The sequence below is a fragment of the Hyaena hyaena genome, unplaced genomic scaffold (assembly GCF_003009895.1).
Source record: "Hyaena hyaena isolate Hyena2069 unplaced genomic scaffold, ASM300989v1 scaffold_70, whole genome shotgun sequence".
NCBI lineage: Eukaryota > Metazoa > Chordata > Mammalia > Carnivora > Hyaenidae > Hyaena > Hyaena hyaena.
Genome location: NW_024080701.1, coordinates 1069312 through 1120961, shown reverse-complemented (window position 1 = coordinate 1120961; position 51650 = coordinate 1069312). Strand labels below are relative to the sequence as shown.

At 49.1% G+C, this 51650-nt stretch overlaps 2 protein-coding genes across 4 annotated transcripts; both read right to left on the bottom strand.

Annotated features, from left to right (window-relative positions):
• Nucleotides 1-16421: 16421 nt before the first annotated feature.
• On the bottom strand, nucleotides 16422-29440 carry IVD (isovaleryl-CoA dehydrogenase). Its single transcript, XM_039232880.1, has 12 exons — nucleotides 29270-29440; nucleotides 27783-27872; nucleotides 27482-27533; nucleotides 24989-25158; nucleotides 24232-24325; nucleotides 23897-24033; nucleotides 22567-22663; nucleotides 20445-20538; nucleotides 19864-19945; nucleotides 19197-19301; nucleotides 19048-19120; nucleotides 16422-18341 (listed from the first exon to the last, which is right to left on the bottom strand). The coding sequence occupies exons 1-12, from the start codon at nucleotides 29420-29422 to the stop codon at nucleotides 18208-18210; spliced, it is 1281 nt and encodes a 426-aa protein (XP_039088811.1). The 5' UTR covers nucleotides 29423-29440; the 3' UTR covers nucleotides 16422-18207.
• A 6165-nt stretch (nucleotides 29441-35605) lies between these two features.
• Nucleotides 35606-46118, bottom strand: KNSTRN (kinetochore localized astrin (SPAG5) binding protein). Of its 3 annotated transcripts, none has more exons than XM_039232703.1 (9): nucleotides 45811-46118; nucleotides 45526-45620; nucleotides 42014-42143; nucleotides 41273-41320; nucleotides 39899-40016; nucleotides 39568-39661; nucleotides 38130-38191; nucleotides 37338-37412; nucleotides 35606-36389 (listed from the first exon to the last, which is right to left on the bottom strand). In XM_039232703.1, the coding sequence occupies exons 1-9, from the start codon at nucleotides 46029-46031 to the stop codon at nucleotides 36258-36260; spliced, it is 975 nt and encodes a 324-aa protein (XP_039088634.1). In that variant the 5' UTR covers nucleotides 46032-46118; the 3' UTR covers nucleotides 35606-36257. The 3 variants fall into 3 exon arrangements, with proteins under 3 accessions (XP_039088634.1, XP_039088635.1, XP_039088636.1); XM_039232704.1 differs by having other exon boundaries at nucleotides 39899-40004; XM_039232705.1 differs by lacking the exon at nucleotides 37338-37412.
• Nucleotides 46119-51650: the final 5532 nt, after the last annotated feature.

Below are 51650 nucleotides of genomic sequence, written 5' to 3'. Positions count from 1 at the left end.
GAGTCGACGTCTCCCCCCCCACCCCCCAGTTTCTAGGAGTGAAGATTAATTGGCTCTGGGATGGGGCGTGGGGGGAGAGTTCTCTCTATTTGGGGTCCTGATGGGAGGGAGAAAAGGGGACACTGAACAGACAGGAGGTTGAGTAGTCATGAGAGCCCATACCTGCCCGCCCAGCCTGCCCAGCAGCTGGAAGAGCTCTGCTCTCCCCCATGTGGGTGGCTGTCTCCTTTGCCCCAGGAGGCTCTGACTGAGTGGGCTACAGATCAGAGACACAGGCTGGCTAAAGGCACTTGGTGTTCCTTCGGTGCCAGCCCACTGATCTACCCCAGTTCCCTGTCCCCTTTGTTAAAGCGCCTAAGCAAGGCAGCAGAGAGGCCAGGGCTGCACATGCTGCTTGTCCCCCAGGGGACCTTTCGGCCTCTCTTCTCCTTTACCCCACTTGCCAGGACCTTTTTGCCTGGGCCTCCTTCCTTCCCAGTCCAGAGTCCTTCCATACCTGGAAAGGCCTCCCTCCACCTCTTCCTCTTCTAACCTGTCAGCTCCCCTAACCTCCGCTGAGTGAGTGCTCCCACCCCACTTCACTGAGGCAGTGATGCCAATGCCTGGGCCCTATCACCTTTCTTCACCCCAGCACACACTGGTGTCCCCTAATTGAAAAGGACTTGCCGCTTGGCCTGGGGTCAGGAATGGATCCATCAAGGTCTCCTGGACCACCGCTCCATGCCTCCAGATGGGGCTCTCTCTACCCAGACGCCTCCAAGACCCATCAGGAAGGGTTAACTGCCTCAGAGCAGGAGAGCAGAGAGAGAGAGATGCAGAGAGGAAAACATCCAGGGCTGAGAGAAAACACGCTGCTCACCCCTCCCCCACTGTGCACGATCAGACTGACAGCCGGGACAGACTGGCTGCTCCGTCATCTCCAGTCCAGCCGCCGGGCACCTCCCCCACTGCCCGCCGCAGTCCCTGCAGACAGCCTGTGCTCGGTTCCAGCTACCTGGCACTGGGCAGGGCACCCCAGCAGGGCAGTGCAGTCCTTGCAGTGGTGGCAGTACCTACTTTCCCCTTCCTCCGTTCCGCGCTCTAGTCCCCTCTCTCCTGGGATTGAGGCAGCTGCTCCCCTCCCCCATAAAGTACCTAAACTCTAGGTCCCAGGAACACTTACTGAGCCACCTGGCCCCTCAGCCCCAATGGACTAAGTGGAAGGGACAGCTTCTGGGGGCAGGGACACTGGGGCACAGATCAAATTTGGCTGTGGCATTTGCCCCCTCCCCCATTATAGGAGCCCCCCCCCCCCCCCCGGGGTTGGGGAATAAAGAAAGCTGGACTTTTATAGTCCTTTTATCTGACCCACTCCCTCTTAAAGGGATCAGAACCCTCTCCTTAAAGGGATCTCCTGAAATTATTTGCCCCCAAGCAAATCCAAGTGCAGGCGTCTGTTTGGTCTTTACCTGCTGGGGCCCCTTTCCCTAGAGATGGGGAAGCAGAAGTGCTCTCCCTGTGACTCTGAACTGGAGAGTCAAGGCCCCCTCCTGCCGACAAGGAGCCAGCTGTTGAGTGCCCAGCAGAGAACAGGACCTCTCTCTCCTCTAATGGCCCTCACTGCCACAGCCCCGGGGGTGGGGGTGGGGGTGGGGGGGAGCGGTTCAAAGTGAGGTGGGGGCCTATGTGAGCCCAGTCTCTGGTAAGATGGAACAAGGGGGGCGACATGCACTCAAACTTTGGGGAACACATGTCCATGGTGCTGTGTCCAAAACCCCCATCTGTCCGGTGCAAGCCTCCAGATTGCTGGCAGGGGAAGTCTTTGCAGGCTGCCTGTCCCCGAAAAAGGCTGCATTCTCCTTTCCTCTCTCCTAATTCCTGACTCCTACTCTCTTTGGGGCCCCTGGCCTTACCCTTGGGGTGCCCTCTCTGCCCCTTATCCAACTTACCTCTACCACAGCCCCAACAACTGCACACTACACTCCATTTCAGGTTCTTTCCTGCCCTAGGGCTTGCCCCTGGGGTCCGTCTCACCCCCTTGAGCCCTCCCCCAACAACTATGGGGTGGGGGATGGGCACACCTCGGCTCCGGGGAGCCTAGCCGAGCTGCATCCTCTCCCTCCGGCTTACTCGGCACCTTGTCCCACCCAACCCTTGGGACTGCAGGGTTCGGGGAAGGGTGAGTGTGAATGGGGGAAGCAGGGTCCGAGGGCACTCCAGACCGACCGAGGGACACAGTCGGAAGCAGGCACTCATTGAAGCCACCTCTTCTGCCCCTCCTCCCTTCGCCCGTGGAGGGTCGAGGCTGCCAAGGGAGGGCTTCCCCGAGCGCTTGGGAACTCGCCAAGGCCCCCACGCCTGCCACTCCCTTGAGGAGAGGCTCCCCCCCCATCCAGGGCTAGAGCTCGGAGGCCTCCCCCCATTCCACCCTCCCCCCCTCCGGCAGCTGCTGCAGCCTCCGGCTGAGGTCAGGCTCCACCTCCTTTCTCCGGAGGGAGAGCGCGAGGGTTGTTTGTTGTTGGGGTGTGAGAGGGAGAAGGTTCGAGATCACCTGGCTGGGTGGGCACGGGCTCCGAGGGCGCGATCGGGCCGGGTGGGCTGGCTTCGGCAGGAGCCTACTGAGGTGGGCGAATCGCTAACCTCACCCTAGCCCCGCGGGTTCTAAAAAAGCAGCCCCGGTCCGCCGCTCTAGTTCTTCCACCCAGCCGCCCACTGGCCAGAGCCCCCGCCCTGCTACCCACCCTTCCGGAGTGGCCAGAATGCCCCTGGCAAAAAGGCAAGCCCTTGAGTTATCGAGAGGAACAAGACTGTTCCTACTCTCAACAAGCTTCCAGTCGGAGGCTGGAATGTGTTGTGGGGAGAAAGACAAGCAGACAGAACAGCGTGATTAACACAACTTCATGACAGCAACACGTAATGGCTGCTGAGGAAGAAAAGGGAAGAGTGCCATGGTCTGTCCCTGGTGTGGGCCTGGGGTGAGGTGCGAGAACGTTCGAGAAAGAGCTAAAATGCGCGCAATCTTTTTGAAGGAGCAGGCATACTTCACGCCGATCTGCCATTGGTAGGGCGAAAGTTGAGGAAGCCCCAGGTGGGGTACAGGCTTTAGCAAAGGCACAGAGTTGTGAAATAGGGGCTGGGACCACCCGGGCTTTGTAAGCTTTGTCAGGGAGCTTCATTCCAAAGGCACTGGGGAAGAGGGGGGTGGGGGGCGCACTGGGGAATTTAAGGGAAGGAAGGTCCTGGTCAGATTTGCGTCTGACCAGGATCTGGGGAGGCGGGTAGGGGGAGCAGCGGAATGTGGCTCATGAGAGGAGAATGGTCCGCCTCTGTTTCCACTCAGCAGGGCTTCCCGGAAGGATGTTTAACCTTGGGTCTGTGCCCTCCCTCTCAGGTGCCCGTTGGGTGGTAAAGGGTACATCTTTCGGGAAGAGTCTTCTCTAAGCACTGCTCTCCCCACCATGCAGGCTCTGTACCTTCTCTCTCCCCGCTGGGAAGAGATGTAGGGGATACCTCCTTCTCCCTCACTCCTAACTAGAGAGTTCTGCCCTCCCAGAATCAATGCTGTTTCCTGGAGCAGCGACAGGAAGGAAGATGGCAAATATGGGGACCAACTTTCCCCTCCAGGTGCTCTTTCTGCACCTCACTTGGGACTAGAATTCTCAGATAGTGGACTCTGGTGTTAAAAAAAACTCTAGCAGATGTCCTCAGTGGTGGTGCCCTGGGGCTGGCATAAGACTGAGCAATTGACTTTCAAGAGCTGGTCCTGTCCTCACCCGGATTCCAAAACGTATGCATGTTGACTGTCTCCATTTCACAGATTTGGAAACAGAGGCTTAGGGGAGTTACGTCTGTCCCAGGTCACACAGGCAGACTTAAAACCCAGGCTGTCTGACTCTGACTCAGGTCAGGGTCAGACTCCCTGGCCCCACTGCATAGCACTGCCTTCTATGAGCCTGGAGAACCTTGCCCTGCTTGCTTACCTGTTTCCCTTCAACTGCGACCACAGCTGGGATTGCTGGGGAGTAGGACAGGGTGTGGGCGTGTCACATATTATAGCCCTGCCCTTTTCTGCAACATCTGGAAGCAGAATCTCTGGGGCTTTTCTTTGGAGTCTCCACCATAGGTCATACCCATTCATATTTGTTCCTGGAGCTGCTTGGACTTGCCTCTGACCCTCAAGCTTGACTTTCTGTAAAGGTCTCCTGAAGTTCTGGTCCACGTAGCTCCCCGAATTCCCAGGGGGTCCACACTGAATTCCTGGGGGGGGTGTCTATACTGTCTTCCAAACGATCTGCTGCTTTGCCTGGGTCTCTGTGATGAGACTGGAGACCCCTGTAGGGCACGACTATGGCTTCATCTTCCTCTTTATGGCTTCCTATGTGTCTAGCACCTCTCTGGACCCAAGGAAGGATGGCATTTTAGGTCCCTCAGAACCTACCTAGCCTCAGGATACACAACCCTCTACTTCTCTCTTTCCACAGACCCGCTCAGGAATCCCAAACTGGCAATCTTCGAACAAAATTCAGCAGGGAGACTCTTCCTGTTTGACAAGTTCTTTTTTAAAAAATTATTCATTTATTTAAGTAATTTCTACACACAACGTGTGGCTGGAACTGACGACCCCAAGATCAAGAGTTGCGCACTCTTCAGAGCCAGCCAGGTGCCCCGGTTTAACAAATTCTTATCTCACAGGGCTTTCAGAAAGATTAAAATTAGGAGCCAATGCTGAAGTTTTTTGAGATTTAAAGTAAAAAAAACTTAAATTTAAAATAAATAAGTAAAAATAAGAAGAATTAAAAAATTCCAGTTTCTCTTGAAAACTTAGAAAATCTGGCTACCGTTGGCCCACATTTCCACTTGCAACAATAGGCTGGTGCCAAGTAGCAAATGCCATCTTTATGGGACAAGCATGCTTCAGTTTGCCATGGCCCCACATGGCCCTATTCAGGCACTTGTAAGTCCTGCCTGACCCCTGAAGGTTTTCAGACTTGGGATCCTACCATTGTGGACACGCAACACAGATGGATGTTATGGTCTAGGCCTTTGGGGGTGTCTACCTCTCTTGGACCTACTTGGAGAGCCTTGCTACATTCTCACCGGCCATCTCTAATAGTACCTTTATTACTGTCCCAGGTGCAGAAGCCAAAGAAGCAGGCTGGAAATGAAAAGGGAAATTCAACATGGTTCAGAATTTGGGGCTTCTCTAAATGACTACTCACAAAAGCATGGTATAATGTCTTGCAAATAGTAGGTGCCTAATGTTTGACGAACTGAATAGGAAACGATTAGTAAATAGTAACTGACTAAATACATTAATGGAGAAGGGAAAGCCGTGCCAAGAAGCATGAAATGTCTGAGATGATCTGAGTGTGGGTTGCTTGAGACCTTATCTTCCCCAGGGTCACTGCTGTCATGGCACTTGTCTGCTCAGCTATCAGATGGGAATATTTTAAGGGCGACCCCTCCCTTGAGGAACCCCACCAGCTGTGGGCTAGAAGTAGAGGGGTGCACCCTCTGTGGTTCCTTGAACCCAGACCTGTAGACTCCTGGGATGAGACAGAAACCCATATCTGGAATGGGCAGTGACTTGAGAGCCTCCAAAACCAGGGGTCTTCCAAAAGGCATGGGCAGGCACTCAGCACCTGTTTCTTTCTTTAATCCTCAACAACCCTATTAGGTAAATATTATTCTCAAATTTGCAAATGAATGAGAAAACTGAGACCTGGAGAGTCTAAGTAACTCCTCAAGATCACACTGGGTTGGAGTGGCTCCAAACCTTTGCTTTTTAAGTACAGCAGTTAGCATAAAGGATAAGCAAAAGTCTAACCCTTTGTGGATCTAAAATCTTTACTCTTTCCACAGTTCGCATAGTATAGTGGTTAAGAATAAAAACTCTTTAGGGGCGCCTGGGTGGCTTAGTCGGTTAAGCGTCCGACTTTCGCTTAGGTCATGATCTCGCGGTTCGTGGGTTCGAGCCCCACGTCGGGCTCTGTGCTGACTGCCAGCTCAGAGCCTGGAGCCAATTTCAGAGTCTGTATCTCCCTCTCTCTCTGACCCTCCCCTGCTCACGCTGTCTCTCTCTCTCTCTCCTAGAAATAACTAAAAAATATTAAAAAAAAAAAAAAAAAAGAATAAAAACTCTTTAGCCAGACTTCCTGAGTGGAAGTCCTGGCTCTACAGCTTCCTAAAACATGCAGAGCACTTAGAACAGTGCCCGACCCATAGCGAATGCCCCCAAACTGTTAGCAGTTATGAACTCACTTCATCATGCCTCCATTGGGCCATCCCTGCAGTCTTCTCTGTTCCTCTCTTGGAATCGAGTCCCGCAACCCTGTTTGCACCCTGTCTCCCATGTGGAGTCCTTACTATGTCGTGCCCATGGCTGTGTCCTGTCCACCCAGCTGCAGTACGTCTGACTCTGGCTTCAGCCGGACTGGATGACTTCCTTTGCTGGGTCTGAAGGTGGGACCAGCCGCTCCTCCTAGGACTTTTCCACCTCACCCTCCCAACACCAGGGCTGCCTCTGTGACCCCAGTCATCTTCCTCAGCATTTGGAAAGATTTCCTCTGGTATCCCTAATCACGTTCTCCAAGGTGAAGGGGCTCCATCTCCTCTAGTCTTTCAAAGCCAAGACAGAGGGTGAGTCACCCATGGCTGTTTTGCTATCTTCTCTCAACCTCAGTGAACCCATAAGAGCCAGGACCAGCCTGCCTGGCAGAGACACTCCCTGGAGAGGTCTTCGAACTACAGTCCGAGCCACAAGTACTGTGCCAACCAGCCACGGCACTACTCAAGCTCAGCAGGGTCCAGGCACCAATGGGAACTGGTAGGTGATGCCATCAACATTGCTTCTGACCTTGGAAAGGTTCCACTCCACCCAGTAGTAGACCCTCTGAAACTGAAGGACTTGACAAAGAGTCTATGACTCAAGCAAGACTGAGTCCGACAACAAATAGCTGGGCAGGTGACGCCAAGACTCAGGTATGAGATCTGACAAATATTTTTTTCCTGATTCATGAATATTATTCTATTAAAAAAATCTTATGAGGGGATTTGTGAAATTCACACTTAGTTATATGGGCAACTCTTCTTTCTTCAGAAGTCTGTGGAGGAAGTCAGCAATTGCCCTTTTCGCTTGTGTCTCTCTGTTGGGGTGTGTTCTATGATAATAGGTAACACTCCTAGAGACATTTCATGAGCCAGGCCCTGGGTTAAGTTCTTTCTTTGCACTCATTTAAATCTCAACCAGTCTTATGAAATAAGTTTCGTTATTATTCCCATTTTACTGATGAGGAAACTGAGGCTTAGATAAGTTCCATAACTTGTTCAGAATCACACAGTTAATAAGTAACGGAGACAGGATTCAGATCCCAGCCTCGTCACTTTTCGTTGTTCTTCTATCACTTGTTCCTAAATTAGCTTCCCCAAACAATTCTCTGCTCTTAATGTTTTCCAAACGTCTGCTAGCAACTCATTTGGACTTTACACATGAAGTTGCTGTGAGTAATATCCATCTATTAGATTGGAGGCAAAATGTTGTGAGCCCATTGTTATATCTTTTTATAAGAATATTTCTTTTGCAAAGCCTCCCCAAAGTACCCTTTCCCTGCCCTCTGTACTCATTTTGACACTGAAATAACAATGTGGTCTTTCGGGAACATCAGATACATTTCAACCAACTTCCAGCTACAGGCAAACCCAGTGATCTCCTAGTGCGTTGATTTTGGGGTAAAGGCACCACCTCCCACCAAGTTTCCAAAGCCAGGAATATTCCAGTTTTCTTTGGCGCCTCACTTTCCCTTGCCATCCGCCACCCATAGCTAATCCATCACCACAGCCTGACTGTCATTTACCACCACTTCTACTACCTGCTCCTCCCCACTCCAGGGACCGCAACCCTGTCATGGACATCGCCTCCCCCCCGCCAGAACCATGTGGTTTTCATGCAGCAGCCAGAAGAGCTTTCCGAAACAGACTGTATCATATCATTCTCCCACTTCATCCTTTCTGAGGCTCCTGCTGGCTGTCAGGATGAAGATCTGAATCTGGGACCCACACCTGAGGCTGCCCCAGTGGGGAGGTTCCGTGATCCCAGCCCAAAATCACACTCCTGAACCAGAGATGCTCCCTCTTTCTCAACCGAGCCTGAGCGAGTGACTAGATTCCTGGCAGAGGTCTGGCTCTTCGACTAGGCTAGGGCGAGGACTGCGTCTGTATCAGGTCCCTCCGCTTCCCCACAGCCTGGCAGGGTACCTGCACATGGTAGATTCTCAGGGACAGTTACTAAATGGCGAAAGAATAAGTGACTGGCAGAGATATTAAGCTTTTGCCTGGGCCACAGTGGCTCTCCCATTCAACTGCTTTGCCAAGTGTTCACAGTGCTAACCTTCTGCATCAGCTTCTACTTCCTGTAGCTACACTGTGTGCCCAGCCCGGCCTGCTGCCCTTAGACTCACTCCTCCCAGCCCGGTTTGCCTGTTTTCAGGACTACTTACGATGTTACCTTGGCCTCTGAGTCTTCACCGTTTGTGGGGTTTGTGATTTGTGTATGTTTTTCCTATAAAACTTGCTGAATTGATTGATTCAGTGACCGGATTACAATAGTTACATTTCCGACACAGCAGGCTCTGAGACCTAAACACATAAAAGTCACAGTTCTGGCTTTGGCAGTCCAGATGGCTTCTCCAAGAAGCTATTCTGTGGCCCCCAAACCCTGCTCTTTCAGGGGCTACTAAAAAGATGGGAGAATTTATTTCAAGGCAAAGCCTTGAGATTTCCTCTGCCCCCTTCTGTCCCTCCCCACTGCAAATCTGCCCTTTAGATTTCAGTTAAATCTGATTTCATTTAGGGGTGCCTGGCTGGCTCAGTCGGTTAAGTATCCAACTCATGATTTGAGCTCAGGTCATGATCTCACCGTTTGTGAGCTGACAGCATGGAGCCTGCTTGGGATTCTCTCTCCCTCTCTGCCCCTCCCCTGCTCACTCTCTCTCAAAAATAAAATAAGCATTTTTTAAAGTCTGATTTCATTAGATAAGCTCAGTGGAGGTCTATAGGAAGAGAGGAAGTCCCCTCCTGCAGCCCCCCAGGGCATTCATTATGCAAGTATTTATTGGGTGGGCACCTCTATTTAGCTGAGCTTAATGCTGGGAATACAGCACCAAGCCAGAGACAGGTAACGTTTGGGTAAGCAGTGCTCAGTGCTGGGTCTTAAAGAATAGAAAACACTGAAATTGATTGGGGTGGTGGAAATGATCTGTTTATAAACATAAAAATGAAATGTTTATGTCTACCTCCTCAACTAGATTGTAAGCTCCCTTGGCCCCACAAGTGTTACTCTCCTGGCACACAGTGGCCCCTCAGTAAATGACAGTTATTCTTCACTGAGCTGGGCATCGATGTGGATGGAGGGACAGGAGGCTGGGTGAGGGCAGGAGGTCCATCCATTGATTGAGGGCTGGGTGCTGGGCCCAGGTAAACCTCGCAGACACTGAGGTGCAGAGAGATGAAGTTTCTAGGAGGCAGCATGGAAAGGAGTCGGGTGACTGTTCCTGGTGAGAGCGGCAGGCTGGGGGTGGGGCGGGTGGAGGAAAGGAGCTTATCAGAGGACCTTGTGGGGAAGCATAAGATGGTTGAGTCCATAGGAGTGGCCACTTGGGGCTTCCAGCCTTGGAGCAGAGGGGACAAAGAAGATTAAGGGATGCAGAATATGGGCTAGGGAAGAGTACCCGTGAGGGACAGAGGTGCCCCAGGGCTAACACGGAGGAGCCAGTGTTTCTCTGCCCACCCCTTCTTGGGGAGGGCCAACAGCCTCACTTACAGATATCTTGTTAACTATTGACAACAAGCTCCACACTCCAGGGGCCCTTGTCCCTCTGCTACAAGGCTTACTCCAGGGCTCAGGAGTCCGGGACAGGAGGCTCCAGGCCCCTTGGAGATGTGGGTGATCGGGTGGAGAGAGCAGAAAAAGCGTAGCATGAAGCTCTCCGACAGGCCCCTAAAGATCAGGGAACAGAACATGGGGTGGGGCAGGGTTCCAAGCACCGGGGAAGCCCACACAGAAGACTAAGGAAGGTCCCACTTGCTTTCCAGTGAGACTTTACCTTCCTTCTCTCTGGAGTCAGGCAGCCTCCCAGGGAGGGGCTGCTACCCTGAGAGATGGAGATATCAAAGGCCAGCCTACTTCCCATGCCCTCCTTCTCAGGCTTGCAGAACCATGGGGTATAGCCTGCCCAGGGGAACCTGGGTGGTGGGAGCAGGGAGAGAGGCGGTGATAGGGGCTGGCCCTTGCTGGGCCTGAACTGTTGCCAGCTCTGGGTGTTGGAAATGGTGTCAGCCCAGGGGCAGATCCCCACTCTCCCAGGCAACGTTCAGCCTTAATTAGCAATCTCGCAGCAGCGGCCCCGACCCCACCCTTCCACTTTGGGCCAACGGCAGGAGTCTGGAAAGCAAGGACAGACTGGACAGGCTGCAGGCCAATGACGAAGGACAGCAAGTCTTGCCTCCATACAGCCTGTTCTCCTTTCAGATTTCTCCTTCCCCTATTTTATTCATTTATTTTTCTTTAAGATTTTATTTTATTTTATTTTATTTTTTTTAAATATTTATTTATTTCTAGGAGAGAGAGAGAGACAGTGTGAGCAGGGGAGGGTCAGAGAGAGAGGGAGTCACAGACTGAAACAGGCTCCAGGCTCTGAGCTGGCAGTCAGCACAGAGCCCNCACAGACTGAAACAGGCTCCAGGCTCTGAGCTGGCAGTCAGCACAGAGCCCGACGCGGGGCTCGAACCCACGAACCGCGTGATCATGACCTAAGCGAAAGTCGGATGCTTAACCGACTAAGCCACCCAGGCGCCCCAAGATTTTATTTTTAAGCAATCCCTACACCCAACATGGGGCTCAAACTCGCAACCCCAAGATCAAGAGTCACATGCTCTACCGAAAGAGCCAGCCAGGTGCCTCCCTTCCCTGATTTTAAATCTTAGTTCACCTCACAATACACTGAATTAAGCAATTTCACTTCAACAAGGAAAGGGACCTACTGCATAGCCCAACCCTACCCAGCCTGGCGGCGTCGGACAGGACTCCAATATGGACTGAGCCTTTGCTACCCCATTCCTGTAAATACAACAAGCATTTGAGGTGGCACCCCCGGGTTGTCCTGAAACCACTCGGCTTTGCAGAACCCGCGGTCGGAGCCCAGGTGATGCGCTGTGGGGACTCATAAGGCAGGCCTGGCAGGCGGTCCGGGCTCAGCTCATCCCCCGAGGCAGTTGCCAGCCCACGCCCCTTGCCTCTGCACCTAGGGCACGTCTCACAGCCTGTCTCTTGGTGTGCGTGGCCACACGTGTGTCCGTGTGCACACATCCGTGTTTGGCGCTGGCTGGGCACAAGGGCACAGATGTGTCTGGATGGAGCGGCGCCCATCTCTGTGGCTCCAGGCACCACCTCCATCTTGTGTTCTCCCCTCCCTCAGCTGCTGGAAGGGCAGCCTCCCTGTACTTCCTGCACTGACCCACTGCCTTCTCCTGCGGAGGGCAGGTACTGCCTGTGCTGTAAGTGCCCGAGACATACTCAGGCCCGGGATACAGCTCCTTCAAGAAAACTCCCACCTGCCTGTCTGGCCCTGACTCTGCCACGTCCTCCAGGGAAGCGCCGTGTCGGACGGCTTGGCAGAGTTAGTGGAAACATAACCGTCTCGGGGGCTGACCTGTGCTAACTCGTGGTCAGTCCCAGGCCCTAGCTGGTGCATGGCTCTGAACTTGTCTAGAAAGGTTTGTTGGCCATATGGTTTATGGGCCTGGGCAGGAAGCAGGGATCTGCACACTCTTTTGCTGACTTCTTTCCCTTCCTGGAAATAAGCTCATGCAGGGTTGGCCCTCGGGCCGGCATGCCACCTCTGCCCAGGTCACCTCTGGTGGCATCCATCTAAAAAAACAGAGACATACAACAATGTCAGAAGACAGTCTGCAATTACCGAGGGAAGCTGATCACATGTATGCCCTAGAACAGAGAAATTCCGTTCCTGGGAATGTACCCAGGGAGACCCTTGCACACATAAACCAGAAGACACATACAGAATCCTTTAGAGGAGCCTCAAACTGGAAACAACCCAAGTGTCCATCACCACTAGAATGGATAATTAACTTGTAGTACTTTCACACAATGGATTGCTATACAAGAAAAAAACTTGACCAAATTACATCTCCACTCATTAACATGAATGAATCTTTAAAACCTGTATAGTGATAAGCCAAGGAAGCAAGACAGAGAATTTATTTAGGATGAGTCCAAGTGTAGAAAGTTAAAAAAAAAAACACACACACACACACACACAAAACAGGCAATCTAAACAATAGGATTTAGGGATATGCATCGAGGTAGGAAACCATAACAAACAAACAAAAAACAGGAAGAAAGGATTGTCACTGAGTTTAGGATGGTGACTTCTTTGGGGGAGAATGTGTCAGGGAGGCTTCTAAGGTACTTGGAATCTTTATTGAGCTGGGTGCCGGGTGCACAGGAATTTATTATTCTTCTTTACACCACAGTTATGCATGTTACATACTCTTCTGTAAATATCAGACATTTTACGCAAGAAGAAAAAAAAGGATGGTCTGTGCTCAACTCTTTCCCCCATCAATCCCATTCTTGTCCTCAGCTGCCACAGGAGGGGCCAGAGTCCCTCATCACAGTTCTTTTCTGTTTCTGAGTGGGTCAGAGGAATATGGGGGGGTGAGGGCCTCCCCTCTGCAGCTGGGGCCCGGCCACTCCAGGGTGAGAAGGCCGGTGGAAAGCAGGGCCAGGCGAGGCCGGCTGGCTCTGCTCTTCCTGCCAACTCTAGGGATTAGGCCAGGGCTCTGGCCCACCTGTTCCTTCACTCATTCGACATGAACATAGCCACTGAGCACTTACTGTGAGCCCTGGGTGCTGTTGGGAAGGTTCAGATAAGTGAGAAATGGTCTTTGACCTCAAAGATCTTACAGCATACTCAGAGGTAATCATGTATACAAATAACATGGTGCCAGGAGAATGCGAGCTACGTGTCACATGACTACTTATCTACTCTTTCAATAAACATTTGTTGAGCACCTATTATGTACCAGGAACCATGCTGGACGGTGCACATATAAAAGGCAGTTAAATCATAATCCTGGCCCTTAAGTTCTTAGCCTAATGCAGGGGAAACACACATACAAGATAAATACAACAGTGGGGCAGCAAGCCCACTGATGCAGAACTGCCCAGGGGGAAGCAGGAAGGCCCCCCTGCTTAGGATAGGTGAGATGGGGATGGGGAGTAGGGAAGGTTGGAGTAGAGAGGTCATCCTAAACATTCAGACCCTGAACTGAGACTTTGGGGATGAAGAAATCAAGAGCAAGGTGAAGTGCTGGAAGGACATCTTTCGCAGAGCGACCAGATAGCGCATAGGCACAGAGGTAAGGAACAGTGCCCGAGGACTATTTGCAACTGAAACACGAGTACTCAGCAGGGATGGGGAGAGAAGCAGCTGGCAGGGACAGCAGAGGGGGGTCAGAGTCATATTGGTCTTGCAAAAGCTTAAATTTTATTTTTTTAAAAGAATTTTTTTTTAGACCTTTATTTATTTGAGAGAGAGAGACAGAGAGAGAGAGAGAGACAAGAGTGTAAGCGGTGGAGGAACAGAGAGAGAGGGAGACACAGATTCCAAAGCAGGCTCGAGACTGAGGCGTCAGCACAGAGCCCAATGCGGGGCTCGAACCCACGAGCTGTGAGTTCATCACCTGAGCCAAAGTTGGATGCCTAACTGACTGAGCCACCCAGGTGCCCCATAAAACCTTAAATTTTACAGGTGCTGAGATCCAGTGAAGGATTAAGGGGGAGCTGGAGAATTTATTCCAGCTCAGTATAGAGGCAGGGTAGAGGGGCATGATTGGAAGAAGGCAGGCAAGTTGTCAGGTTGTTTTGGATCCAAGAAAGGGATAGGCTAGCTCTGTCTGAGAGTAGGTGGGTGGTGGGTGTAAGAGACACCAGGTTCCTGCTGAGCTACCAGGTTGAGCAGAGGGAAAAGAGGGCTCCAACCCGGAACCAGTGTGGCTCTGGGCTTGAGGTACTAAGGAGCACTAAGTGTGGGCAGAGGATAGCAAGAAATGTGAATGGGACTGTGCACCATTTGATCCCAGGGTTCCCAAATGCTGGCTTGTGGACAGGACTGGACTGAGGAAGTGAGGAAAATGCAGGCAGTTAATGAGCTTCTTACAACTTTCGTTTTTGTTTTTGGTTTTGTTTTTTTAATTTTTTAAAATGTTTTATTTGTTTTTGAGAGAGAGGGAGAGAGAGACAGCGTGAGCAGGAGAGGGATAGAAAGAAAGGGAGACACAGAATCCAAAGACAGGCTCCAGGCTCTGAGCTAGCAATCAGCACAGACCCGATGCAGGGCTCGAACCCACAAATTGCGAGATCATGACCCGAGCCAAAGTCGGATGCTTAACCGACTGAGCCACCCAGGCGCCACTGTTTTTTGTTTTTAAGTAAGATTCAAACCCAGCATGGTGCCCAACATGGAATTTGAACTCAAGACTCTGAGATCAGAAACTCTCTCTCCTTTCCTTTCTAAGTCTCCCAGACACTTTATTTGTATCTGCTCTCTCTCTATCTTCAATAAACTCTCTTCTTACTAAAACAAAACACCTGAGATCAAGACCCAGGCTGAAGAGTCAGATGCTCAAGTGAGCCACCAGCACCCCTGTAATGAGCTTCTGATAAATTAAATGTATGCACATTGAAGAACTATTCTTAGAAGTGTTCGTAATTAAATCAATAAAGAAGCATGTTACTTAAGAGGCATAAAGTGAATTACGAAGAGAAATCTCTTAAAGATTCAAGAATGGTTTTGTCCTGAGAAGAGGGGTGGGAAACAGAGGAGGTTTTTTTGCTTTGTTTTGTTTTGTTTGTTTATTTTGGGAGAGAAAGAAAGTGCAAACTGGGGAGGGCAAGGAGAGAAGGGGGGAGAGAGAGGGAGAAAGGGAGAGAGGGAGAGAGGAAGAGAGGGGGAGAGAGAGAGAGAGAGAGAGAGAGAGTCCGTCCCAAGCGGGCTCTATGCTGTCAGCACTGAGCCCAAGGAGTAGCATGACTCACAAACAGGGAGATGGTGACCTGAGCTGAAATCAAGAGTCAGAGGCTTGACCAACTGAGCCCCGACTGAGCCACCTAGGTACCGCGAGATTAAAAAGTATAATGAAACTGTTAAACTATCATATTTTAAAACTTATTAACATAAAATATATGCAAAATTTTAAAAGGAAAAGGAAAGCACTGGCTTTTGTTCTGAGTTTACATCCCTCTATTTGAGTTGCTAAGTGTTTTCTTTGGTATGAAATTATACAAGGTAGAGGATATACAGCTCATCCTCCGCTCCCTACCACGTCCTCATTTGTCAAAAATAACCAAAAACTAAAAACCGTCGCTGAGTCCCGTGCATCCTGAAATCTGACTGGGAGCCGCTAGTCCAGAGCACCTGGCCTAAGGCCAGAGAACGGCGAGCCTGTAATCCCGCTGCCGGCCGGCAGAGGTCAGGCGAGTTCCACGCAGGCCCTGCGGAGCCGCACCCCAGCTCCAGTCCTCGAGTCCCAGCAGCGCTCTCCGAAACGCGGTCCCACCACGGAGCTGGGCACAGGGAGGACCCCGGGCTGCCCTAGCCTAGGGATCGCGATCAACGGCTATCTGGGATCTGAGTCCCGGCTTTGCCTGGCAAGGTGTGGGCTGGGCGTCCGCTGCCAAATCAAAAAGAGGGTTCCACACCCCAGCTCCCGCAAGGCGTTGACACTAGCTCGGGCTCCACTTCGCTCCTGGGCGTGGCTAGCTCACGGCGCTGTGTTCCCCAGTGTTCGATGCCCACGGGCCACTCACCTTATCCGTCTTCTGGAAGGCGGCCCTTGCACAACATTGCCTTCTGCAGTGGTCCTGGCGAAGACCAAGAGCTAGTATGTCAAAACGAGACTTGAAGAGTGCTACATAGGCAAGCAACTGTTCTTACTAGATGATATTAGAGGATTCAGGCTTCTGGAGAAGTGTCCTCTAGGCCACAGGTCAGTTACTCTAAAAGGTTGCCTGTGCCTCAGAACTGCCCCTGGAGATGTGATAGGATCTGGGGTTGATCAAAGGATCTACATTTTATAGATTGCCAAATTCTGATGAACAGTGTGCCCAGACCGCACTTGGAGAACCATTCTGTTTCTGTTGCCACCCTGCAGGGCAAACTGTAGGAAAACAAAGAATGGGATGGTAGTCAACAGGGGAGCTGAGCTGGTAGTGTGACCTGCCTAAAATTGGAGTGGAATTAGAAGCAGCCCCAGGAAGGAAAAGTGCTGGCAGCTGGCTCTATGGTTACAGAATGCACCTGAACCTCAAACTCCCACCAGAACCAAAGTGGAAGTGGCCCCTGCTCTTCCATTCATGACTCAGGCTGCACTCTTCTATTTATTTATTTTTGGCTTTAAAACATTTCTTTTCTATTTCACATAGATTATCAGGGGAACAATCACATTCTCCCCACGTTGGTGGCAGGGCTCCTTAACTCACACAGACTGGAGGAAACATTCCTTTCTGTCACATTCTGAATGTTTCTGGACTCTTTGTTCCAGCTACACTTTAAGCCCAGCAAGACCAGTATTCTGGCCACGTTCATCTCCAACACAGCAAGGGGCAGGGTGGAGTCATAAGGAGACAGTGCCCCAAGCCCTGGGTTCCCCCCCCCCCCCCCCCCCGGAACTGGGCTGGATTTCGGTAAGGCACTAATGCCACCTGTCTCAAGCATCAGGCTGGAATAGCACTTGGCTACAGGCCAGGACCAAAAGTCAGAAAGGCACCCCTGGGCTGAGAGCCAAGAAAACCAGTTCTTTGAAGTAATTTAGATAGCGTGGAACCACCCAAACCCATTCCACTCTTGACTATGCGGTGGGGCCCCAGGCTGGCATTCTCGTTTCTGCTCCTCTGGATTCGAGCTCCAGTTCTGACCTTGAGAAAATCAAATTGTCTTGATCTTGTTAAATACCATGGGGATGGTGTCCAAAAACTTAAAAGCTTCCTTCTGGCTCTAAGACTCTTAACCTCTCTGGGAGATCTGGGAAAGGGAGGTTAAAGCCTCTTCTGTCCTAAAGGTAGAGGCCACCTCTTTGTCCCGCATCACCAGTAAGCAGGCTGAAGGGCAGGGGGGGTAGCACCTGGACTAGCCATTCTCCAAGGACATGGGGCTAGAGCCGGACGGGAGGCTGTAGCAAGTAGATTGTTTCGCTCCCAAAACACCATTTTAGAAGCAGAAGGGTTTGCGCCCTAATATGTTTAATACAAAATGGCAGCAGCTGCTGTGCTGTTCTAACAGAACTAGCCATGTGGTGTCCAGAGAAATGTACACAGGCAGCCTTGGCTGGAGTGGAGTCTCCAACCCAGGCCCGCTGTAGGCTGTCATCAGGCCAGGACTGGACGGCGGTGGTGGCAGAGGAGCACTCAAGGGTTCAGAGGTGCTGCCACGGAGACTGGTGCTGAGCCGATCTCTCCCCAGCACACTGACCTCTGCCCCATGGTGGAGTCCGGGTGGCACAGGTGTTCTGAGATGCCTATTCCCGGAGCTCTGGCCCAACATGGTGGGATCTCAGCCCTAAAAACTGGAGCCCTGGGGGAACAGCTAAGCTGCTGCAGAGTGGGTGCCCATTCATAAACTGCTGGGAGTGGATGCCTCTAGAAATCGGCAGAAACAAAGGCTAGGTTTTGGCGGTTTTTCCTCCCCAGAAAGAAGAGATTCCTAAAGGTTCAAATACACGGAGAGGAGCAATGTTTGTGGTGTCCTGGGCTCCCTGGCAGAGGTATAGCTGAGAGAAGGAGTGGGTGCCTGCCCGCCCCCAAGTGCCCACCCAGGGAAGTGGGGCCTCGGAAGTTAGAGAGTCACCAAGGCCTTCCTGACAAGCCCCGGAAAAGCTACTATGCTTCCAGCTGTGTCCATTTTAAGCCACTGAACACTTTTCAGTTAGGCCCTCCACTGGCCACAACCTTCATTAACGCCCCACAGCATCTTCAGATCAGAAGGTGTGGCTAAAAATGCCGCCCCCTTCCCCCCATGCTTGCCCACGTCTGGCCCGGCTGGCTGGCCCCGCTCTGAGGCCCGAGCACTCGGCAGCTGGGCCGCAGGAGAGCCACCATATCTCTACTCTCAAAGAAAGGCCTCTAGGTGCTGGGAAAAGGGGCGAAGCGTCTTGGAATTAGTGGAAGTCCGCATTGAAGGCTCTGCCGATGATCAGCCGCCTCACCTCGCTGGTCCCGGCCCCAATCTCATACAGTTTGGCATCTCGCAGAAAGCGGCCCATGGGAAAGTCGTTGATGTAGCCATTGGCACCTGCAGCCAGGGTTTGGGCAGAGGCGAAAGGACAAAAAGGGGTGATGGGCAGTGAGGAAAGCAAACAGAAAGCCAAGTATATAGAAACAGGCCAGAGGAGGGGAGACGGATGGAAGAGAAGCAGCTAATGGTGGTGAGAATGTGGGGAACACCGCGCTGCGGGGCAGGGCGGCGGGGGGGTGGGGGGGATGGGGTGGGTGCATGGGTCATGGGGCTGGAAGGGCATCCAGAGTGCTGAGGGTACCAGGCAAAGCTTGGGAGAGCCACTGGCAGACCCGGGAAGGGGGACAAAACGATACTGCGGGGCACTTACTGGGTGCCAGGCCCAGGGAAGTTAAGTAATTTGCATGAGTCACAAAGCCGGGCAGTGGTAGAGCAAAGGTTCCAACCTACACCTTCTGGCTTGGGTCTGTGCTCTTAACTACTGCTCAGCAGTGAAACAAAGCCGTCCTGCCCTTGAGGCTTGTCTCCCTCCCCATTTCCCAGTGTTCACCATATCAGGCCAGAAGGAGGAGAGAGAATATTGCTGAAGGTAGGAACAGTTCGTAAACTCTAGCACTTTTTCCCATTTATTTAACATGTCCTCCTAGTACCCAGGGCAGAAGGAGCCGAAAGGTGCCAACTCCACTGCAGTGAGCCAAAGCACAGAGCGAGTGAAGAGGACGCCTCGTTCTGTGGTTGGGGGTAGGGAGCGGGGGCCACTCACCAAAACACTGAATGCCGTCCAGGGCTACCTGCGTGGCGCACTCAGCTGAAAAAAGAATCACCCCCGCGCAGTCCTGCGGGACGAGGCTCTGGGTCAGCGGGCCCCTGCCAGGGCCCCCCCGGGAAGGAGTCCCAATAGCCGGCCCTTACCTTGGCAGTGCAGTGGCCCTGATCACAGGCCTTGGCGACATTGTAGACGTACTGCCGACACGCCACGAGGCGGGTGTACATGTCGGCCATCTTCCCCTGCATCAGCTGGGCACAAGGGGAGGTCACAAGTCAACATGTGGAGCCACATTCCTCTCAGACGCTCCCCACTAGTTGCCACAAGCAGGTGGGCAGTAGCGACCTGACAGCCAGGCAGGGGGTACCAGGGCACAGGGAGGGATGGCACTTGCCTAGGATGACGGGGATGGCTAGAGAGCTGTCGTCGCTATGGAAACTACACACTGAAATGGCCCTCCACCCACGGCAACCCACATTAACATCCCGTGGTGGCTTCGGACCAGAAGCGTGACTAGCCACGCTGCCTCTCTCCCCATGCCTGCCTACAACCTGCACGGGTCACCTTGCAGCTTTACGACGTCCAGCTCAGTCATCTCAAATAGGACGTGAGATGACCTGTGATTCACCTTCCTGACAGGTTCCAAAGCCAGGGAGCATGACAAGGAAGCCTGTGTTCCAAGCATTCAGACTAACGCTGGTGGCAAGAGACAGCAAGCGTCCCTCTTGCTCGTTTGTTAAAGAAAATTTGAGCCCAGTGAGAAAAGGTACTTAGAGGCCAAAGTACCAAATGGCAAACGCCATTTCCACTCACCTGGAAGTGGCCAATCTTCTTGCCAAAGGCTTCCCTCGTGTGCAGGTAGGGAATGGTGTGGTCGAGGACAGCCTGCATGAGCCTGCCAGAAAAGAGGAAGACACTGGGGAGGCGCCTTGCTGTATCCCCGCTGCCAGCTGGGGTGACAAAATGCCGCCGTGGGAAGGCTTGGCGGGATATAGCTTGGGAGGACAAGGAACTGGAGTCCCAGGGAGGAGAAAAGCAGCAGGAGGGCTCTTATCACCCCTGCTCAGTCACTGCACTGACCACCCGGGACTTGGGCCCCTTCCCCTGACACCAGAGAGAGGGGCAGGACCCCTGTGCAGGTGGGACGGAGAGCCCGGGCATCCTGTCCCAGCCCGAGTAACTGAGTAGGATGGTATCTCAGGCCTTTTGTTTGTCATCGAATAATATTTGCCTTCATTGTGAAGAAATTAAATGTGGGAGGAGGAGATCTGTTCATTTTGCCTCCAGGAGAGGAAGTGTGTCTTCCAGGAGGCAGCTTCCATTGGCTCCACAGGGGAAGTCTGCGAAGGTACCAAGGAGGCCAAAAGCCCAGCTCTGCCAAGCCTCACACTCACCCGAGGGGCCCACCAGCCAGCACGAGGCGTTCCAGGTCTAGCCCACTCATCAGCACGTAGACGCCCTTACCTAGATGGCCCAGGATGTTGGCAGCTGCCAGGAAAAATGCTGGTTAGAGGGAAGAGGGCTGTTCACAGCATCCTCACTTTAAAAAAAATTTTTTTAAATGTTTATTTAATCTTGAGAGAGAGAGAGAGAGACAGAGCCTGAGCGGGGGAGGGGCAGAGAGAGAGAGAATGAGACACACAGAATCCGAAGCAGGCTCCAGGCTCTGAGCTGTCAGCACAGAGCCTGATGTGGGGCTCAAACCCACGAACCATGAGATCATGACCTGAGCCCAAGTCGAACGCTTATCCAGTCGCCCCCAGCTGCCTCGCTTTTAAAAAAGCCGGTAGGGGGGCGCCTGGGTGGCTCAGTCGGTTAAGCGTCTGACTTCAGCTCAGGTCATGATCTCATGGTTCGTGGGTTCGAGCCCCGCGTCGAGCTCTGTGCTGACAGCCAGCTCAGAGCCCGGAGCCTGTTTCAGAGCTGTATCTCCCCTCTCTCTCTGACCCTCCCCTGCTCACGCTGTCTCTCTCTCTCTCNGATCTCATGGTTCGTGGGTTCGAGCCCCGCGTCGAGCTCTGTGCTGACAGCCAGCTCAGAGCCCGGAGCCTGTTTCGATTCTGTATCTCCCTCTCTCTCTGACCCTCCCCTGCTCACGCTGTCTCTCTCTCTCTCAGAAATAAATTAAAACATTAAAAAATTAAAAAAAAATAAAAATAAAAAAAAAGCAGCTAGGTCTGGTACCATAGCTTTCACACAGGCACTAAAATTTCACCTGACCTTCAACCACGGTCCTGAGTGAGAGAAACGGATGAAGTTTGCCACTTTCAGTCAGAAGTAGAGCTTGCTGGAAGGACGCCCCCTCCCCTGCCACTGCCAATCCGCCACACACACACACACACCACCCACAAGACCAGACACAAAGGCCCCATCCTTAGATCGTCCCCTTCTCTTCCTCAACTGCCTTGGATGGGAAAGAAAAGCTAAAGCTAATTTGGTCGAGAAGTCATCCACAGTTCTTTTTCCCCATGTCCATAAAGGAAACCGAGAATTAGTATCCCCCAGGTTGGGTCTGCTCTGCTCCAATATCACCAGCCCTCACCTCTCACAAGAGTGATCTATGGAAGAGTCTTTGTCCAAGAGATGGGTCATTCAGTGCTAGTTATAGAAACTGCTAGAGGCGCCTGGCTGGCTCGGTCAGTAGAGCATGTGGCTCTTGATCTCAGGGTCATGAATTCAAGCCCCATGCTAGGTTGTGGAGCCTACTTACAATTCAGTACAATAAAGAAACTGCAGAGCACTTGCCCACCCTGGAAGCCAGGACAGTGGATGGCCTTGGGAGGGGTGAGCACAAGCCTAAGTGCAGCGTGGACACCACTGACCTGCCTAATGATGGTGGTTGTTTCCTGCTGACATAGAAGGATTGGTACAGACTCCCCCAGCTCCCTAGATGCCCTTTGTAACCAAATCATCCTTTTCTGGGGTCCTGAGTCATGAGGGAGAGGGATGGTCAATGGCTGAGGCACAGAGCGAACCTAGCTGGCCATCGAATCTATGCCCTTGTCTCCTTAGCACATGACAGGTATGCTGGCTCTCCCATGATGTGTCGCGTTTTCAGTTACACTTCAGGGGTGAAAATACTCAAACTGGATCGCCTGGTCTTCACTGAGTCAGGCTTCCATCAGTTTATTTGAATGGTTCTTTAGCATTGTTCATGACTACCTCACGTGGGCTGTTCATGGAAATGCACAAACGAGGATGCCTGAAGGACATTAGAGAATGAGGGCACACCTTACCTGTCTATTCCTGACACTGGAATACCACCCCGCCCACGGCACGGTGCGTTATCACCCTTCATCGCAGCCACGGTCAGCCACACAGCTCTGGCCAAAAGCACAGTTGCTTGGCAGCCCGAGTGCCACATGGACGGGCCAGTGGGCAAGGGGGGTAGTAGGAGGCCAACTGCCTAGACACATGGCATCAGTAAGCTGACAATGGTGAGCTTCTCTTACCCAGAGATGGGCTTTCTCAGCTTATGAAAGGGTCAGGACAGGGGCTTGGTCATTGGAAACTCACCCGGAACCTTGCAGTCTTCAAAGATCAGCTCACAGGTGTTAGAGCCCCTCATCCCCAGCTTGTCCAGCTTCTTGGAGGTGCTGAAGCCAGGCATGCCCTTCACAGGAACAGAAGGTGGCCCGGTTACCAGCCAGTTCCTAAGGGGGGCTAGTTAAAGGCAGACTTCCTGGGACACGCCAACCTTCCCATCCAGCCCCTGAATTTGCACAACTGCTACCCCCTACTCTCAGAGACCCTACTCTGTACGACTGCTCCACTCCCAGAAGCTCCGGCCCTGACACCCCCCTGCTCCCCGACTCCCAGCTCTGCTGCTACGTGTGTTCTCCCCACTCCTCATGGGATCAGTTCTTTCTCAGTGAAACACCCACTCTCTGCATGATCCCTGACCTTTGCTGGCCTTGTTTCCTTTCCTCAGGGGAGAGCGCTTCCAAGACCCTCTCTCCAGCCCCCTCGATTCCTTTGCCTCTGTACCTGAGTCCACTCAGGATTAATCCAGCCATCTATGCGCTTTGGCCTGGCTAATCAGATTCAGAACGCATTGCCAAGTAACTAGCAGAGAGTGCCTGATGGGCAGGCTGACAGGAGTGATGCCATGGGACCTTGAGATTTCCAACCTCAGCCAGGCCCCTTGGGCTACTCGCTTTTCTTGTCCTCCAGCCCCCTCTCTCCATGGAGGGTACCACAAACATTTATGATACTCATTCATGGAACTTTCTCCCCAACCCCTCACTCCTGTGATTCCCAGCCCTCACACCTTGAGGTCATGAGGCAGACAGCTCCTCCACCATCACGTGTAACCCGGCCTTACCTCCTTCCCACAGCTCACCGTTGGGCCTTGCTCACTTGTTCCTACACACAATTCCTCCCTCTCCCCTTCTTTCCCTCTACCAAATAATTTGCTCAGTTCTCTCCCCTTCTTAAAAACAAACTCAAAGCCCACCTTTTCATTCCAACTCTAGTTCCATCTCTGCCTTGCTTTGCTGCAGTCTTTAGTCACCCCCCAACCTGCATTCTCATTCACGCTGTGGTCTCCACAGCTGCTCTCCCCAAGGCTACCAGTTACATCCTGGTTGTGACACCCAGTTGCCTTTTAGTCTTCATCTTCCTGGGCCGATTTGTGTGGCCCGGCTCTAAGGATAGCTCCGCCATTCTTAGACTTGACCCATCCTTCCTGGGCTCCACTCTGGCCACCCTCCTCTCTGTTGGCTCTTCTGCCTCACTCCTGCTTCAGAGCACACACTGACTGTGTCTGCCGCCAACAGAAGGGAACCATCTCTGGTACCACTGGCAGGAGACAACAGCCCCCCGTCATGCACTGTCCCCCATTCACCTTCTCAACGATAAAGGCCGTGATGCCTCGAGAGGCTGGCACAGCAGCCAGATCGGTTTTAGCATAGACGATAAGGATGTCCGCGTCGGGGCCATTGGTGATCCAGAACTTGTTGCCATTTAGGACGTAGTGATCACCTAAGGACAAGAAGCTGGCTACTTGCTCAAGCCATGGTAGCCTGTCTCAGCACTCAGTTCATGGACCTGCTGCCAGAAACAGTTCTGGAAACCCAGCAAGGGCCACCCCCGATCGCTGCTGCCTCACGCTGAGAAGGCCCATCCCTCTGTCCATTTCAGCTCCTGCTTCAGAAACTCCCAACTCAAGAGGAGCCTCACCTTCTTTTTCCGCTTTTAGCTTCATGGAGACGACATCAGAGCCAGCATTGGGCTCACTCATGGCCAGGGCTCCAATGTACTCACCGCTGATCAGCTGCAAGGGAAACCCCAATGGCTGGTTATGACTCAGAAGTGCCCTATAGGAGCTCCCTTGTCCTGCTCTCACCTGTGCACGTGACACCCCTTCAAACTCCTCTCAGAAGCCTACGGTCTACAAAACTGAAAATATCTTTCCTTTCCCATTCCCTTTGCAAGGGAAGCAAGTCCTGGTCTGGCATGTCTTAAAATGCTCTGCAGATATTGTCCAGGGACTGACCCGGGACTTCTGGTCCTAGTTCTAATTCTTTTTTTTTTTTTTTTTTAATGTTTTTACTTATTTCTAGGAGAGAGAGAGAGACAGCGTGAGCAGGGGAGGGTCAGAGAGAGAGGGAGCCACAGACTGAAACAGGCTCCAGGCTCTGAGCTGGCAGCCAGCACAGAGCCCGACGCGGGGCTCGAACCCACGAACCGTGAGATCATGACCCAAGCGAAAGTCAGACGCCCAACCGACCAAGCCACCCAGGCGCCCCAAGGTCCTAGTTCTAATTCTGACTGGATTATTTTAAAGCAAATCCCCGACCCCTTCCTCACTATACCCACTTGAAGGCAGCATACTGGAGGTAGCAAGTCTGACTGGCTCTTGCCAACAGGGGAGGGTGCCTCAGGGTTGGTGGTGGCATTGTGACACTGGTGTGTTTCTCCATTCCTGTGTCCTCACCTTGGGGAGATACTTTTCCTTCTGGGCCTCATTTCCATTGCGCACAATTTGGTTGACGCAGAGGTTGGAGTGAGCACCGTAACTGAGGCCCACTGCTCCGGAAGCTCGCGATATCTCCTCCATCACCAGCACTTGCTCCAGGTAGCCCAGGTCAGAGCCACCGTACTGGGCTGGGAGGGCAGGTGGCGCAGCGGAGTAGAAAAGGCAGCCAGGTTAAATGGTGCCGTTCATGGAAATGTTTACTGGCAGCACAGAAACACCCTCCACAGCCCCTATTCCAAGGCACCCCTAACAAGGGTGACAGGCTGATGCCAGAGGGCTCCACTTTACAAGCTCACAGAACTGGTTTTGTCTGCCGCCTCTGGTCAGTCGAGGCGTGGTTCCGAAAACGGTCATTGCAATGCCTGTGTTATCCCTGATAGACCGCTTGATGCAGACAAGGGAGCCTGAGCACCCGCTATTTGGAAGTGCCCGGGCAGATGAATAAATGAAAGAAGACCTGGAGTTAATCAAGAAACACAGAGAGGGAGGGTCAGAGCGCTAAGAATAGGTACCGAGCAAAGGATGCCATGTGCAAAAGGCCCAAGGGAGGTGAGATTTTTGCAGCACAGGTGTTTAGACTTAACAAAGCAGGACTAGCAAATCAACATGTTGAACACCTTAAGCTCATACAATGTTATAGACCAGTTATATCTCAAAAAAGTTAAAACTAAACAAAACAGCAAAACTAGTATCGAGGAGCAGGAGAGCCATGGCCAGTGAATTTCAGAACTCCTCACCAAAAAATGTGGCGTTTCCTTGGCAAAAGATCTCAGATTGAAGTGGTTGGATCATCTGGTACTACCGCTCTCCCCTCCCCTCCCGCCCGGGCCCTTGCTCTTTGGGTAAATCTTGGTAAGACTCTGCACACAGGAGTGCCTGGCTGGCTCAGTCAGTGGAGCATGCAGCTCCTGATCTTGGGGTTATGAGTTGGAGCCCAACGATGGGTGTAGAGATGACTTTAAAAAAATAAAAGCTTAAAAAAAAAAAAAAAGACTCTTTGCACACGTTTACTCTGACCATGAAGTCAGGCTCATCCTAGTCTCTAGGGAAAGATTAGCCCAATTCTTGCAAGTCTGGGAAGAAAAGACCACACGTGGGTGACACTGGAAATAGCCACCAGGACAACCAGGTGGAAACCAGAGCTCATCAGAACTGGCTCTCTTTGGGGGGCTCCTAAACCCCCAAGACACAGTGGAAGAAAGACTTGTTTAGGAATTTCCAGTGGCCTTCCCCCCTACCATTTTACTTTTTCTTTTAAGTAGGCTTCGTGACCAGTGCAAAGCCTAATGGGGGGCTTGAACTCAATGACCGAGACTGAGAGTCCTCTTAACTGACAGAGACACCCAGGGGCCCCACCCCTACCATTTTACATTAGGAGGGTCTAAATTAAAAAAAAATTTTTTTTAATTTTTTATTTATTTCTGAGAGAGAAAGAGAGAGCGAGCGAGCAAGCAGGGGAGGGTCAGAGAGAGAGGGAGACACAGAATCTGAAGCAGGCTCCAGGCTCTGAGCTAGCTGTCAGCACAGAGCCCGATGTAGGGCTTGAACCCACGAACCGTGAGATCATGAACTGAGCCGAAGCTGGATGCTCAACCGACTGAGCCACCCAGGCGCCCCAGGATGGTCTAAATTTTTAAGTCTTCCATTTTGTCATTACTCTTGAATCAGCTCAAGTGTCCGGAACTGTCTCCAAGTAGCAAGGGGGAGATTAAGAACTGTGTTCTGCCTCTATTCCAATATGAGTACAAGCTGAAGCAGTGTGGACTGTCCAGGCTTTGGCAGGTGAGGCCACAGGCTTATTTCTTCACTGGGTACCGCAAGCCACGCTGGGCCTCTCCTTCAGAGGCCAACATCCAAACCGAAGTCCACCAGCCCTGTGCCCTCTCCCCCTGGAAACAAGTAGTAAGACCCATAGGGGACAATGGGCAGGCCCAGGAAGAGCCTATTAAAGACATCATCTGACCACCTCATGGTGAAGCTCTCAAAAAAAGCTCCAGGGTCAGCTGTGGGTAGAGGACATAGGCAGTCCCCACAGGGACACATGGGTCTTGAGTGGGCCTGCCTAGACGCTATTGGTAGGGTAGAACTTAGGGGGTAGGGGAGACAGTAAGACAGTAAGACGTGCAAGACAGCTGTGTGATGATGGAGTTTTCTAAACTTCCAAAATCTCCTGGGGGTGCTTAGTAAGCATGCAGAGTTCAAGAGTCTGATCCTCACCCATGTGGCCCACACTGGCCTCATCCCCTTGCCTTCTAGATGCCACTGCCTAAAGGAATCGAGTGTACTCTTCTCTGGGCTGACAGTCTACAGGAGCTTTCTCGGGTCCAAGAGGAAGTTTCTGTCCCTGAGTTTCTTTGAGCATGATCTTTCCCCTCCTTTCCCATTTCTTTTGGGAACAGTGCCAAAGGGCATGTAAGAAAAGTTCTCAATAGGGAAGGAAACTCTACTCACCAGGGGCAGTGATGCCTAGGACCCCCAGGTTTCCTAGCTGCTTCCAAAACTCCTGCCAACAAAAAGGAATGAGTGCAGTGAGCTGTGAGAGGGCAGCCAGTCACAGGGGTCTGGCACACCTGGAATGAGACCCAGACACTTCACAGAAAGGGGCTGCATTCTTTGGGAGGTTTTATTTACCACAAGACTGTGTGAGCTCTTCCAGGCAGCAGTTCGATTCCCAGCCAAGCCTAGCCCAGCCCCCAAACTGCCCCCTTGTGGCTCTGAACCCCCACCCTCTAGTGGGGGCATCATGACTCACTCGTAGGTTCTTGAACTCATTGCTCTGATCAATCTCCTGGGCCTGGGGGGCTAGGTGCTCCTGCAGAAACTTAGCCATGGTCTGACGAAGCTAGAGGGAGAGAGGTGGACAGATGCCACTGAAACACCACATTACTGCCACAAAGAGCAGCATCTTCACTACTGAGGACACATTCAGGAAAACAGGCTACAAACAACCCACCAAACGGCATCAGGTTGAAACTGAGAGACCATCCCAGTTTATACTTCCTCAGAGATGATCTTCATCTCTCTTAAGGTCCTCAGCCTAGACAGCCTGTTTTTTTAAACAGTTAAAATAATATAAAAACATTTTTTTAATGTTTTTATTTATTTTTGAGAGAGAGAGAGAGACAGAGTACTAGTGAGGGAGAGGCAGAGAGAGAGGGAGTCAAAGAATCCAAAGCAGGCTCCAGGCTCTGAGCCGTCAGCACAGAGCCCGATGTGCATCTCGAACTCACCAACTGTGAGATCATGACCTGAGCAGACATTGGATGCTTAAATGACTGAGCCACCCAGGTGCCCCAACAGCCGAGTGTTTTTAAAATGTCACTCCCCTAAGTAAAATCATTCCATGGCTTTTGATTATACCTAGAAGGCTCTTTAGTCAGGCCTATTAAGGCCCTGCAATGAGCTGATCCCTCACGACTCTTCTAGCCTTCTCCAGTACCTTCCCCACCCCCACCCAATATGCTCCAGCCTACCCTCTTCAGTTTCTGGCACACGCCAGGCTTTCTGCCCCCGAACCTGTGGCTAACAAGGATTACACAAAGAGATTAGAAACTATTGGCAGAAACATTTTAGATCTAGAATTGAACCCTTCCTGCCGGAGGCGTTTCAAAGGTCTATCTACTGATTGCAAACCCAAATGGATGTTGGAGTTTTTGGAGGCTCAGACACTTGCTTAACAGGAAAATCAGGTTACTGGGGAACTCTGTGCTAGCATCCAAAGACACACAGCCACCTTCCTCCAGGAAGGTTCTGGTTCAGCTCCATCTGTAAGGAAGGACACTTCAAGTTACCGGTCAGCTTTGTGCTCTGATCCAATGGGCTGAAGAATTACAGCAGATTACACCGTGCACTTCACTGCACTTCCAAACCCCTGAGGTGTGTATTCGAAAAGGATTCCCTGGTGAGGATGACTAACGAGGCTTGAGAACCATAGTTTTAATGCAGTGTTCTGGCGGACTTCAGATACATTAAGGATTTTTTTTTTTTTTTTTGCCACGCGCAAATCTTGCACCAAAATACCAGCAGTCTCCCAGCAGCCTTCCTGTCTCTTCTTATCTAACTCGAAAGTAGGCTCTGCTGCCTTCACAGAGGTGAGGTTGAGAGGCCAGCGCCCACTCCCGCGCCCCGACTGCCGCAGCTGTGTGGGCGCTGGGCAGAGGGACCTAGAGGCGACCACCGAGCAGGGCGATGAGGCAGGGCCCGCAGGCCTTGGGGCCCGGAAGGGAACAGGCTCCCTACCTGCTTCTGCTCCTCGCTGAGCCCGTTGATCGCATCGTCCACAGGCAAGAGGGAGTGGGCCCGCTGGGACACGAGGCTAGCGAGCGGCCCCAGCGGAGTCCGCAGCCTCCAATTCGCCAAGCGCCGCCCCAGAAGCCAAGCCGCCATCGCCATCTCGGCCGCGCACTGGAAGCTGAGAGAGCGCGCGAGAGACAGGGGCAACGAGCCCGCCCACAGGCTCCACCAATCCCGGGCTTTGCTGCCCTCACCCAATCGGCGAGGGGGTGGGTCCCCAGCAGCCTATCACCCTTCTCTGCTGGCGGAGGCTAAGCTGCCCCTGGCACATGAGCCAATTAGCGATGACCGCCCGACTGCCTACATCCTGGTGGGGTTGGGGCGGAGGGCGCTGGACCTGCTATGCTGAGGTCGTTTTGAGGTTGGGACTTTTGTTAGAGGGCGAGAAAGGCGTCTCTGAGTGGAGTGGTATCTCCCTTGCGTTGAAGTAGCAGTCCGTAACTACAAAACTCTGTAGGTCCCCAGCGGGAAAGGAAGTATTAAAACAGCCTGGGTTGCCCACGGCTTGGAAATAAATTGTTAAAGCCTATCTGGGATAGCTCAGATTGGGTAAGTAGCATTGGCTCTAGCGTGCACACTGATAGAGGTCAGTGAATTTTGTTATGTAGCAGGGTTTATCGATTTTGGACTTTTGTGGGAAAGAGTTGCTGTCTTCCAAATTATTTAATGTACAATAATAGCAATCAGGGGGTGCCTGGGTGGCTCAAGTCAATTAAAGTGTGGGGACTCTTGATTTTGGCTCAGGTCATGATCTTATGATTTGTGAGCTGAGCCCTGCCTTGGGCGCCTGCTTGAGAGTTTTTCTCTCTTTCCCTCTCTCTGCCCCTCCCCTGCTTGCTCTTTCTCTCTCTCTCAAAAAAAAAAACAACAAAAAAAAAAACATCAATCAGGACTTTTTAAATTTTTTTTTTAATGTTTTATTTATTTCTAGGAGAGAGAGAGAGAGACAGCGTGAGCAGGGGAGGGTCAGAGAGAGAGGGAGTCACAGACTGAAACAGGCTCCAGGCTCTGAGCTGGCAGTCAGCACAGAGCCCGACGCGGGGCTCGAACCCACGAACCGCGAGATCATGACCTAAGCGAAAGTCGGACGCTTAACCGACTAAGCCACCCAGGCGCCCCTTAATCAGGACTTTTTAAAAACAGGGTTGGGGGTGAGGATAGAGAAAAGGAAGAGTACTGTGTTACAAGTATTAAAAAGAAAACCACAAAGCCATAGTGGAGCCACTTAAGGCTCTAAGTCAGTAAACCAAGACTTACTGCCTAACCTAGGCAGTTTCACCTCCCCAAAAAATGTAACCTTTACAGCAGCTTGGAGCCTGCTTCCGGTTCTGTCTCTCTCTCTTTGCTCCTCCCTTGCTTGCACTCTGTCTCTCTCTCAAAAATAAACATTAAAAAAATTTTTTTAAAGCAGCACACCAAGGATAGAGAACTGAGAGCCAGCGCTGTAGTGGAAGTTGAAGGCAAGATTAAGGGAATCATCTGAAGAGAAATTTTGAACTTCGATATAATCATTGTCAGGCACAGGAGTAGGTGTGGGACATGATTCTTATAACAATCCAGCAAGACAGGCATTATCTCTAGTTTACTAAGAAATGAGACTAAGAAGAAATTGCCAAAGACCACTTTGTAGTGGGTGGGCTGGGATTCCAACCCATACCCATCTGGCTAGGGATGGGCTGTAAACTGAACTTTTCACATCCTTATTTTATAAAGAATTCTTGCTCTGTCACCACTGCTGAAAACCTCTATGTATGTAGATCTCTTCTCCCCACAATGTGTACCAAACATTACAGTTGGCCCCTGTAAGGTATGGCATGACATTATGTAATGGGTTTGAAATTACAATGGTCCACTTATACGCAGATTTTCAATACAGTATGGTACTGTCAATTTATTTTATTCTGATTTTCTTAATAACATTTTCTTTTCTCTAGCTTACTTTAAATATACAACATTAATACATATAACGTACAAAATGGGTGTGGACCAACTATATTATTGGTTAGGCCAAGAGGTTATTAATAAAGTTTCTGGGGAATCAAAAGTTCTATGCAGATTTTTCAGGGCACCTGGCTGGCTCAGGTGGTAGGGCATGTGACTCTTAGGCTTGTAAGTTCGAGCCGCACGTTGGGAGTAGAGATTACTTAAAATAAACAGATCTCACCTAATACAAATGCTAACTTTTTAAAGAGATATACAGATTTTCAACTGCACCCATGCAAGAGGGGTCAGTGCCCTTTACCTCTGCCTTGTTCAAAGGTCAACTGTAAATCGTGTAGCTTTCTTGTGTTTCAGATCTTCCCTTACACCTTTGCTGTCATGGCCCTAACACATTTCATTTCTGTTTTCCTGATGTCCTTGACACTGCTGTCTCAATCCCACCATCCATCTTTAACACCACTGCAGGTTTCATTTTTCTAAACCATTACGGTGATTACCTGCTGAAATTTTATCAGTGATTCATTATTGTCTAGATGTGTAGTTTCCATAAGGTGAACCAATGTACCCTTGGGCAGCAAACTCAGAGGGATACCATGGATATTTTAAGCTGTGGGGTGAATCACAGTGATACTTGACATCTATTAGAAAATAAGTTACTAGGGGCGCCTGGGTGGCTTAGTCGGTTAAGCGTCCGACTTTCGCTTAGGTCATGATCTCGCGGTTCGTGGGTTCGAGCCCCGCGTCGGGCCCTGTGCTGACTGCCAGCTCAGAGCCTGGAGCGTGTTTCAGAGTCTGTATCTCCCTCTCTCTGACCCTCCCCTGCTCACGCTCTCTCTCTCTCTCCCAGAAATAAATAAAAATATTAAAAAAAAAATAAACAGACCTAGGGAAAAGTATATCCTTATGGAAAAAGATGATACTGGATTAGTATCTCATATCATATAGAAAAATCAACTTCAGATGTATTAAATATCTACTTATCAAAAACAAAATTTTAAAATATCATTTGAAAAAATTAAGTTTTTCAATATCTTTGTACAGGGTTTTCTTGTCACAAACAGGCATTGGCAATAAATTTTTAAAAATTGACAAATTTAATGATACTAAAAATTAAGAATTTTTGTTCATCAAAAGCCTACATATAGGATGAAATGACAAGTAACAAAGTTGGAGAAAATATTTATAATGCATACAACTACTAGATTACAATTAGTAATATACAAAGAATCTCTACTCATCAGTAAGAGGAGTACAAACAGCCCAATAGAAAAATAGAAATGAGCAGGCATATGACAGAAATAACATATATAGCCAATAAATATATAAAGAAAACGTTCAATCTTGTCTATTAGTCAGTAAATTATACATACCATCATGAGATATTATTTTATACTAATCCTTTTGAGAAAAATGAGAAGGTCTGAAAATACCATTTCTGTATTTCAATAACATCTTCCATGCATTGCTGTTCAATATAAAGTAACTACTAGAAAAGAGTTTGGATTTACCTCCTTAAGTTGAATGTTCACATACATACCTTGTGTTGTATCATTCCACAGGTAAGTCTATTTTCAAAATAAAACTTTGTACTTGTATATTAAGAGCTGTTCTTAATAGAAAAACCCAAATAAAGAGTTCTGTGCTTGAGAACTCTACAATTCTCTCTTTTGAGCAGGGGAAAATCCTGTTCTTTCTTCTTATGTTCCTCTCCAATGTGTCTTTTTTACTTTGACACCACCATCACATACATACATAACACTTGGTAACTCTGGTTACCAAATGTGTATGGAGTTTTTCCCATANTCTGTGCTGACTGCCAGCTCAGAGCCTGGAGCCTGTTTCAGTCTGTGACTCCCTCTCTCTCTGACCCTCCCCTGCTCACGCTGTCTCTCTCTCTCCTAGAAATAAATGAAAAATGTTAAAAAAAAAAAAAAAGAACCATTAGGTATTTCTTCGGGTGTCATAAATATTACTAAGACACCAGGGGCATCATGAATTGAGGAAGTTTGGAAACCTGTGGCCTAGATGACAAAAATCTACACTTCTGGGCCTGGCATTCAAGGATCTTCAAGACTTCTACTAACACCACGTACCTCCCACCCCGCTATTCCCTGGCTCAAATCTTTCTCCAGTATTTGCTCATTATTTGACCTTGGGCAAACCAACTTCTCTGCACCTATTTCCCTGGCTGTGAAACTAGGTAATAGTGTTTATTTTGTGATGGTAATGCAGACTGCTGAGAAGTACGGTAAGGAGGAACATGTATAAACACCATGAATGGCATGTTACAAATGCTCACTTAAGTGTCAGACACAATCCCCTCTTATCTTGAACCCTCTGATCAAGCCTTGTTTCCCTTACTCATTTCTCCAAGATTCATCCAGATATTGTTCAGCTTTTTATTCTTCAGCATGTCATGATTTTTTCCCCCTGGAGTTTCCAATGATATCCCCTCCTTGGGTTTAGTTTGCTAGAGCAGCTCTGACTCAGAGAAGCATTTTATTTACTAGATGATCGGGTTACCACACAAGGCTAGAACTCAGGAACAGCCAGGCAGATGAGATGCATAGGGCAAACAGTGGGGAAAGGAAGTGGGGCTTCCATGCCCTGGGCTTGTTACTCTCCCTAGACCTCCATGTGTTCACCAACCTAGAAGGTCCTCAACTTTCTAGCTAGCCTCTCCAAATGTTACTCTTCCTTCAGTCTTCATTCTACCTCCTCCATCAAGCGTTTTCCAAACAAATTAGCCCACAGTTAACTACGAGAGTACACAACTCTTTCACACAACCCAGTTAGTAAAGTATTGATGTTTGTTATTTAACTTCCATGTCACCAGCACCTGTTTTACCAAATAGATTGCAAGCACCTTTGAGGTGAAGAATGCCACGCTACGTTAAAGTTTCTTGAGCATCTAGCAAAGTGGAGGGTACAGATCACTGTTTGCTGAGTTAATATAACATATATGAATTCATCCAGGCTCCAGATCAGACTAAGCACCCAGAACACTTCCACATGTATGAAAGGCAGATGGAGCAGTAGAGGTCGGACGGAACAAGCTAAGGCAAGAGTGCACAAATGCCAGCTGGGAGTGTGAAGAGCTGTGAAGTGAGGGCCCCTTGGGAGCCCAGGCCATGAGTGAACAGAGTTTCTGTGCTGGGAAAGATGAGCAACAGTCACTGAGTTACATTCCTCGGTGTTAACTAGGGAGGCCTGACAAGGAGGTGAGGATCCCACAGCTTACAAATTATTTGGATAAACAATCTTTTAAACTGTCAACATTCTGGGGCACCTGGGTGGCTCAGTTGGTTAAGTGTCTGACTTCGCTCAGGTCATGATCTTGCAGTTCGTGGGTTCGAGCCCCGCGTCGGGCTCTGTGCAGACAGCCAGCTCAGAGCCCGGAGCCTGTTTCAGATTCTCTATCTCCCTCTCTCTCTGACCCTCCCCTGCTCACGCTGTCTCTCTCTCTCTCAGAAATAAATAAAAAACATTAAAAAAAAAAAACCTGTCAATTCTCAAAATGGGTAGAATATTCAGCCCTTGTCACTGGTGAGAATTATGTAACTGGGTTCCCCCCTCATAATTTTTGGGACATAACCAAATGTGAATGTTTTTGTAGAAATGCAAAGAAATTTAGCCTTCCCTGAAAGTTAGGGTGAAGGTGTTACTTGTACTGGGTGCCTGGGTGGCTCATTGCTTAAGTGGTCAACTTCCACTCAGGTCAAGATCTCACAGTTTGTGGGTTCGAGCCCCGCATCGGGCTCTGTGCTGACAGCTCAGAGCCTGGAGCCTGCTGCTTCAATTCTTGCTCTCCCTCTCTCTCTCTCGGTCCCTCCCCTACTCATGTTCTATGTCAAAAAATAAAATAAACATTAAAAAAAGTATATAAACATTAAAAAAAAAAAAAAAAAAGGAAGATAGCTACAGCCAAAGTCGGCCTAGACCAACTAAGAAATGAAATATAGCTGTGCCTTTACTAAGCCAGCAGGGGAGCCTGCCATGGACGTCAGCTGACTAAGGATCCACAGGGCCAGGGCCAGGCCTGTCTGTGCAAATAGCCGTCGAGATCCAGGCTTAAGAACATAGGGAGGACACAGACAGCTAGTGACACACGCCTGGTGGATGGAGTCTGGCACCTCTGCTACAAAAGGGGACACCCTCCGAAGACAAGCTACTGCTCCTGGAAGCCAGCAGGACAAGCCACAGAGCGGCTAGAGCAGAAGAAAACTACTCTGGGTTAAATTGGTGTCGTGAATGTGTTAACCAGATTAGGTCAATAGTGTTCAACAATGGACATACGTAAGTGAAAAGACTATTTTCATTTCTCAATGTTGTAGTCTGGACAGTTACAGAAATATTTATTATAAAAGTAGCACTTTATAAAAACAAAACAGAAACAAACAAACAAACAAAAACAGAAGTGACTTAGATTAACAGCTCCAAGGTGTATTGTTTCAGGTAGGTGTTACTGCTATCTATACCTTCACCCCCATTTATTAAGCCATTTTAAGTAACTTCAAGTTCATTAATTTACAATGAGGGATAGATCCCAACCAGGATGAGACAGAATGTGTTCCAAGTTAGAAAGGGACAGCATGGCTCCACAGTGATGTCTCCTGTGCAGCACCTGGGCTCCCCCATACAATTAAGGTTTTCTTCCTACACATCTGAACGTTACCTTTGGGATCCTCTGGCTACAGCTGATCTGGTCCCTTGATTCTCATGGCATGCTGCTTTGTTGCCTAGAAGGCTCTTTGTAGGCCTCCGTTATGCATGTGTGAGGTTCAGCAGAGCTGGCTACTCTGAAAGGCTGGGGACGCTTGTTTAAAGGAGGACCCGCCATTCCAGCATCAACTGTCCTTAATCCTACGGCAGAGACTGTTTTCATTCTGGGGATGGTGAGTCCTAGAAGGTCATGGCCAAGAAGGAGATGTCCTAAGTGGCTTCCTCTGAGAGTTTAACCCCAAGAGGGAGCCAGCTGGTCACTTGCTTTTTATCACATTTCTAATAGCTGCTCCATTTCCTCAAGGGCCGTTGTAAAATCATTCACTTGAGTGTTACATAATGTCTGCTGCTCTAGGAACCGGGCCCGCTCTTCTTCTTTCATCTTCAACTTTACTTTTAAGGCCTGCATGGAAAGACATTCAAAAAGAATGTTCAAAAACAAAATAACACCCACAAAACTTTGAGTCACATGAGAGACAAAGCCATCCCAGGACACTATGCTTCTCTCCCATTGAGGAAGACCATTAGAATACTGACAGACGTTGTCGTTTCTACCTCAGATTTGTACATCTGCCCTCGTTTTAGGAATGGCCTCTCTCCTAGATCTAAATGGGAGCCATGAAATCCTCTAGGATCCAGCGTACTGTCTCATGATTCTTCTGAGCAATCCAAAGCAGTCCAGACCCAAGAATCTGGGTTTTCTATTATAGGTTTCCTCGAGATACCAAGTTTCCAGAGCACAGCTTTCACATAGGCCCACCTCTCACTTTGAGCCACCCAGTGTTTGCACATTGCCTCAAGCTCTGTGGAGGTGAATGGTTCTGAGTCTTTAGAACAGAAAAACAGTCGGAAAAAAAAATGGTAAAAACAAATGAAGTCTTGGAATCTAGTTGAGAGTAACACATCAATATTGGTTTTTTAATGTTGACAAATGTACTATGATAATGTATGATGTTAATATTAAGGGAGCAGAAATCTCTGTATTATTTTTGTAACTCTTCTGTAAATCTATTATTATTAAAACGTGGTTTATAAAAAATAAATAGAGGGGCGCCTGGGTGGCTCAGTCGGTTGAGTGTCCGACTTCAGCTCAGGTCACGATCTCCCGGTTTGTGGGTTCGAGGCCCATATCGGGCTCTGTGCTGACAGCTTGGAGCCTGGAGCCTGCTTCAGATTCTGTGTCTCCCTCTCTTTCTGCTCTTACCCCACTCATACTCTGTCTCTTTCTCATAAATAATAAAAACATTTATAAATAGATAGAGAGAGAGAGAGATAAGAGAGAGTCCTCCACAGATCCACCTCTTGTGGTAGGAAATGGTAATCCTGCCTCAAGGTGACATCTGTCTCTCACCTGTAACTCCTCCATCTGCTTTTTGGCTGTTTCGTTAAAAAGCTTCAGCTCATCTTGCAAAGTTTCTAACAGCAACTAAAAGGAAGGTACAGCGTAGTAGCAAATCTTTACTGAAATGTGAAAACTTGTTTTATGTACACTAATCTCTTTATACAAAACGGAAGTTGGTTAGATGATTGCTACCAAGTCTTCTGTTCACTCAGTCATGTATTGAGTGCCCCACTTGTGCCAGGCTCTCTACTGGGCACCCCAGAGGACCTCAATGTACAGGAAGGACAGATCACCCCACTTCCACATGCTCCATGTTACACAGGGGACAAAACACAGTAGCCACTGGAGAGGTGACTACTAGCCTGTGGGACTGGAGGAAGGCTTCCATCTCTGGCTCTAAAGACTTAACCCTGAACAACTACCTTCCTGCTTTGGGAGGGAACCAAAGAGAAGCCCAGTTTAATTCAGGCTGGACCTTTCCATCATATGGTTCTCAGTCATGGGTAAGGGGAGAAATTTGGGCAAGTGGAGAACAGAGAAACCAGAAAGTTCTCTATACAGGTTCATCCTGTTATGTGTCTTAAAGTAGCGTATTTTCAACTCAGACTCACTCATCTATAAGCACAAAGTCACCTTCCAAGTAAAATACGCTATTTTGAGTACACGTACACTGCTCTCTTCCACTATCATGGAAAACAAAGGCTGCTTCCTGGGGTTTGCTGGGCACACGGCAGAGACTTTCTTAGCTGTGCAGAGACCCATGGTCACTCAGCCCCTGCGTACTCACACCCGTGCCCTCACCATAGAGTCCGCATGATCTGTGGTGGCTTCTTGCCGTGACGCCAGGGTCTCGCTGCCTAAAACTGATACAAACGACAAAGTCAGCCTTGCTTAGGGCACTGCACCTTAAACAGAAAGTAAAAACACCTCCACGGACAAGTACAGGAATACTCATGACGGAGACTTCTCTGAGCGTCTGGCTGCTGACTCTCTCCTGAGTTTTCATCGTGGCAGGGTCACCTACACCTACCCTCAGAGCTGTATTTTACCTCCCTCTGCTCTAGCTTTGGAGATGGTCAAAAATTCACTCACTCTTTTTCTCTTCAGCTCAGGAGAAAATCTGTCTAAAGGAAATGTAAAGTTTGGATTTTTCTGTTTCGTTTATAATACAAAAAACTATTTTTAAAAGCTTTTCAGGCTTAAAAAATTATTAGTTTTGGTAAAAGTAGTGCATATACATCATAGATTAAAATTATATGGTGACTATAAAGAACATATACTAAAATGCACAGGTTAATCAGTAGCATTCAAAGCCAGTGTCCCCGAATTCAAAGAAGCCTGGGCCCCTTCACTGGGTATCCTCAGGCTCCTCAGCTCAGTCTGAGGCTCTTATACCATCTTTGGGCAATTACTTCCTCTACTTCCCTCTTTGCTACAGACTCTGCTTTCCAGGAAGAGGGTCAGACTAGAAATCACACTTAAGGGGCACCTGGGTGGCTCAGTGGGTTAAGTGTCTAATTCGTCTTGGGTCATGATCTTGCAGTTCATGAGTTTGAGTCCCGTGTAGGGCTCTGTGCTGATTGCTCAGAAAGCCTGGAGCCTGCTTCCGATTCTGTGTCTCCCTCTCTCTCTGCCTCTCCAACCTCACGTGCTCTTTCTTTCTCTTTCCCTCTCTCTCTCAAAAATAAACAAACATTAAAGAAAAATCACATTTAACCATTGTGATTCTGCTGATCAGCCAGGTTTAGGAACCCTTGACATAGCATCACCTCTGCCTTTTCCCACCTGGGAAATTTACCCTGTTTGCTCTCTGCCTTGAAAGAAATGAAATACTCCTAGTCTCTTTGCAAGGTCACACTTGTTGGCATCAAATGAATGGCACAAAGTGTTCAGGTAAGAGATAATCCTCTCATCACAACCATTTGAAATTCCATTGGTTAAAGTCAACATCACAAGGGAAGAAAGGAAAGCTCCCCCAGGGGCAGGTGGCTGGCTCAGTCGGTAGAGGATGTGACTCTTGATGTCTGGGTTAAAAGTTTGAGCTGCATGTTGGGTATAGAGATTACTTTTAAAAAAAAGAAAGAAAATCTCCTCCAAATCTTTAGGGTTTTGCTAAGCAAGCCCTGCCCTGAATGGGCCAGCTGATGCCATGCTAGGCTCTTTAACACCCAATCCACGATGAGCTCAGGAAGCGGCAGGTGCACGGACTCCTCGGAAGGCAGCTTGTACAGTCTCTTACCTGGGTTGAGGCCCTTGCTCTCCAACATTGCCAGACAGTTATCCTGAAACTTCTCCAGCAGCTCTACCTTTTGGGTCAGGTCCTTCAGTTCTCCCTGTTGGGGTGCCATGCAGACAGATGAGGTCCGGTCCACTCTGCGGGGGTGGTCTTTGCCGCCCTCACTCTTGGCCAGCCACAGCACGAGCCTGGTGTCTTCCCTTTCTGCCCTTGGGCTCCTGGGCATTGAAAGCCTGCTCCCACCCCAGGGGAGTCCCAACCCCGGGGCTCCCACCGCTCTGGATTCCATGCATTCCCCTGTGCGTTGACGATGGGGGCCTCGTGGGTCTCTTACCTGAGTTTCAGTCAACTTCTGGTGCAGCTGCCTGTTGACGGCCTCCAAGAGCTGGTTCTTATCCTTGAGCTCCTCCTCTGATTTCTGCCTGCTCACTGGCTTGTAGCTGTAATGGTAACTGTGCTTACGTGAAGAGGTGGAGGTGTTAAGAAAATGGACTAAAGAGTCACACAAACAGGGTGAATCTTGGCTTCATTATATAGTGGTTTATGACCTTCAGCAAGTTACCTAACTTCTCTGAGGCTTGGTTTCCTCATTTCTAGAACTCAGGTAATACCCACATCTCATAACAGTATTGTGAAAAATAAGAGAGAATACATGTAATAATTCTTAGCACAGCTACTGATATGTAATAGTTAATAAATATTAGCCATTATCATCAATATTAAACTTTCTTTTCAATGCCCTCAGAGTCATTCTTGAATATTATTTTATCTTCATAACTTTTCAAAAAGATTTTATTATTTATTTATTTTTGTTTTTTGGTTTTTTTTGGTCTATTTATTTTGAGAGAGAGAGAGAGCACGCACATGCATGGGGGAGGGGCAGAGAGAGGGAGAGAGAGAATCCCAAGCAGGCTCCACGCCATCAGCATGAAGCCCAACATTGGGCTTGATCTCATGAACCAGGAGCTCGACCTGACCCAGAATCAAGAGTTAGACGCCCAACCAACCGAGCCACCCAGGCACCCTTGTATTTTTTAGAGAGAGTGTGTGAGTGGGGGAGGGGCAAAGGGTAAGAGAGAGAATCCTAAGCATGCTCCTCGGTCGGCACAGAGCCCAATGTGGGGCTTGATCCCATGACCCTGGGATCACAATTTGAGCCAAAATCAAGAATCAGACGCTCAACTAAGCCACCCAGGTGCCCTAAAGATTTTATTTTTAAGTAATCTCTACCCAACGTGGAGCTCGAACTCACAACCCTGATACCAAAGTCTCACTGTTCTACCAACTAAGCTAGCCAGGTGCCCCAATCTTCAGGACTTTTAAGACACGACCAAATAATAGATTTGGAATTAGAAAACTACTTCTACCAACTTTCCAGCTTGAACTGAAGTCACTAACCAAATGCAATGCCTGAAGGCTCACACTCCTGTTGATGGGCAGTAGCTGGGTTTGATTTCCAATCAGCAGTGGTCCCAGCATGGAGCCCAGAGGGCTCGTCTGGCTCTCAAGACGGTAGCATCGCGGATCCTTGCCCTGACTGTGGTTCTCAAACCTGGCTGTGCTCCATCCCTGAAAACCCCACTCAGCTTTCTGAGATGGCACCCAGACTATACCACGCTGCAAGAACCCTTTAGGGATTCTGGGGCACAACAGATTGAGATCCAGCGCCCTAAAATAGTAGCCAGCTTTTATGTGCCCTGATGCTCACCTCTTTCTCACATTCCTTCTGATGGCAGTGTCTACAGCTTTTACTTGCCTAGAAAAGCAAAAACAAAGAAACTGGGATGTTAACTAGTCTCCTTGTGGTGATCATTTTGTAATATATACAAATATCTAATCATTATATCGTACACCTGAAACTAATATAATGTGTGTTCATAACATAACTTCAATTAAAAAAGGAAACAACAAAGAAATCAGAGACTTGTGGCATTGTTATGCGTGTCGTGAGCAAGGCAGAACAAAGAGCTTGGTTCTCTGAGCAAAGAACCAGAGAATGTATATGGTGCGAAGAGCAGACACTTGAGAAGCTCTGAGGGCCCATGCACTCTTGTGTCAGCCCAGACTCTTCATGGGGACTGGGCTCCTCTCCTGCCCACCGCAACCACGCGACAGACTTGCTGCTGCTCATAATGGTGTGATTATCTCATGTGAACCTCCTTTGGTGGGAACTGAGCAGAGCGAGGCACACACGCTTGCCTGGTTCCAGGCTAACCAAGCAGCCTCACCTACCCTGACCACCACTTAGGGCTGGTCTTTTTGCACACTCAGAGCCAAGCGGTGAGAAAGGAAAGAGTACCTCTTATCCTAACCCTTGCTGGGCCTCTTCAGAACTGACCCACTACTATGGGCCACTGACTCTGGCTGCCCTGTGCTTTCCAAAACCCTACTTTCTAAATCCGGACTTCGAGCAATTTCTAGCACTGGATACCAATGCTCTGACTCTCACCCGTTCTCTCGTCTTGGTTTGATGATTTTCATAACATCATTCTCTGAACCTCCTGAATGAAGCCTGGAAATATCCACTTCTTTGGACTTGACTGGTAATAGGCTCTTAGAAGGGGCTCGGGTCTGTGTGTCTGCAAAGGAAAGCGGGTGGGTGAAGACAAACATCGTGATGCTACAGCTGCCCCTCTACAACCAACAGTTCCCTTCCAGGTTGTCAGACACCTGGAGTTTCATTTTGGCCAATCTCAACGTGTGGCGATCAACTCAGAAGAATAAGACTTCGAGACTAATTGGGGATGGAAACCAAAACTCTATGAGTGTGACAGGGCAGTGTGTTTGAGACAGCCAAAAGCTTGATGACGCAGCAAACTGAATGGCCAGAGGATATAGATGTGAAAGTGGAGGCTGATACGAGCAAAGAGCCAAACTCCAGGCAGAGTGGCCATCAGCAGGGCAAAACACAGCTGAACCTTTCATCCATCTCCAGTGGAATCGAACCACCTTCTTAAGCTCCTACACATCTGGTGTGCTCTCCCAAGGCTACACTCAAGCTGCTACGAGGTTCTCTTTGAACTGCTGCAGACATCTCCCTAAATATTCTGAGAGATGGCTTTGTGTCCCTAGTGCCTAGAGAGTAGCCAGCATATTAACAGAGGTTTGGTACCCACTTGCTGAATAAACGGAACACTTCACAGCTTCATGGGCTATTTCACACACCATTTCTAAACGATCTCCTCTAGTCTTCTTCTTCCCCACTTAAAAAAAATTTTTTTAGTGTTTATTCTTGAGAGAGAGAGGGAGCAAGTGGAGAAGGGACACACACACACACACACACACACACACACACACAGAATCCAAAGAGACTCCAGGCTCCGAGCTGTCAGCACAGAGCCCGATGCGGGGCTCAAATTCATGAATCATGAGATCATGACTTGAGCCCAAAGTCAGCCGCCTAACTCACTGAGCCACACAGGTGCCCCTTCTTTCCCCTTTTCATGCTGATTACCTTTACTGTCAGCCCTTTCAATTTTTAAATTTAGAGGTTCCCTAGTTGACATTCCGTTCTGATCTTGCTAGCGTACTGCCACTACCTGAGAAGTGGCCCTGCCATGACACGCTTCTGCCCCAGAGAGGAGCATTTCCCCTGAGTCCCTATGCCAGCCCTCCACCACAGGCTTTCTACCATTCACAGTCCATGGCAAGTTCAAGTAACATGTCTGGAGTTACACCCTGCCTCTCCACCCCTATCCCCCATGGATTTTCTAGTTTAAACCAACCTTCACTTTGTTCATTGTAAAATGGCTCCTTCATCTTGACCTAAATTAAGGGCGGTAACAAATCAAGTTCAGGAAATGAGGTATGAAGCACTGGATCACAGGGGTTAGGAAATTGTGTATCTGTATTTGACACAGATTTTGTTGTGATGACTTTAGCTGCACAACAGTTTGGAATAAATATGATTTCTCAGACTAACAAATCATTTCATTTATAGGTATACTCACAGGGCACTTACACCCTATTTTCCATTCTTTTACCCACAAAGCAATGGTTAAAACAGTTCTTTTGAAACCTCTGTCTGAAGTAAGCATGTTATTTATTTATTTTTATTAAAATTTTTTTTAACGTTTATTTATTTTTTGAGAGGCAGAGAGTGGGCAGGGGAGGGAGAAAGAGGGAGACACATAATCTGAAGCAGGCTCCAGGCTCTGAGCTGTCAGCACAGAGCCCGATGTGGGGCTCACATCCACGAACTGCGAGATCATGACCTGAGCCGAAGTCAGACACTTAACCAATGGAGCCACCCAGGCTCCCCTTATTTATTTTTAAAGTAGGCTCCACACCCAATGCAGGGCTTGAACTCAAAACTGAGCTCAACAGTCACATGCTTCACCACGTGAGCCAGCCAGGTGTCCCAGCTCTTTGTCTGAAGTAAAAGGTAATCCTGGGGGAACATACTTACATCCTCCTTCAAGTATAAAGTTATACACAATAACAAATCTATCCCATGAAAAAGGTGTTAATAATAAATTGATCAAAATCAATACTCCTCGTTAACTGGAATCAGTTCCAGTAATCCGTACTTGCTAGAACCTAAGGACTGCACTGTAGGAAAAATTTAGCAGGACTTAACAAAGACCGTCTTCTTGAAATGAGAGGCGCTAAGGAGGGGAACTGGGTGGCTGGTGTCAAGGAAGGGAGACTCGTTCTTCACCACATATTGGTTTCTAACTTGGGATTTTTTACATATGTATGTTACCTAGTTGAAAAACTAAAACTTAAAAACAAGTTGATGCCCAAAATCAAAACAAAAAACCTAAGAGGATAGCCTTAAAACCTTAAACTGTTTAGGTCACATACGATCATAAAGCTGGGACAGGGATAGAAAGCTGAGATGAAAACTTCTAACCTGTCTGGGGAGAGCCAGTCACTCTCCACCCAAGTCACTGCTCTCCAAGGGAAAGGCAGGGTAAGGAGGCGAGGCTCCAGCTCCCCCAGGGACTCCTAGGTCCTACCGAAGCCAGATTACCATTTAGGTGTTCTTTTTTTTTTTTTTTAATGTTTTATTTATTTCTGAGAGAGAGCGAGAGAGACAGCGTGAGCAGGGGAAGGTCAGAGAGAGAGGGAGTCACAGAATCTGAAACAGGCTCCAGGCTCTGAGCTAGCTGTCAGCACAGAGCCCGACGCAGGGCTCGAACCCACAAACCGCAAGATAATGACCTGAGCTGAAGACAGACACTTAACCGACTAAGTCACTCAGGCGCCCCCCATTTAGGTGTTCTGAGGCCACATGAGACAAACAGAAAAACCCTTTAAACCTTTGGAGAAAAGACTGGTTACTTCACAGATCAATCCCGTTACTGCCCATCCACCAGCGGCACAGAGTCTCCTGGAAAGTAGTCTTAATAAATCTGTTTCAAAACTTTGCATAACAGGTTCTGAGGTCTGAAGTTTATGTCATGCTATGGTCTCCAGACAGGGCAGCTGAACAACTGCAGACTGCAGGAGATGCCTCTCAACCACACGCCCAGTAACACAAAGCAAGATGTCAAAGCAATCACAAACTGTTTTTAATCTTACCTTTTCCCCCAAGGTTGTGGAAAACTCTAGCAAGGCCTGGTCCTTCTCTCTCATTTCACCCCCAAAACATTGAGACCATACTACAGAAGAGACACTGTGCAGATACAAATGTGAACTAGATGTGGTGTAAAGCCTAGGGCCACCCTCTAAGAATCAGGCTTCTCAAATGACTCTCCTCTCTCCCTGGTAACAAATCGGGTCCCGCCAGAGAGCCCAAATCTGGAAACAAAACGAGCAATTTCTTAACAGGGGATTCGTAGCTTGAGGAAATAATATTGTGAAACAATCAGCAATTTAGACAGCCTGGTTCCGGGGGAGTTAGCATTTTGTCAGAGCCAATGGAATGCCCTCCCCCTTTCCCGGACACCGATCTAAGCCCTCATATTCCTAGGCTAGACCCCCTCCCCTGGTCCGCAGGGCGTCGTTGATACCCACCTGTCGGCAGGCCGCCGCTCTGCACAGCGGGGGGCTGCATGGTGTACACCGTCTTAATCACGCTGGTCATCGTAACGAGGCGGCAAGGCCGGGCCCTGGAAGGTGCGAAGCGAATGTCAGCCTACGGTGGGCCAGGGGGCCCGAGCAGGTGGAGGGCACCGGGAGAGCGCGACCGGGCCTGTCCGGGCCCGGGGAAGAAGTCGGGAGAAAGAAAATTCTTCATTCCCAGTCTATCCCGCCCGCCCCCGACATCCAGCCCCGTTTCTCGCCCCGGGAGAACCAAACCGAGGCGCCTGCAGCTCCTGTTCGCAGCCCTTGCCGCTCTGGTTCAAATGCTGCTCCACAGTAACTGCCGCACCAGCGACCGGGTCTGCCGCCGGGCTTTCAAATGGAAACTTCCGGTGGCCGGGAGGGAGGGGTTGCGGTGCGCTCCCTGTAGGCGGCCATGTTGTACGGATATCAGTGCCCTGGGCCACGCCTTCGGGGGCTGCCATGCTGTACGGCATGTCAGAACAGAGGCCAGAGCCTAGGCTTCTAGGCTTTGGGTGTCAGAGCCCCCAGGTCTGGGCGGGGGAGGGGATTGGTGCGTTTTACGGGCCTGAAAGGAGCTATGAGCTGCTAGCGTCATATTCCTGGCTTGAGAGCAAATGCGGTCGTGTTTAGAGTCCATGTCACAATCCTTCTCTTTATTTGGTCCATGATTGTTAGGGAGATTACATGTTGGCTCACTAGCGACAGGGCAGAGTATTTGGATAGGTAGAGTGGTGAGGTTTAAAGAGGATCTGTGTGCAGAAATATCTCCGGCATTTACCCTCAGGCCTAACGTTAATAACACATGGAGATCCTCCCCCCCCCCCCCCCCCCCCCCCCCCCCCCCCCCCCCCCCCCCCCCCCCCCCCCCCCCCCGCCTCCCCACTTTTAAAAAGGCAAGCTCTTCAGCAACCTGGGGCTTGAACTTGTGACCCTGAGATCAAGAGCCACATTCTCTACCAACTGAACCATCCAGGCATCCCAACACTTATTCAGATTTTAAGAGGAGATTCAGAGCTACTCCTAGAGAACAGGAGAGGGTGCTCAAGCTTTTAAAGCACTCATTCATGTCACTTGATAAATATTTTTTGAGCACCAGCTGTGTGCCAGACCACTCTTCTAAGAGGACAGGTGGGGGCGGGGCAACAAATACCCAAACTGACTTTGGCTCTGCCCTCCTGGAGTTTACAATATAGAAAATGGTAAAAAATCACACAAACACTAGTTACACCTCAACTAAGTGGGGGGGAAAATCAAATAAATACATATTTACCAATTGTAGTAAAACTATGAAGGGAAAGCACAATGTGCTATTGATGTGGGAAACAAAGACAAATGAAAAATTAAATTTCCTTACTGCCAACAACCCTTTGACAAGTCCTTGAAATAGGGAGAGTGACATTCCTCTAGGAATTTAGCTGCCTCAATGATGACATTTGCTACAGGCAAAAGGCAATCTCAGCTTAACATTACCTGACCTCTAAGATCCTGTACGTCTACTCTAACATATAAAAAAATTTCTTTGGTAGCCTAAGTGTCCATCAACAGACGAATGGATCAAGAAGATGTGGTTTTTCTATACCATGTAATACTACATGGCAATGAGAAACAATGAAATCTGGCCATGTGTAGCAACATGGATGGACCTTGAGGGTGTTATGCTGAGTGAAGTAAGTCAGGCAGAGAAGGACAAATACCATATGTTTGCACGTATAGGAGGATTAGGAGGAACTTGACGGAGGAACAAGGGGGAGAAGAAGGGGGGAAATGGTGGGGGAAAGGGAGAGAGGCAAACCATGAGAGACTCTTGAATGCTGAGAACAAACTGAGGACTGATAGATGTGTGTGTGGGGGGGGGAGATGGGCATGGAGGGGGGCACTTGTGGGGATGAGCACTGGGTGTTATATGGAAACCAACTTGACAATAAACTATTTGTAAAAAAAAATTTCTTTGGGAACTTCCTTTATCTTTATCCCCGCCCCCAGTGTATGTTAGCAATCATCCTCCAAGCATATGGCCCACTGATAGACATCTGAAGGGTATCATGACTGAGATTTTACTAAACAGTAATAAATGACCTTTTCCTAACAATCCCAGGCTCAGAATCCTGGAAACTTCCAAGATTTTCAAAATACCTTGGAGGCTTGTGCTATCCCTAACCCCTCCCAACTTGAACGTATACAATCAGCCACTCCTCACAACCTCAGTGCAGCTCTCTCTGCCCCAAGTCCTGTCCCCGTGCTGTAATAAAACCACCTTCTTGCACTGAAGACGTCTCAAGAGTTCTTTCTTGCCCGTTGGCTCTGAACTCCAAAGTTTTCTAAATCACTGTGACAGAGAAAGCCAGGGAAACTTGATTGAAATTGGATACTGAGGGAAGACACCTAAGATGATGCTTGATTAATGAAAGGTGAGTGGGAGTTAATCTGATGAACAATGGGGGTGGGCAGTGTAGGGGATACAAACGCAAAGTCCCAATTAGGATTGACTAAGTGACGGGGCACCTGGGTGGCTCAGTCAGTTAAGTGTCCGACTGCGGCTCAGGTCATGATCTCATGGTTCATGGGTTTGAGCCCTGCCATTGGGCTCTGTGCTGACACAGCTCATAGCCAGGAGCCTGTTTTGGATTCTATGTCTCCCTCTCTCTGTGCTCCTCCTCTGCTTGCATTCTGTCTCTCTTTCTCTCTCTCTCTCAAAAATAAATAAATGTTAAAAAAGAATTTTTTTTAACCAGCCAAGAGGATAGAGTGGCATGGCAGTCTGTAGTCTCCTAGAATTTATTTGAAGGTAGTAGGGAGGGAGAAGGAGGAAGAATTAGGCTTGTTATGGTGACTACTGTAGAAGGCAGAACTAAGCCCACTGAGTGTTAAATTTTGGGAAGGAGACTAATTCAGGTTTTTAAAATTTGCTCATTACTACAGCAGTATCTTACGACATGAATTATCCAACAGAGGCTTGATGGTCATCTCGGTAATACTGCAGGAGCAATCACTGTTCTGGAAGAGGCCTGATCAGTCGTTCTTAGGGGCATTTATAATTTTGTGACCAGCCAGCAGACTGGTAGTGGGGACTTGCAAATCTTCCCTAAAAGGATGAACTACTCCAAGAACTGCCTTCCTGCCTTCCACAGCTAGAAAACCCGACAAAACACGTAAGATTTTTCAGACATTAAATAAGCAACAAGTCTTTCTCTTTCAAAAATAAACATTTAAAAATGTTTAAAAATTTTAAAAACTTTTTTTGTTCATATTTGAGAGAGAGACAGAGCAAAAGTGGGAGAGGGGCAGAGAGAGGGAGACAGAAAATCCAAAGCAGGCTCCAGGCTCCGAACTGTCAGCACAGGGCCAGATGTACGGCTCGAACTCAAGAACCATGAGATCATGACCTAAGCCGAAGTCGGATGCTTAACTGACTGAGCCACCCAGGCAATATTGCTGTGTTAGTAATAGGTTAACTCAAAGCTAGAATAAAGGCTGCCCTAACAAAGCTTAAAACCAAGCCTGGAAAGGATCAAACAATTCAAAGATTTTAACTAGACCCCAGAACAAAGCCCAACAGTATTTCTAGGGACATAAAGCTTAGCACCCAAAAATGTAAAATTCATGACGTCCACAATCAATCCAAAATTACTGTGCATGCAAGGTGGTAGGAAAATAGGACTCACAGCCAGGAGATATGATAGAAACAGACTGGGAAATATCTTAGAAATGATGGAATTAGTAGACAAATACCTTAGAATGACTATTTTAAATCTTATAAAAAATATGAAGGGGGGTGCCTGGGTGGTTCAGTCGGTTAAACATCCAACTTCATCTCAGGTCATGATCTCACGGTTTGTGGGTTCAAGCCCTGCATCGGCTCTGTGCTGACAGCTAGCTCAGAGCCTGGAGCCTGTCTTTGGATTCTGTGTCTCCCTCTCTCTCTGACCCTCCCCTGCTCATGCTGTCTCTCTCTTTCTCTCTCTCTCTCTCTCTCAGAAACAAATACAAAAAACATTAGGAAAAAAAAAAAAAGGATTGACTAAGTGAGGCTGACAGAGGGGAGGAAAGTGGTACAGATAAAGCCAGGGAGATAAGAAGTCAAATAGCAAGCTTTATAGGCCAAAGGTAAAGAAATTAGATTTTATCTTTTTTTATATATATTTTTTATTTATTTCTAGGAGAGAGAGAGAGAGAGACAGCGTGAGCAGGGGAGGGTCAGAGAGAGAGGGAGACACAGACTCCGAAATGGGCTCCAGGCTCTGAGCTGGCAGTCAGCACAGAGCCCGACGCGGGGCTCAAACCCACAAACCGCGAGATCATGACCTAAGCGAAAGTCGGACGCTTAACCGACTAAGCCACCCAGGCGCCCCAGAAATTAGATTTTATCTTAAGAGTAATGGGAAGTCATTGAAATATTAGAGCAGTAGAGTGTTACTCATTTTATATTTTAAAAAGCTCACTCTGGCTACTTCATGGAGAAGGGATTGAAGGGCAAGGGCAAAACTAGGGACATAGCTGGGAGGCTACTGTAATCATTCAAATGAGAGAGGATGGTGGCTTGGCGGTGAGGCTGGTGGTAGCAGTGAGGGTTGTAGGGACTGCTTCTAGGCAAACAGGCTTGAGAGATGGAATGTGGAAGGGCTCACCGCAACCATCTGAGTACAGACAGGCCCATCGGGCAACCCACCTCCAGATATCCATAGGCCCTAACTGACCAATGGCTGCTTACAACAAGGCATGGTTACCAAATATGGGAAAATTCCATAGTCCATATACCTCTATACCTTCTGCCTTTAAAAACGCCCCCCCCCCCCGCCCTGCCCACTCCCTAGTTTCAGACAGCTTCTCACTGCTCCTTTGCAGTGTATTCCATAACCTTCTAGCTCCTTCGTTCTGCTTCAGGTGAATCCTTTTGATGAGGGAGCATGAGGCAGGTTGAGGGCAAAATACAGGCCAGCACCCACCCCCAGGTGGGATCTGTGTGATATTCCTCAGACACTCCCAGCTACCCAAGAACAAAGGCAAGGGGTTTAAGTGCTTGCCATGGTAAAGTGCGAAACTAAGGCGAATGAAAAATTAAATTCCCTTACTGCCTACAGCCCATTGACAAGTCCTTGAAACCGGCAGAGTGACCTCCCTCTAGGAACTCAGCTGCCTCAAGGATGACACTTTGCTGGGAGCAAAAGAAAACCTTAGCTTAACATGATCCCAACCTCAAGGATCCTGTAAGTCTACTTCCTTTATCTCAACTGCTGCAAGATATGTGCCAGCAATCATACTCCAAGCTTATGTCTTCTGATATGCATCTGAAGGGTCTCTTGACTGAGGGTTTATTAAATGGTAATAAGTGGTGTTTCCCTAGCAACAGGTAGCTCTTCAAGGTCCTGGAAACCTTACTTCCAAAATTTCTTAGAGACTTAACTCTATCCCTGACCCCCTCCCTACCTGAGGGTATGTAATGAGTTACCTATCAGGACGCCAGTGCAGCTCTTCCTGCCCATAGATCCTGTTCCCGTGCCTTCATAAAATCACCTTTTTTGCACCAAAGACGTCTTCAAGAATTCTTTCTTGGCCATTGGCTCCGGACCCCATAAACCCAACATCACCCCCTAAACTTCATCACTTTCACTGCCCATGCCACTGGCCTCACATTTGGGGGCCCCAATCTGATTGAACAGAGACCCCATTTAGACACCACAAGGATGGAAAGGAAGCAGACACATTTAAGAGAGCTTTTGGAGGGTAGAATCTCAAGACTCAGTGTTGGACTGGATATGGGGAAAGGAGGGGCAGGGGAGAGGGGGAGCTTAGGGATAATTCCTAGGCTTGAATAACTGTGGATAGACTTACTATTTTGTGTTGCTGGGAGATTGAGAGCTTAGTTTTGAACATGGTAAACTTGAAATGCCTCTCAGACATTCAAGTGGAGCTGTCAAGTAGGCAATTTGAAATAGGCTTTGAGCCCAGAGGAGAGTCTGGGTTGGAGACAGACTCTTAGGAGTCATGGGTGTACGGATATATTTGGGGTGAAAAAAGACAGGAGGCAACTGGGTGGCTCAGTTGGTTGAGCGTCCAACTTCAGCTCAGGTTGTGATCTGGAGGATTATGAGTTT

Coding starts and splice junctions, on each gene's coding strand:
- IVD (XM_039232880.1), bottom strand. CDS start 29,422: ATGGCGATGGCGGCTTGGCTTCTGGGGCGGCGCTTGGCGAATTGGAGG. Junction 19,121..19,196: donor AGGGCCACTGCACTGCCAAG/GTAAGGGCCGGC, acceptor CTCGTCCCGCAG/GACTGCGCGGGGGTGATTCT. Junction 18,342..19,047: donor GGACGGCATTCAGTGTTTTG/GTGAGTGGCCCC, acceptor CCCTGGCTGCAG/GTGCCAATGGCTACATCAAC.
- KNSTRN (XM_039232703.1), bottom strand. CDS start 46,031: ATGCCGTACAGCATGGCAGCCCCCGAAGGCGTGGCCCAGGGCACTGAT. Junction 42,144..45,525: donor GAGCGGCGGCCTGCCGACAG/GTGGGTATCAAC, acceptor TTTCCTTTGCAG/ACACACAGACCCGAGCCCCT. Junction 36,390..37,337: donor AGCAGATGGAGGAGTTACAG/GTGAGAGACAGA, acceptor CTTTCCATGCAG/GCCTTAAAAGTAAAGTTGAA.